Genomic DNA, 72,089 nt, shown 5'->3' on the forward strand with positions numbered 1-72,089 from the left:
AGATAGATAGATAGATAGATAGATAGATAGATAGATAGATAGATAGATAGGTAGGTAGGTAGGTAGATAGATAGATAGATAGATAGATAGATAGATAGATAGATAGATAGATAGATAGATAGATAGATAGATAGATAGATAGATAGATAGATAGATAGATAGATAGATAGATAGATAGATAGATAGATAGATAGATAGATAGATAGATAGATAGATAGATAGATAGATAGATAGATAGATAGATAGATAGATAGATAGTCACTGAAAAAGCCATAGGCTTCAGGGACGTTATAGTTAGTTGATCATTTGACTCATATAAAACCAGAGAAATTCACCCGTTATAGTTAGTTGAGCTAACTATAACTCGCGCGCCCGCAATGCACTGGTGATGACGTCACATTACATCACTCATTACATGGCCAGTGACATCACTGATGACATCACTGATGACATCTCAAATTACATCATCCAGTGAATGTGTGTTTCTGTAAAGTGTAAATACTTTTCATATATATCTTTGCCAAGGTGTATTGAAGAAAGAGTGAATTTACAAATCCCTGAATGGATTATTTAGTAGGTGCGTGACTGACTGTATAAGTGAGTGATTGAACATGAACATGTGTTACTGAATGTATGGGTTAGTGACTAAACTGTGTGAAAGTCTGTATTAGTGTCTCAGTTGGTGTATAAGCGGCTGCATGGGTTGGTGAGTAGCTACATGAGTGTCTATATGGGTTATTGATTTGTTGTCTGAGTATCTGTATGAGTGCCTGAGTGTCTGTGTGGGTAGGTGGGGGAGGGTATGTGACTCTGTGCATACATGTCTGAGTGGGTGATTCACTGGTTGTATCGATTCAAAAGTACTTCTGGGAAGGGCTGTATGGTTGAGTTAGTGTGTGTATGGGTGAGTTGGTGAGTGAATGAATGTCTCACTGGTATATGTGTGAGTAACTACATATGTTTTAAGGCAGTATATGTGAGTGTTGGAGTATATAAATGACTACGTGAGAGTCAGTTATTTGAAGGAGTTGGTGTATAAAAGAGTGTCTGCTTGTATCAGTTTGTATAAGACAGTAAGTATGTGTTAGCATCTGCATAAATAAGTGATGTGTGTGTATAAATAGCACAGTTGGTGTGTATAATTGTATACATGAGTAAATGCCTATGTGATTGATTCTTTGCATGACTGACTAGGTGTGTGAGTAACTCCATGGATGAGTGGCGTACTGTGACTGTATGTATAGATGTATGAGTGCATATTATAGTACTGTATTGATGAGTAACTGCATGTATAAGTGAGTGGATGTGAGTGTAGACCTAGGAAATAGTGGGTGGTATGTAGTATCTGGCATTGTTGTGAGTATGGTTTCAAAAATAGTAGTCTGTATTTTAGAGTGTGTGTATCAAAGTTTGTATTAGGCCATCAGTATGTGCATCAGATTATCAGGTGGATGATGTCACCAGTGATGTCATCAGTGATGTCATTTGAGAAGTCATCAGTGATGTCATCAGTGATGTCACTGACCATGTCATGAGTGATGTAATATGTGACGTCATCACCAGTGCATTGCGGGCGCGCGAGTTATAGTTAGCTCAACTAACTATAACGGGCGAATTTCTCTGGTTTAATATGAGTCAAATGTCCAACTAACTATAACGTACCTGAAACCTATGGTTTTTTCAATGAATTTCTAAGGTTTTTTAAATGCTAATTCCAAACTATAACGTCTGTAAAACCTATGTTTTTTTCAGTGAATTTCAAAGGTTTTTTAAATGGTAATTTCATATTTTAATGTATATAAAACCTATATTTTTTCTATTTTTTTGTAATATTTTCTAACTCTATTATACTTTTTTTGTATTTAAAAAATATGTAATGTTTTATATCTTCAAAAAAAAGTATGTATATCGTTTATTTTTTTATTTTTTAGAAAACTGAAGTTCTGTACCGGTAGTGTACCAAGCTCCATCAGCACTCGAATCCTATCCACCATATTGCTAAACTCGTAAAGGATGCACATTTCGTATCCGACGGGTTGGTGGCACCGCGTCCCACGTAACATCATATACGTATGTGGTCGCGCCAGCTGCTACTTTGGTATGAGACGAGTACGCAGTACCAAGCCGGTCCTTACATCATGTACGTATGGGGTCACGCCTGCTGCGCGTTGCGTATGCGACGAGTGCACGCTGCCAGGCCCTGTGTTACGTCATAGACATATGGTGTCGCACCGGGAACGCCATTCCTTCATTTTTTTTCGGCTCAAAACTATAAATAAATTTAAAGTGCATATGAGAATAAGCGATAATATAAAATATTTTAAACATTTATATATTTCTAACTGTAATAAACTTGTATTATGTTAATAGTTTCAAAAATCGTGTCGGGTGCGGCCTCCTTAGGCGCTCCGTACGTGATTGCCATGTGACCTTAAAGAAAAGCATTTGACTGGTTCATAACATTTCCCATTGTAACAGTTGGAGGACCCCACCCATTTTAGCCATTCTCTCTACAGCGTTTGATGAAAGACTCCTCTTCTGCTTACAGAGTTTTTTTGGAAAGTTTTTGCTATGTACACATATCTGACACTACACACAACATGCAACCATCATCTTCATCAATATTCATGCTTTGTAAAGTAGCCTTCCACCTGTGATAGCCATGCATCAAAAAGCTACATAACAGAACTTTTCCCCACTGCCAGAGGTAACATGGTTGCATACGCTGTCCACAGCACAATGTAATGTGGTACGGCCCAGGGGAAGTATCATGCATAGATAATGAACACACGGACACAGATAGATAGTGGAAGTGGGTACGGGCACGTGCGCTCGACTCCTTTTTATTACCAGTGTCACATATCCAGTGACGTCTGTGCTGGATGCGTGTGGGGTTAGTGTAAACCAGCCCTCAGGGAATGGTTGCTGCTAGCATCAACTACAACAGTAATCATTGGATCACACACAGAGATTCAATAATAAAAGGGTCAATAGTTTGTGCTGCAGTAAGGTAGGGACACTAGATGTGAAAAAAACAGAAAATATTCTATCGTAAAAGAACCATAACTTGTGGTATACTAAGATACAGACATTAGATCTAAAATAATACACAAAAAGATTGTATCATAAAGGGTCCATCAGGTCTATTGCACTTAGATAGCCACATCAAAAGAATTCTGCATGTGAACAACCAGCTATGATGCGTGCTACGGGCGGGCGGTACTAGGAGCAATGTCTGTTGCCTACAACACTACATCATCTGCAATAGCGACCCGATCAGAATTGTAAACACTGCTGTCTACAGTGTAGGCCAGAGAGCATTCTGCAAGGACCCACAGCCACGTGGCGTTGACTTGAGCTGCCCAGTTTGCCATACGCAAAGCAACAAAAACCGTGTGCGGACCCTGTGATGATGCGTATGCATGGTGCGGACAGAGCGCACTGGAGCAATGTCTTTTGCCTACAGGACTGCGTCATCTACAATAGTGACTCGATCTGAATTGTGAACACTGCTGTCTGCAGTGTAAATTGAAGGCAGTAGTGAGCACAGTCTTCCATGAATACTTTTTCTCACTTCCTCTTCACAAAATACAGTAATATAAATTACGCAAAACCCTGCAATAAATAAATCAAAACAATTCAAATTGCGATCTCTGCTGTCCACTGTGTACACTGTTATTCAGTGTTCTTTACCACTACCAAGGAGAATTTGGTCATAGTACTAGACCTATAAGTCATCTTAAAAAACTTCTTCAAGCAAGTATACTAAAAGGCGATTGTGTATATTTCAATAGACGTTGTAGTTAGTTGCCTACTGGATTCTTTAATTAAACAATCACCACTCGATCTGAATTGTGAGCCCTTCTGACTGCAGTGTAGGCCAGAGGCAGTGGTCATTAACGCCTCACAGCCACGTGCCGTTGGATTCTGTAGCACGCAGTTGGTTGAACCTGATCGGAGGGGGTACACACAAATCATCACAAACTTTAACTTCTAACATCCTCACTCACAGAATCAAGACCCCGTTTCACTGTTCCGACCTGCTGTACCACGGTGTACTCCACCGACTGCAGTCAGCAAAGCCCAATAATCATGTGCAGCAGTTAGCTACGGAAGCACAGAGTCTGATGCACCTCAACAGAGGGAGTTCTGTCAAACCCAAGCAGCAAGTAATATCGGACATCGTCCATTCTGGTATCAATACAACGTTCCACTGTTGGGACCTAGAGTTGGTTACAGCTGGTCGAAAGGAGTACCTTCATCTGCACTCTCAGATGCAGTTCTAACATCGTCCATTGTGGGATCAAGACAAAGTTCCACTGTTGGTACCTGTTTGACTACTGTGTTAGTAGTATACAGAGCACTCCACGGTGCTGGGCCTCAGGCTGGGCGCTGTCTGCCTGTGTCGCAATAGCCAGCGTTGATCGCAGGAGCCTTCCCAGCTCGCAGACCTCGGCCCAGGAGCTTCCGCCGACACGTGATAGGCCCTCTTTCACATATGATGGTGTCAAAAGGTGAACTGTGGGGCATATGTGCGTTGCAGTGGCCATGATGGTTTCTGGGTAGCAGCAGGCTGAGAGCATTATTCCCGCAGCCACCTTCGCTCACAGCGTCTGCCTCGTGGTGGTGTAAGCTGCGCAGACCTGACAGACATGTTCGCCATTCCGGAAGAGAACCACACCCAGAGAAACGTGCCTTTTATTCATACCCCTACACTAGCCTTGCGTACGCTGAGCCAGCCCCCTACGCTAAAGATTGGGGGGGGAGGGGGCACGTACACACTATGTTCTCGTAATCTTCCCTACTGACTGTACTATCATGGTTGCGTCCACTGTCGACTTCACTCAATAGACCATCAGTGTATGTTGACATGTACATGTCTGTGCTCTGCATACTCAAGTCTGTCCGGCACATCCCCTCAACACTTTGCATTGTATACTTTTATATTCGAGAATCACTTGCCACCTTCGCACATACTTTGCTCCCATCTCTCCCCGCATTATGCATTGTGTGGCAGAGGTGCCATGCCATGTTTTGTTTGTGTACATGGCTAGCCACGGTTCCCACAGTACATAGTGTTGTTGTGTCTGCTAGGTGTACATGTGGTTTGTCATGTTATATGTGATTATAAAAGGTAGCGAGTTTATTCACGAGCAGTGGTTTCTCCCATTTACATATCGCTGTCTTAAAGAGGATACCAAAGTTTTTCTCACAGGTGAAAAGTGGGACCACAATGGCAATCATTCATTACTATGCAAGAATGTCCAACTGCACAATGCTTCTAAGCTTACAGACCCCAATCTTGCGTGCTATCTTAAAAGCACGCCAACTCCCACAATCAGCCCAACATTCACACATCTTTCTAACGGCAGTTATCTGGTTCTTAATAACATGGACTGCTACGCAATGTGCGCTGGCATACCGTATGTCCTTACTGTTTCAAACCGGATAACTTCCTCTGGCAATCTCTATTCCCACCCACACAAAGTAACTCCCAAAGTTCAACTTGGCCTTCAATACCTACTTTGAAAACAGATTTTATTAAACGGAGAAAACTGAAAGAATTTTTGTTTCAAACAGAAGTGCCCATCACTTCTCCAAAAGTAATTTATCGACTGCAGATAGCACGAACCTCAAGTAAAATACACTCCCTTTAAAATATGAACCTCCCATTACACTTTGTGAATTGTTACACAATTTTCAACACATCTGACATTTAAGGTCTGGCACACATTTTTAACATTGTCTCCTCCGGCCTTCTCACAGGCTTTCAAACTGTTTTTAGTCTAATACCAGACTTCATTAATTCGATCATCTCTGGAATAACAGCAACAGTGCCCATAATTCTCGCTCTGTTTGCGGCCATCCTACTACTATTTAGCTTGTTAAAAATGGCTATGCTCCCTGTGGTAACAAGCATGTCCGACAAAACAACTTTTCGGCTGCCTGCCTTTATCTATTATCAGAGCCAGCTATAACTTGACATTTATTTACACATATACAGTCTGCGTGCAACCATCTGTTTAACGCAAAACTTTCCCAATCGACTGGCGCATGGATCTATGCCTTGCCAACATCCCAGCAAACGCTCCCGATATCCTGCAGGTAATGGAGTATCTTGAAAACCATGAACTTGATTGTTCGGGCAGTGGAGCAATGGCGGATGCAACGCAAAAAGGTATCCTGACGAAATGGGATTTCTGCGCAGCCGCGAAAGATCTCCTGCAACGTGCGACCTTTGACAACATCGCAGATTGCCTGCCAATTCAAATTGCCGCTCCAACATTCGAGGAATATTACTGTTCCTTCGAGGATATGAATTGGATCGCTTTGCTTTTCTCACACGATGGCAACAATCGCCTCTTAGATCATTACGCATCTCAAGCCGCTGAAGAACTTCCGGACTGCAATCTCCAAAACTTTTTTGACTTTTTCCTATTACATTTTTTAATACACTTCAATTGAACTATATTCATATAATAACTTTCTAAGTATGCTTAGGCATTTGAACTCTGTTTTCATTATTGGCCCTTACGTCTCCACACTAACCAGGGATGGATGATGTATGGCCTATGCAAATACGCTATTTACTTGCTAAATTAGCCTAAACCTGACATCCATTTTGAAACAATATCTATTCTTTGTACACATGTCTCTCTACCTGCCTCTTATCCACGAAGCCCTTTCACACAAATTAGCTCATCCTCAGCCTCTGCTCATGAACTGGCGCTCAAGATCAAAAAACACTGCATTGTTTAGGAACTGGTTGGCACAGTGTGGTAATCATATTCTACCTTTATTTTCATTCTACAATTTACAGTCATTCATGTCTAATAGGTATTGTTTATGTCACATGGAACTGTAACATGTAATGTGGAATTGACTGATGCAGAGGCTTAGCTTTGAATACAGCAGAAGCAGTTGGAGTTTGCATCAGCTGGATGCCTTCGCTCTTGCATCAGTGGTTCCATTTACGGCACTTACATAAAGACACTTTTTATATAACTTGCAGACTCCATCGCTTTATCCCACACAGACACTTTCTTAAACACACCTGATTTGACCATTTGTCTTCTGTGGCATTGCAACATTCTGCATTATATTCCTCACGATTATTTCTTTATTCCTGCTTGCTAAAACACTCCATTCGAGTCTTCAGACCGGTAGGGGTGAGTAGTTTGCTTCCAACTCCCGCTATAGTCTAAACCCATACTAACACCACTTGCACAGCTATGCTACAGCGGCCAGTATGCTACAGCGCCCAGAACACATCAGTTTACAGCAATCAGCTCACGGTTTCATCCCCGAGTGTACTGGCACCTCACCTCAGCACCATCTCACTCTGGTCAAAACAGCACTTTCACACCGCTAGGGGTGAATACTTCACTTCACACTCCCTGTATAGCACACCCTAACCACCCCACAGAGCTCACACCAGTATACTCTAAACCCATACTAACACCACTTGCACAGCTATGCCACAGCGGCCAGTATCCTACAGTGCCCAGAGCAAATCAGTTTACAGCAATCAGCTCACGGTTTCATCCCCGAGTGTACCGGCACCTCACCTCAGCACCATCTCACTCTGGGCAAAACAGCACTTTTACACCGGTAGGGGTGAATACATCGCTTCACACTCCCTGTGTAGCACACCCTAACCACCCCACATACCTCACAGTGCTCCTACCCTTCTCTTTCCTACTCTTTTTGCCCTTTATTCCCCTTACTCGCTTCAACGGAATCACAAAATGGCTGCCAACACTTCCTAGTTGCAACCGCTCACACTGCTCTCAGCCAATAAGCAGCAAGCTCGTGCTCGTAACGCCTCAACCAATCAGAAGACAGAATTCCCAAATATCGATATCTGTAAATTTCGATATTTCTCCAAAACTACTGAACGGATTTACACCAAATAAACAAAACCGTGCTTTCTAGAGCAAGACCCTTCTCCCTACCAAATTTGCCGTAATTCCATTCACCCGTTCGACCTGTAGCTTTGTCTAAAGTTTCCTATGGAAATTAACATGGAGAAAACACATTTTGGAACCCCCCTTTTTTCTTGGCCCCCCCTTGACAAATCACCCCCAAACTTTCAACATAGGAGCTCATATGAACAAAGAATTAGTTTGGAAACTTTCATGAAGATTCATCAAACAACACCAAAGTTATAAGCAAAGCAAAATATTTTCTTCCTATAGAAACTTCTTGGTCCTAACTATAACTACCTACTGACGTCCGCCAGTAGGTAGTATATATAATATATATATATATATATATATATATATATATATATATATATATATATATATAGAGAGAGAGAGAGAGAGAGAGAGAGAGAGAGAGAGAGAGAGAGAGAGAGAGATAGGAATAGATATAGATCTAAATAGATAGATGGATATTACGGCAGGTAATGATATCAGACCAGTACTCGCGGGGGATACTTTTAAGTCCTCTTCTGGATTTAATTATTCATACTGCTCTATACTCAAAACAAACGCTTTTCGAAGAGTCGCCTTCATCAGTGTTGGTGACTGTCGCATTGCAAGCCTCTTTTATTCACAGTGAAAACAACCGTGAAGCACATTATTGATTTATTGCTTAATGTATTACCATCTTGGAGTGTGGTCACTTAAAACAGACTATACTTTTTTGCACTAATTCATAAGGTTCTACATCATGACATCATGGTATATCATGGTATACATTCCATTCATATCTACCAAATAAGCCTATATTTGGTTCCTCAATTCATGGAACAGCTGCAGTTCATCAATTCATGTTTGAACAATTATTTCATTATTCACATAATCAAGCCCTATATGGGCAACATTTGTCCTCTTGTTACAGTCTTACTACTGCTTGCTCTGTTCACAGTGAGATCAACCATGATGCACGTTATTAATTTAGTGATTAATTCAGCGCCATCTTGGAGTGGAGTCAAATAAAACAAGTTCTACTTCATCACAATAATTCATAAAGCATTACATCATGGCATAATGGTATACATTTAATCCATATTTACCATTTAGTCCTACATTAGATTCCTCAATCCCTGGAACAGGAGCAGTTTATTAATTCATAACTGAACAATTATTTCATCATTAACATATCTGTAATCATGCCTTGTATGGGCTAGTGTTCCTCTTGTTACATTATTCCTACTGCATTCTCCATTCATTATAATTGCCTTACTTTTCTCAACCCCACTGCTAAGTATCCTCCTACTCTCAATCCTTCATAAGTCACTACGTATCCTCTTACTTCTCTATAGATGCACCCCTAACTCCTCCCCACTGTTCAGCCCCTTTGGTGACTTAGTCAGGATATCTATAATATAACTTGACTCTAGTCCGCGTAATCTCTTTTCCCTGTCTCCTCCTCTTATATTGCGTGGCACATGATCTACTCAAAAGTATCTCAACAGGTTCCTATTACTCTGATGATCGCTCTCAAAAGGTTTTGTGACTGGGTAACTTGGGTCTCTGTTGCATTGCTCTCTGATGTTCCGAGGTACATATCTTCACGGGATGAATCGTACTTCCCACGTATCTCAAATTGCATGGGCAGATTAGACAATACACTGTGAAGGGTGTGTTACAGTTCATTAATTTTTTCATACGAACTGGGTCACGTAGACCACTAATTTCATAAGAACTGACTTTTTTGCTCTGTGCACAAGCCTTGCATTTGCCACATGGGTAAAAACCTGGTAGCTGCTGGAGACTCATCTGTAACCTAGTTGGTGATAGATAACTCCCCACTAACTAATCTTTTATAGATCTTGCCCTTCTAAAAGTTAATGAAGGATGGGACGGTAAATCATGTCCTGTCACTAAGTTAGATTTGAGAATACCCCAGTTTCTCTCCATGATGTTTCGCTGCACTTGAAAAACCCGTAATCATGCAAAAATAATTATTCGCATCGCTTTCCTGGACCTTAGGTTCCTCCTTTAGAAGGTATGCTCTATTCTTGTTGGATACTTTCTTCATAGCTTGTTTTAAAATTCCTTTCCTGTACCCCCTCATTTCAAACCTTTGCATGCTCTTCTGTGCCTCTCTCTGAAAGTCTTCCTCTCTCAAACTATTCCTTTTTATCCTCAACAGTTCGCCGTACGGAATGCTGTTAATCAAATTACAAGGATGGCTACTCTTGGCATGCAGGACAGAGTATCCTGCCATTGCCTTTCTATATAGTGCTGTGCTGATCCCATCATCTTTTACAAACACCGTTAAATCTAGAAAATTGACCTCTGGGGTACTGATCTCACTGGTAAATCTTAAGTTAAAATTGTTACAGTTGAGAAGTGCTATATACTCTCTAGCTGACTCCTCAGTGCCTCGCCATATTATAAAGAGGTCATCTATGTACCTCCTCCAACTAACAATTTGTTCAACCCATTTGTAATAAGTGTTTGACCATTCCACCTGCTTCTCCCACCAGCCCACGATCAAGTTTGCGTAGCTGGGGGCGAAGCAGTTTCCCTTGGCCGCCCCCTTAATTTGTGTGTACAATTGGTCTTGAAAGATGAACATGTTATTATGTAGACAAAAATCAACAAATTCTAACAACATTTTGCTGTGTTCTGTGAATTTTAATGGGCAGTCCTTTAAAAAGAAATTTATGGATTGTAGCCCAGTCCCATGTCTAATACTCATGTGTAAATTGGCCACATCAAGCACTATCATGAGGAAGTCCTTTTCCCATACAATTCCCTGAAAATGTTTCAAAATTTTTTTTGTATCTCTGGTATATGATGTCAGCTCAGACACCAATGGGAACAGGAAGTAGTCCAAGTTGGTGGAAGATCTTCCCCCAAACTCAAGCCGCTACTGCTGTGCGAATGTGAAGTTTCACGGAATCTTTTCCAGACAATTATTACACCAATTTATCAATTTTTAAACCATGATCATTCCAAAGTTTCAACAATCCTTTTTCAAACGCAATGTAATTCCACTATTTAGATGCTCCAGAAATGCCAATCCAGGCCTTATTCTGTAACCCATTAGAATTGCCACTGAAACCTGGGAACCATTAATTCTAAGTCCGTGCATTTTGGACAGAGCACGGTTCGAGCCAGCACGCTAAAATAAAGGCCAGTGAGCAAAAGAAAAAACAGAAGAATAAAATTAACATGGTGTGCATCCCATCATCTATTTTTGATTAACAGGAAGTAGTCAACATATTTGGACATGTTCTCCATCAGAATCCCAATTCACAAAATAATCGGTCATCTTGGTGGGTTTGTTTTGTCTTTATGAACTTTTGGCAAATGGTAAAATGTGGGTATTCATGGGTACGGAATTGTTATAAATGTATAGAAGAAATGTGCATGCGTGGGCACTCGCGCATGTGCAGTTTTCGCAGAGACTGTAAGGAAGAGGAGGCGGGCAGGCCGGGGACGCCGCCATCCAGGTAAGTGGTTTTTCTTTACTTTTATGTCATTTATAAATAATTGTTAATGGGGGGGTGGAGGCGGGTGGCGTAGCAGAGCGGAGTTCAACTGAGTTTTTTCTCAGCTCTGTGGCCCTACGGGTAGCCCCGCTATGCCCACTACGCCCAGGGCTAGTTTCTGGACTCTAAAGCAGGTGCTATGTCACACGAGGGCAGACTCGTATAAGTATTCCGGCTGGTAATGAAATCAGACCAGCACTTGCGGGGATACTTTTAAATCCTCTTCTGGATTTATTTATTCGTACCGCTCCATACTCAAAACAAACACATTTCAGTGGCTCGCCATCGCCAGTGTCGGTGACCACTGCATTGTAAGCCTCTGTTATTCACAGTGAAAACAACCGTGAAGCTCCTTATTGATTCAGTACATAATGTAGGGCCATCTTGGAGTGTGGTCACTTAAAACAGATTCTACTTTATCACAGTAATTCATAAGGCACCACGTCATGGCATCATGGAATACATTCCATTCATATCTACCAATGAAGCCTATTTTAGGTTCCTTAATTAATGGAACAGCATGAGTTCATCAATTCATGTTTGAACAATTATTTCATAATTCACATATCCATAATTGAGCCCTATATGGGCAACATTGTTCCTCTTGTGACAGTCTTACTACTGATTGCTCTAGCAGAGAGTGTAGATGGAAGGGCCGGATCAAAGCCCTGACTTAATTTCGAAACAAATACGCTGCACTCTGGAGTTTGAATTATTCAAAAATTCAATTCAGCAGCAATCCACCAACGGGATTCAGCCTAACCAAGGCTTTGTTCACGGTTAATGAGTCCCTTTTGTATTGCACTATTTCTACCTCACTTGGCCTTAATGTGGTATATGGGTAATGTAGTGCCTTTTTCAACAAACTTTATTTACAATATTTACAAGGAAAGAATTTGTGACTGTTGCTATTCATGTGACGTATTTCAATGTTATTAACACATATTTATATAGATTAGTACTATAATGTCATTCATCATGAATTCCTGCATATTAGGATGTTGCTTGGATATAGTCTCCCTGATATTATCATTTTGGCACCACTGTTTTCCATCATTTAAAAAAAATTATATTAATTGGATATCATATCCTTATTTTCTTGATATCACTGTTTAGATGTTAATGGGAACATAGTATTCTTATTTTCAGTGACAGTGACACCACGAAAATAAGGATACTATATCCCATTAACATCCAAACAGTGATATCACGAAAGGGCCTTATTTATATATTTTGCAGAGTACAGACATTTTCTATTTGTGCAATATAAATATGTTAATTTCCATAGGAAACTTTAGACACAAAATACACCAAATTTAACAAGAAGATAGGTGTTGGTTCAGAAAATGTTTTTTTTGTTAAATGGTGTAAGTCTGTTCAGTAGTTGTGTACTTATTTAAAGGTTTTTCAGATATAAATCCGCGACCCCACCAGAGATCTCGTGCTGAGATCTGATTGGCTGCCAACACTTCAAACCAGGAAGTGTTGACAGCCATCTTGTGACTCTGTTGAACTGAGTCACTGAAAAAAGCGAAAAAGAAACACCCTGACCCCGTAGGCCTCTTGGGGGGTCCCACTGGGACTCGGCATGGTCCAAAAAAGCAACTTTTTAAAAGAATTCGACAGGATCCGCGGATCAGGCCGAAACTTTAAAAAAACAATGAAGCATGGGCTGCCATGCTGCATTCATTATCAGCCCTTGGGTGGCCATATGCAAATATAGGAGGGGGACACACAGGACCCCCTCCTGGGGCTTACTAATGCCCCGGGATCACCCCCTCCCTGGAGCTTCCTTCTAAAAAAATGGGGGGAGGCCCATATGGCCTGCCCCGCTGCCCTGGGCACCACCACCTCCCCGGGGCATATAGTTTTATATATGGGGGCTTCTTGGACCTCCCCCCAGGCTTAGGGACTGCCACCTCCCCAGGGATTTAATTGAAAAGCATGCAGGGGGGCCACAGGGAACCCCTGGAACCCATGGGGCCACCACCTCCCCAGAGCTTTAGTTGGAAATAAGGTAAAGGCCGTGTGGACCCCCTCACAGCCCCAGGGACCACCACCTCCTTTTATTGTACTGAATGTGGGGGCCGTGCGGTCCCCTATGCAGCCCCGCAGACCATCACCTTACCAGGGCAAATATAAAGAAAGGACGGGAGCCGCACGGCCCCTCTCCTGAAGCCAACATGGCCCTTGGGACCATAACCCTCCTGGGCTGGCTCCTGCTATGTCCTGGGGTGCCTACCCCAGGAAATAGCTGTTTGCTATGGCTTGGTGGGAGCTTTCCAGCTCCCGCCAAGCCATTTTTACTGCTATCATTATTACTACTATGATGCCTTTATAACCCTTTAAAGGCATTCTGGGACTTGTGGTCCAGTGTCTCCAACACCCGGAAGCCATTTGTTTAACCCAATATAAGGTATAGTAACAGCACAACTCCTAAAAGAGATACAGTTGTTCATTACCTTAAAGCATAGTGCTAATTGTGTATGCAGTGTTTGCCAACTAACTTTCAAAGTTGATATTTTTGCAGTTTGTGCGTTTCAACTTCAAAATAAAGATACTTCCATCCAAAAAAGAAAGGAAGAATTAATTAGCTTTCCCCATCTATTATTAACTCAAATGATGAATTGTAAATGTGCTGCCAATAAAATATTGCACAGGCCTTCCTGACCCTTTCTCCCGCTGAACAAGATTCAGTTTAAAGGGCTGCATTGGTATTGTGGATACATTTGCAAAGGACAGGTGCTCACCTTAACTTGATGAGACTGTCTTTCAGCCACAGAGTTGTGCTGGCTGTTTTTGAAGTCCTGACCTCTCCTGGTCATTTCATCTCCAATTGTTAAGGACAAACGTAGGAGATTCATATCTCCTCACCAACTGGTGGTGCCAGCAGTAGAGTGTGTCCCTTTTTAGACCACTTTGTTCTGGGATTTAATATAAAGCAGCAGTGCCTGGTATTTGTGGCAACTTTGAAGAGATCACGTCAGTTACGGAGTTGGTGAGGAGATACGAATCTCCTGCGTTGGTTTATCACAATTCCTAACTATAGCATCACTTTAACCTTAGTTTGTTTCAGTGACGATGTATAAAAATGTCGAAATAAATTAATTTGCTTTGACATTATATCCTACAAGTTTTTGTTTAAAACCCCTGCCTTCATTATTTTCCACCGGAGGGTGCAGAAGTAACTGAGTGGTCATGTGTACTCCAGGTCTAAGTGCTGTTTGTGAGTAGGAAATTGCTTACTATTTTGTGGGTGGGTTCATGCCTTTATAACCCCGACCCTAGCCATCTTTTAGCCCCTTACTTCTCATTAGTTACCTCCAATTTAGTTGTAAGTTTTATGCATTTTCCAGCCACTTCCCACAGTCCCTCTCACATTTACCACTAAAACCCTTGGTGTACATGTGTGTAGATCTCTCTAATTCAGCCGAGATCACAGCATAGAAAACAAAGCCAAAGCTAAGGCATAGGCCTCCAACTATAGGCTCGTGAATTGCACTGGAGTTTATGACAAGGCCCCCGGAGTGTCTTTGTTTCCTCAGTGGGATTTCCATGAGGGGTTTAGGTATGATTCAGGTTCCAGCCAGGAAACTCAAACAAAAGGAGTGCTGATAGTTGTTTATGTGAGGCATTTGTTTTGTGCCATCTGGAACTCAAAAGAAAAAGGTCCTGTAGGTTGCTGCTCGGAGTGGAAATTGTACTGTGAGGGCATAGCTGAATGTGCCCTGGTGTCAACAAATTGCACTGGAACAAAGACTGCATTTTCCACTGATGATAGTTTCTGATCCCAGATACTGCCCAATAATGCCTGCAGGGTCAGGAATTCAAATGGCTTCTTCTTATCTCAAAGCCTGATATATAGGGTACACAACATCAATCTCAACCTCTCAAAGTCACGTCTCAATATCTATTTTAGTCAGTGCCACTGATGTCGAACTGTTGGTATAGCTTGAATTTGATATTGAACATCTTTAAACTGGTTTAATGTTTTGGGGAGTTACATTAGGAAACTGGCCTTCCATTTTTTCAAAACAGAAAACTGGACCCTCCAAATGACAAGCTCTTCATATGTATACAGCATTGCAATGACATGAAAATTCTGGTAACATTAAAAATGATTTTGGATTGAGTGACCATTTGTGAAGGCCACATTAGAAAACCAGTACATTATTTTATTTAAACTGATGGTTGAATATTGTAATTTAGGGTCACAAAAGTGTTATGCTACTGTTCTGGACACAACATGTGAGATATTATGCAAATGTAATTGCTGTAGTGTATTGTGATGACGGAAAATGTGGTATTCCAATCTTATTTTTCAAAAGGTTTGGCAACAAAACTATAGAAAAGGCTAATGGAATCCTTTTTACAGCCTTACATTATGAAAGAAATGTTCCAGTTGAGTGATAGCTAGACCTGGGCGGTAAATACTGTTCCGCTCGCGGAATTTGGGTAATTTCGCATTCCGCGGAGAACGCGGAATTGCCCAAAATTGGGCGATCTGCGGCTTCGCGGAATTTTTTGCTTGTTCGCGCTTTCAAAATGCGTATTCGTGAGATATTTTTTCCCGAGCACGCTAACAGCATTCGCGAACAGCAAAAAAGCATCACGAATGGGCGGAACAAGCAATTCCGTGTGTTCGTGGAACTCTGCGTGCTCGCGGAGATTTTTTACCGTTTTGCAGAGATTTGCGTAGCGCTACCACGCAAATTTCGCCCACCTCTATAGCCAAACATGGTAAATTAGATTGCAAAATATTCACGAAAGTGACATTCGTACTGTATATAGCAAAATTATATTCAGGATTGATACAAAGTGCTTTTACAGCCCTGCACTTCATCACTGCACATTAAGTCCCACCCAAGTGCAACATGCGACTATTCATTGTAATAATCTGCAATCATCTGTCTCCAGGTAAAGTGTGTCCTTTGATTGCATTCCAAGATAGAACTACTTATTTTCAAAAGCAGCCCGTGTTCCTCAAAGGAACTGATGCTGCTTAAAACAGTTTGTGATTTTAGAATTCTTCAGAGTGAACAGGCAGTGGTCTTTTGAACCACTTCCTACTGCTTCTGAGACTGCTAACACTATTCCCAAAGGGGGAGGGGTTTGTAGGGGACCCCTCCCCTTCGTGAATCAGCTACCTCCCCAATTAGGGGGTCGAAAACTCATCAATGGTTTGTGATTGCAGTTGCAATCCAGGAATCATAAACACAAATGTCTTATTTCATTTAAATCCTGATACTAGCCAGAAGTGTGTACAGTGATCAAAAACAGTGAACCATAACATGAAGCCTTCATGGCACCTGATTCAAGAGCATGGTATGTGGTGCTATATCAACAACTTCACTGATGCGTTCATTCAAGGTTCACGTTTTGTGTAAGGAAAAATGGAGGGAAAATATACAAATAATATATACCTCACGGATGGAGCCAGAGTACTTTAAAACCACCCTGCTCATAAAAGCGGTTGCACACTTTCGCTAGGCTAAGAAAAGCACAGAATGTTGGCAAGTAGCAGTGATTGATGTCCGCATTACAACTCTCCGAAATGGCCTAGCCAATTTCAACATTCCATCGAGGGTGCTAATTAAACATTATTGCCCTCTGCTGAGCGTGTTAACAGCTGTAATTGCCCACGCTGCAGCTATAGATCAGAAACAAAGGCAAAGGGCATAATAAAGAGAAAGGGTAATTAACACCCATTAACACCTGGCGGAGTGCATGTCATAGTAGGAGCCGACATGCAGACACAAATGCCCATTGTTACTACTTGCTTCGTGTTCTTGCTCTGCATTATCTCTGAGCTTAGAATGTAGGCATATAACAGTAATTAATGCCTACACTGTAATCCTTCTCACTGGATGGGTCTCATAATTTCATAGTGAACGCTAATAAACCATCAAATAAAAAAGTTCACATGAACTTCGATTCCACGGGCCATAATGATGTGAAGTTTGATCATTTTTCACCAAGATACAATAGGAATTACAGCTTCCTCCATCTTTATCATCCCAAACTTTACATATATGAAGTGGCCCTTTTTCTCATAACTGGGAAGAAGATTGTTTTCGCTTTTCCACTTCATGGAAATCTCGTTTGTCCTGTTTTTAAAAAATTGGCCCCACCACCTTTCTCCACAGGACCTCAAACCTCTCAAGGCTCTCCCTGTTTTTCCTGCATCCTTCCAGAGACATTGGTCCGTGTTTTGAGCTGGGAGTTTCCCTTCGTTAGTTGCATTCTTTCTATGCTTCTTTTGTTTTCACTTCTGGCATGCTTTGACCCAGCCAGTGTGTCTACTGTGCAGAAGGTGGCTTTGATCTTCCCCAATCATGCTAGGAGAGTGCTGGTGGTGCTTGAGGCCAGAGCACCAGTGAGCTGCCTCACTTCCTTTGTTACCCATTCGGGCGTTCTTCATGACCCCAGGTGTGGGGAAGAGGGTTATGGTGTGCGCTATGCTGCGCTAGGCTGACTGCCCTAAACTTAGGGACCAATTTACAATGAAATGTCAGAGCGCGGAGCTGCACCAAACTTGGCAGCGCCGTGCCTTGACGTTTCCAAAAAGCAGGGATGCTCCGTATTTACAACACTACCACGCAACCCCTGTGTTTTCCCTAGTGCTGGCGCTACAATTAGCTGCCTAGTGCCAACACAGGCACCCTTGCCTTGGTTGCATGGTATGATTGTTTATGTGCAGGAAGGTGTCCACTCCTGCACACAAAGAATCAATAAAGTCGATGTGTTAATTCTATGTGTGCTGCACAATGCAGCAAATATAGAAGTAGCAAATCCTCATTATTTAATGATTGTTTATGTGCAGAAGTGACACTTTCCCACACATAAGCCATCATTCATAGCATTTTGCTCTTTCTATGTGTGTTGCAGAATGCAGCGCACATAGAAAGAGTAAACAAGAGGAGAAATAAAAGTATTTCTACTCGTATCGCCATTCTAACGCATGCTCTTGCATGGCGTTAGTTTTTGGCGCTTTATAAAGCTTCAAATTCATCGAATAAATCATAATGATTTCTCCTATTAGAAGGTGCTCCATAGACAAGTGAGTCTAGAGTCTTTGGCAATCCCACCCTTTCCTTGAAAGGCCCTATTGAATTGCAAGTGAAATACCGTGGCCCAGATTCTCATGGAAAATTCTGCATCTTCAAACACAGGTTTCCTACCTGGCCCCAGTGCAAATCGTTGACTTTGTGAAATTCTAAGAACTTTTACCAGTTACACAAGCGTCAATCGCGACTTTCCATAGATATTTCTAGAAAAGTTAGGTAAAGCTATTTTTCAAACACATACTTGCTTTTTCCTTTGTTTTTTTTCTTTTTTTTCCCACGGGAAATCCATTTGCCCAATCTAAAAATCGATTCATTCCTGGCCTTAAGTGGAGTAAATCTCCAACAATTTCAATAAATGTGTGAATCCCCATAAACACCCACATACATCTAAGGTGTATGTGGGTGTTTACGGGGATTCACACATAGAAATTCAATGTGAGTTATTATTACATGCATGAGAGCAAAAACAATATTTGTGAATTTCAATAATTACTTTGCACTCATAAATGAAGGTATTTACGTGTCGGGGTTGTAGGTATAGTGTGCCACAAAAATATTGCAGCAAAAATATTGTGGTAGTAAGTATATATTGGCTTTTCAAGAGTTGTTATAATTAGCTCCACATCTAAGTACTTTGAAGCTGTGTATACAATCAGACAAGGTGCATTCGTACGAAGTTAAGTACAGTAAACCTATACTTACCTTGTCGATATTTTGGCCGTCAATATTTTTGAGGTACAAAATTTTAAATTCAATATTTCGGAACTTAAATGCACAAATAGCTTTCAGTATGAGGCCCCGTGTGTGGGACAAGCTAGGCAGCGCCCTGCCCTCTGCTCTTCGGAGAGCGGTGGCATGCAGCTCGCCTTTCCCCTTCAGTCTGGCCCTCTCTCAGCACTTCCCTTTTCCCCAGGCTCCCTGAAGGGCCTGTTACCTGATCCTCGGCTCTTTACTTCACTGAGGCCTCAGTATCAGTTTACAATGACTCATGCACATAACCTTGCTCGTCTCCTCTGCCGCTGCACCTTCGCCTCTCCTCCTCCTGTAGACTGAACAACATGTCTGAGCTGTCACTTCGCAGGCATTTGTTGTGCTGTAGGTTCCAGAAAATCAATCCTTTTACAGAAGAACAAAAGCCCAGTGTCAGCCCTGCTCTTATTTCCAGAGGGAGAGAGTTCTAGTATTGTTGCTTGACTTTTTGACAGTGAAATCTGAGGAGGGCGTTTAGAGCTCCTCATCTAATTACTCTTTTTTTCTCGCTTTTTGCTTTTTAGCCTTCCCTTCCTCATTTTTGCTGACAAAATGTGAGAGGTGATATGTGTGCACTGCAGGGATACAATACATTACTATGTATAACATAGGCTATTGTCAAATATGTGACTGTAATATTCGTTATATTCCTTTGTAAAACTACAATGTGTGAGAAGCATCATATTTCATACACCACGTAATTCTGCTTTTTTTTTTTTTTTTTAGAAAATATTCAATTGGGAAGGGCATTGGAAAGCTATCTTTTAACAACATTTGTTGGCACACTATTTTAGGTTTTCTGAGACAATAATATAACCTATTTTTCCTCCTGTTTATAGTTTCAAATATATTTTTGTAGCTTTAAAAATATATAGACAAAAGTAATGTGTCCTAATATGCTTTTGTAAAAGTTTATTCCAATACAGATTAATTGCAACCTCATTTAAATATGTTTTGTAGTTTTAAAAATGTGTAGAAAAAGTAGCGTTTCTTAATATGCATTTTGTAAAAGTTTATTGTTATACAAATTAATTCAGCCTTAATTGAATATATTTTTGTAGTTTTAAAATATGTAGAAAAAGTTGTATTTCTTAATAGTCTAGTTTGTAAAAGTATATATTAATATAGATTATTGCAGCCTGATTACTGTTTTATTTCGTTGACAGCCATTGACCGCAGGTTGAATCTCACTGTTAGCTAAGAGAAAGGCGGTCCATTGAAATAACAGGCTAAATTCTTCATCCTTTAATAATCACTTAATTTTTCACCATACATGTTAATGGTTACTTAGCCAACTTAGAGAGTTGACCATTAATGCTTGCAGCTTTTGAGGTTAAAGGAAGGCATGAGGAAATGTGATCCGTAACTATGGTAACATTAATTGAAATCATTTGCTATCTTTTGGTTGAATACACCTAAAATAATCAACTCACCACACACCCATTCTGCTAAGAACATAGCCCATATATGGCCTTATTACCTCTCCACTCACGCTGGACCCTTGATTGACCTCCATACTAGTGCTGGCAGCAGATCTGCCCCTCCTCAGCCCCAGTAAACACCTATCTGTTTGCAAACACATCAGTAGTGGTGACAAGGACCACAAATGTAGCACATAATGACAACTTATAGACGGACATTCAAAATAGAATGCCCAAGTGCACCGACTGTAATCTGGGGGCATTTAATTTTGTATTAATGTCAAAGGTGGGTGTATAAGATTTGCAATAGGCCCACTTGGATAGTTGAAAAATGTTCTTAGAGAATGTATCTCCTACAAGCATGCACTTAAATCTCAATATTGATTTATCATTGGATTTGGGCTTCAATAAATACAATTCTCCTCAATGATACTGTTAATAGACAGACCCACAGTTGTCAGCCCAGGTCACATAGTAATCACTTAGTGAGGGAATATAATGCCATATAATCGCCATCTCATAGCATAACTGAGCCACTGACCCGTGAGGAAGCGTTTCTGCCAACCTCCAACATCATCCTGCCAACTCAACCTTAGCTCTCCACTTCCTCTTCAGCGGAGCTGCCTGTGATTGCGATCTTATTCTTGTGGATCAATCAATCAATCAATCATAGCATTTGTAAAGCGCACTACTTACCCATGAGGGTCTCAAGGTGCTGCGGGGGGGGGGGGGGGATGCTGCTACTGCTCAAAAAGCCAGGTCTTGAGGAGTCTTCTGAAGGTCAGCAGGTCTTGGGTCTGCCGTAGGTGGATGGGGAGGGTGTTCCAGGTCTTGGAAACGAGGTGGGAGAACGATCTTCCGCCAGAGGTCCCTCTTCGGATGCGGGGGACTGTGGCGAGGGCAAGGTCGGCAGAGTGAAGCTGGCGGGTGGGGGTGTAGAAGCTGAGTCATTTGTTGAGGTACGCTGGTCCGATGTTGTGGAGTGCCTTGTGTGTGTGGGTGAGGAGCTTGAAGGTTATCCTCTTGTTGACAGGGAGCCAGTGCAGGTCTCTCAGGTGGGGTGAGATGTGGCTGCGGCGAGGATGAGGCTTGCAGAGGCAATCTGAATGCGTTGAAGTAGTTTCAGGAGTTTGGCCGAGGCTCCTGCGTAGAGGGCATTTCGGTAGTCCAACCTGCTGCCGACGAGGGCCTGGGTGACCGTTCATCTCGTTTCGGTGGGGATCCACTTGTAGATCTTGCGGAGCATGCGGAGGGTGTTGAAGCAGGAGTAAGAGACGGCGTTGACCTGCTTTGTCATGGAGAGGGTGGAGTCGAGGATGACCCCTAGGTTGCGTGCGTGGTCGGTGTGCATGATGGGTGTAGGGACAGGAATCACAAAACCCTCTGAAGTAGACACCAAGGATAACCATGACACCTACTTAGTCCCTGATACTAAGAATTAGCCTATGATAAGGCTGTCTTATTGCATAGCTATTTGCAAAAGGTGAACTGCTTTACCTCGCACAGAAAAGTGTATAGGATCTTAACTGGACTATCTTCCAGAATATCTTGGAGAGACAAACTCCATGAATGAAAGAATGAAGACCTCGCTATCTCGGAGAGCTCAACTCATCATATTTGTAGTTCTTTTACACGGGAACCATGAAAAGGTTTTGCATGATGTCTAACAAACCATGGGAAGAACCTCAAGGGAATTTCTACAGTCTGATTTGTGAATGTACAATGTACACAACACTAGGACTACGCAAAACACTATACTATTTGAGATATTTGAATATATGAATGACAGGCACACTATCATAACATGTAAAACAAAAGCAACATGCTCTTGTGTAGTTGAATGCAAGCACAATAAGATAATTAGCATTCATTAGTCGGAGGACAACTGCTATAAGTAAATGGTGCTCAGTAATACAGATTTATGTGTAAACACTAAGGGCTTCATTATGGGTCTGGTGGTCAACGGACCGCCAGATTCACGGTGGCGGTCTAGCCACCGCAGCACCAGTGGTCCGACCGCCCTACTACAACTAGGGTGGTTGGACCAATATTGCACTGCAACAACTGCCAGGGATCAGAGATCTCTAGCAGTGCTGCGGTGGACTTGAGGCCGCAATATGCTGCAGTACCGCCAAGCATATTACAAGTTTCCTCCCCACCATGGTTTTCATGGCGGGTTCCTACTCCATGAAAACTGTGGCGGAGAGGAAATACAGGGCCCCCCTGCATGCATGAACCCCAGTACCTGCACGGCATAGACAGCACCAGTCTATGCTGTGCAGGTATTGTCTTTGACGTTCCCATTGCAGTGCCTATTTCATTGGCACCGCCAAAGAACCGCCCGCCAGTGACAAAAAAAGTTATAATCTGGTGAGCAGTGCGCACAAGGATTTGGCGGTGCAAGAGCATGGCAGCGACATGATATTCCTGCTCTAATACTGCCAAACTCATAATCAGGCCCTTAATATGTGCTGGCATGTTATGACCGTATTTACAGTATCCGTAGTTGATGCACTAAAGAAAGACTGGTAAAAAAAAGCAGGTTTTGAGGTCCTCCGTCAGTAGTAATTGATACCACATTTGTCATCACTGACTTACTTTAGCAATGCTTATATTTCTACATCAAAGAAAGAATTGAACTTGATCACCAGCCACAATGATTTGTGGTTGCACCTTTAATTTATTGTCTGATCAAAAGTAATAAGGCAACAGAACAGCAGTGCAGATCAGTTTGGTGGACAGAAAAAATATTGCATTGCTTCTTCGAGTTAAGCTGTAAAATTCAATGGTATTAGATGTTAGGCGTAGATGTTACAATTAATCAGATGATCACAAAATTAAGGGAATCAAATGACTAAATTGAAACATGATAAAGATGAGTGGCATGGAAATACAGTGCTTTAACAAAGCGGCCATCATTAAGAAAAAGACATATTTCCTCAAACAAATTTTGGAGTCATGAGAAAAACATTGAACATGTACGTGAGCTCACTCAGTGGTTTACACATTTGATGGCAGCTAAGAAGAAAGCTGCTATACAAAATCAGAATTAGCAATATTATGGTAGTGCAAGCAATACCCAGGGACGGACACCATCATGCCAAGAATAACCACCATATATAAAGAATTATCAATATTAAGTTCAGATTTGCCACATCAGTCAGTAATCCTTAATGCATGTTTAGATTTTCGTCATCATGCATTAATCCTAAATGCATGTTTAAATTTGTCAAACTGCACAGCAGTACATAATGCATGTTTAAATGTACCCCATGTATCTTTCATTTATGGTGCACGTTTGCACCGGATCACTAACATAAGACCAGAATCAACAATAAAGTGCAACAAAAATATTGTATCGAAAATATAATTTACAAAAATATTGATTTCCTATCCTTACAATGGTAAGTAAAAAAAAGATCCAAAATTATTGTTTCACACTAATATTGTTAAAAACATACAAACATAACATATATATATATATGATTTTAATATGTACAATTAATATAATGTTAATTAAATAAATCTCACTAATATTTTATACGCTATGTTAATATATACTAATATAAACACACATGCATATATATATATGTAAATGTTTATATATAGTATCACAACTACTTGGGAGAAACTTACAGACTGGCAGTGACAGGGCATTATCACGTGGGAAGAATACCTCTTCTTGAAAAGGGATTATCCCAAGCTGCCTATTCTGTATCTTTTCCCCAAAGTACATAAGAATCCTACGGTCCCTCCTGGCAAACCCATTGTATCTTCCCAGGGCGGTGTGCTTTAAAACATTTACAAATATGTGGACCATTTTTTGAGGGAATATGTGACCTCCTTACCATCGCATGCACAACATACCAAAGATTTCTTATGTAAATTGGAGAATATCATATGGGATGATATGTACATCCTCGTCACTCTTGGTGTGAACTCTTTCTATACTATAATAGAATAAATAGATCACGATCAGGGGATAAAGGCCTGCTCACATTTCTTGAAAAACAAATACATTAGCTATTTGGAACATACCAATATGCTCATAGAAATGATGTACCTATGTCTTCAGAATAACATCTTTATGTTTAATGGTGACCTCTATAAACAAACACTTGGTACAGCTAGGGCACATGCTTTGCCCCAAGCTTTGCAAATCTATTCCTACGCCTTTGGGAGGAGGGAATCCGGAGAGATGCCACACTCTGTCCAAACCTCTTTGTAATATGGAGGGGTAGTGAACAGGAAGCCACCAACTTGATAAGCAAATTGAACAACAATACACACAATATAACTCTTACACACAACATGAGCAAGGAATGTATAGAGTTTCTTGATGTCAGGGTTGAAGTACGACAGGGCACACTACAGACTACCTTGTTTCACAAAGACACGGCAGGAAACAGCCTCCTTCATGCCCTCAGCAGTCACCCCAATACCCTGAAATGGAGCATTCCTTATGGGGAACTGGTGAGAGCGAAAAGGAATTGCAGTCGCGATGAGGCATACTACATAGAACAAGGGGTCATGATCTCTAGATTTAGAGCCCGTGGGTATCTGGAATGGGTGCTCAATCGAGCGATCTCCAAAATTAGTACAATCTGCAGACAACAAACACTGGGTGCAAAGATCAGGGAATCTGACACCGTGGATACTAGGGTTATCATCACATACAACAAGAACTCACAAAAAATACACAAGATTTTGGCAGATAAATGGGACATCCTCAAATGTGACCTCACTGTAGGCCATACCATCTGTGATAGACCCAGGTTCATGTACAGAAAGGGCCGGAGTCTCATAAGCATTCTGGTACATGGAAACATAACTGAAATCATGACTACTGGGGAACACAATCTCAAAGGCTTTTATCCTTGCGTTCATTGTAAGGCTTTCCACAACAGCTACATGATCAGGAGTTCACTATACCAGGCTCCAATAAGAGTAGAAACATCATCCAGTTTTTGACATGTAGCTCTAACTTTGTGATATATGTTCTGGAGCGCCCTTGCATGGTGAGGTACGTTGGAAGTATGTTATCACTTAAAGCAACTGCTGTTGTTACTGTTATACTGGAGGTACACAGTGCTCTAAAAAGGGTTGTTTACCAGTTGATCCTACAATAGACTGGTATGTCCTGTAACCTCTTTATATACTGGAGTATCCACAGATATTGGAAAAGACGCCTCACTCACTGAATAGTGACATGCTTCATCATAGGCGTCTTTCCACACCTAGGTAAGATGATACTACCTAGGTGGACTCAACCAAAGGGGTTCTGGGAGTTCTTATATAAAGTTTTCCTGGTTAAGCAGGGAACCAGATAGGTGATAAATATAAAAGTACCTCCAGGTATACCCAAAAGTTCTATTTTTTATTCATAGGGTACCTGTGGTATAAGATAAAACCATGAAATAGTGGTTTTTTTTTAAAATAAATGTTTCAAATATACCCTCTAAACTGCCAACATGTTTCGGCCCTCGATAAGAGCCCGTCTGGGTCTGGGGCCTTCTTCAGGGCTAGAATGTCTACTCTTAAAAGTCCCTGCTTCCTATTAGGCAATAATTAATGTGCATCACATAAATGAGGCCTATTGCACTCACATACATTTCTTATTTGTTCCAGTAGTATTTCTACTGTGTGAGGCTATTAAGCACCATGCGGGTCTCGTGTGTTAAGGTGCCATCTTGTAGTCACACATTCATCAAAGATAAGGCACCGTGGTAAACCTAGTCGGGCCTCAGCGGGTGGTGTGTAACGACTAGGTTTAGACAAGGCTACAGACCAAACTGCTGAACGGAATTACACCAAATTTGGCAAAAAGGTAGCTCTTGGTTCAGAAAGCGAACTTTTTTCAAATGGTGTAAATCCGTTCAGTAGTTACTGAGAAATTCATATTTATATTAGTATCTGGTGACCACGGTGGATCCACAAACCCTCCTGATCACGAGTTTGACTCTGATTGGCTGCCAACACTTCAAACCAGGAAGTGTTGGCAGCCATCGTTTGATTCTGTTGAACCGTGTCACGAGAAAAAAGGTGAAAAAAGAAGAAAAGGGGGCTGGGTAGGAACACTCTGACCCCCTAGGGCTGCTTAGGGGGTCCCACAGGTCTGGGGGGCAATGTTTAATTATGGTGTGGGAGGCCTACAGGGGCCCCCACAGTCCCGGGGACTGCCACCTACCCGGGGCTTTGTTAAAATAAAATGTGTGGGCAGGCTCCTGCCCCCCCATGCTGCCCCAGGGACCACCACCTCCCGGGGCTTTGTTTATAATATGCAGGGAGCACGCGGCCCCCCCACAGCCCCGGGGACGGCCACCTCCCCTGGGCTCTGCTTTATGATTTAAATCTGTTTATTGAAATTTCAAAACACACAATTAGAATCAAGCAGGTTTAGCTATCAACCCATTGCTGATGTGTGGTATGTGACGAGACAAGTCAGGTCAGGGCCATAAGCATAACAGTAGGCACGTGACCAGGCAAAGGAAACCATGCATAGAATAATAATAACAAAAGAAAAGGAATAATTAAAGCCTCCCACTCCCTGTCCCCCTCCCACCTCCTTGTGTCCCATGTCCACTACCTAGGCTCTCAAACCCCCATTTGGACCTCTATCACCCCTCCGTCCGTTGGGTGTCAGCAAGGCACAGTAAGTGAAGGTATCGGGGGCAGGTGACCTCTCGGAATTCGGAAGCCAGAAGCGCCAGAAAGGGTTGCCACAACTCCCCATACTTGGACCCTTCGCCTGCCATTGTCAGTGTCAGCTTCTCCATTCTGAAAACATGCCACAGGTGATATAGGGAAGGTCGGAACAGTGGGGGTGCGCCAGTGTGTGAGTATGTTTTGTATCGCTGATCCCAGAGCAATTGCCATTTGCTGGCCCCTACGGGAATGTAGTGGGTAAGTCAGAGGATTTGGAAGACCCATCAAAACGTATGCTGGGAAACTTGGAATCTCCATGTTGAAATGTTTATCCACTTCATCGATCACCTGAGTCCAGTATGGCTGTACATGTTCACACTCCCACAGTAAGTGTATCAAAGTGCCTGTATGCTTGCAGCCCCGCCAACATGTCGCTCCCCTCGTAGGGTCCATGAAGTGGAGACGTTCTGGGGTGTAATACCAATATGTGACCACCTTTGTAAGGGTTTCTGAGAGCCCCATGTGATAAGCTGAATCTGGGCTCTGCTTTAAATAAAATGTAGTGTGGGGGGACTCCTGCCCCACCACACTGCAAATTACATCACTTCCCCAGTAATGTCATTTGAGATGTCATCAGTGATGTCATCAGTGATGTCATTGACCATGTCATGAGTGAGGTAATATGTGAAGTCATCAGCAGTGCATTGTGGGGGCGTGCGTTATAGTTAGTTCAGCAAACTATAATAGCTACATTTCTCTGGTTTTGTACGAGTTAAATGTCAGCCTAACTATAACGTCCCTGAAACCTGTGTTTTTGTTCAGTGAATATCTAAGGTTTTTTAAATGTTTATTCCTAACTATAACGTCCCTGTAACCTATGGTTTTTTCAGTGAATAAATAAATATATATTTTATTCTGAGACTTCTGTCTCGCGTTATTTGCAGTTCAATATTTTGGCACCATCTGGCAATCATTTTGAATTCTCGTTCAGGTTACCACTTTGAGTGTCAAGCCAAATATGCTCCATGAGTTAGAAGACTTGACTCCATGGACACATTTGCACCTTCACTCATTATTCCTAGTGCATGTTCATATTATCAATATAATTCATTAATCATTAGTGAATGCTAAGATTTTCTCAATCACTCACTAATGCTCAGTACATGCCCATATTTGTACCATTTATCAATTCTACTGCCATATTCCATCGACAAACAAAAATAATAAATGTGTTAACCTTGTAGTATCTCATTTTCCTATGAAAATCACAGTGTTTATGATGAAGACACTCCACTTATTCCTACCCAACACTGATGTATCTTCTTCTTCCTCCTTATGCTACCAGCTGCATAAGGATGAGGTACCATAGGCCATTGATAGATGTTCAGAGAGGAAGCAGCTCCTTAGGTCATTACTTCAGCCCCCTGAAGTAAATGGAAATGGTGAAGTACCATAGGTTGATATTAGAGTTCCTCCTGAAGTCAACAGATTGGCTGCAGTACCTCAATACATACCTGAATGTGCTTCTAAATTCAGCAAAAATGTTTAACACCATAATTAGTTACCAGATTCCCTGTGCATTCATAAGCCTCCATTGACCCCCACATCAGAAAAAATAACAATGTCATTCTTTTTTCCCTCCCAGACAGTAAAATCTTAATGGCAGTTTTGCACCAAGACCCCAAACTTGAAAGAAAACAATAGTGTGTTCTATTTTTTGTGCCCATTTCCTTCATAAAAAAGAATTAATAAAATATCAGACAGTGCTTGCTTGGGAAGGACAGGACTTTGAAGATAGCATTGCTTAGAGTGACTGGTAGAAGAAGCATTAAGGTGCTTCTGGGGTAGCTGCTTTCAGGGCCTTGAACTGTGCTTCATTTATGTGCATTCAGATGTTTATGCACATGAAAAAATATGTGCATGCACACAGATGTACCATTAAACTTGCTCATGAAAGAACATCAGTCCCATCACAGCGGGCAGGATTTAGTTATATTAACAATACTTTCATAAGAATTATCAAATGTCCCATTGAAATAACGTGTTGGGAATTCTGATACAGATCAGACAAGCAATAGTAGCTGTGAGAGGGTACAATTGTTGACAAGATCGGACACTCACAGAAACACAATCCTTTGAATCAGCTATGCATATCCACATTTGTTTTACACAATCATGATTCCTTTGGGGTTCACTTTTTATTGGAACAGAAAAGATCCTTTAGCATTTTTGTGCTAGGTAGCCTGGGTAAAGTGTCATTTGCTTACCAAGCGTGGTTGTAGTTTATGAGCTCAATGCACTCTATTATTCTGTGGTTTTTACTATCAGCAGAAATGTTTGTGACTCAACCGCAATCATTAAGAGATATATTGTTCGATGAAAAAACATAAATGCAATGGTAGATTCTTACATGTACACTTGAACATACGTTTATATTTTTCTAATTCAAAACCTTTTCCTTAAGTACGGCTGGAAAACTATGCCATGTGCATATTTTCATGCATACTGCTAGGAATGTTGTTGAGTCATTTGTTCCTATTTATCCAATGCAGAACTCTACAAAGTGCCAATTTTGACATATTGCAAGCGCACTTTCTTCTTTTTTCTCTATGGTGAAAAGATTTTTGCCACGGAGAAAGCCCTCTCCCTAAATCCTCTCCAGATTTTGGAGTAATCCATTCCTCTGTCCACCCTGTAGAATGGTTAAATTGGTTTCAGAAATTAGGTTATTATTTTCGGAAGGTGAGCCTTATAAACATAACTAACATACCTTAGTTAGGACTCAACACAAGTCTTAGAGAAACTGGGGGGGTCACCGGCAGATGCAAAAAGAACAGAAGTTAAGTCATATGTATAAAGGGAAAACAAAACAGGTGCAAGTAAACAACCCTATTTTAAATACTTTTTGTTACAATTTTCAAGGGAAGGCCTTGGCCACCTCCCAGTAACACTTGGCATAAGTATCAAAGGCTTTACTTAGCAGCAACAAATTATGAGGAATCACTAAAAAAAACATTTTCCATTGAAATTGCTCTATCTACACAATCAGAGGCTGTAGAAAATTCTATACATCTATTTATGAATCTATCTATTGACCCTAGTAATTACATATTTTCGATAACTGATTGCTATAGAGTGAATTACCTTTTTTTGTAGGGGTACTACAATCCTACCTGTCCAGGGATTTGAAATTTCTCCAGAGTGATAACAGTAACATTACATCAGAAAAAGAAATAGAAACCAGGGAGTCACATCACTTTCTGTAACTGTTATGAAGATTTAATCAGGCCCCATAGCCACGTTTGATCTAGCTCTCAAAATAAAACTTCAATTTGTTTTTCCTTATCAGAAGAAAGATTGTTAGACAAAATATTTTTAGGGTTATGAGGGAATTAGAATCAAATCGATTTGTTAGCTAGTATCCCCCCTCTTTGTTGCTAATGGGGATAGACTTGGCCACCTCTCTATTTATGCATTTCTCTGCAATTATATTCCAGTATCTTTGTGTATTTTTATAGACTGCAGCTTTACACAAGTCAATCCAGAGAGGATCTGCCTGAAGTCTTTTGAAGTAGTTGCCTTGCTCTCCTTCTTTTTAGTGTACTAATTATTTGTCCTCTGATTGGCAAGAAAAAAAAATGTCTTCAAACTAGTCTTTCGATTTCTTTGGTGAGGTTTTGTTCAAGCTGGGTATCTATCAAAGATATCTTGAGCTTACATGGCTTACACTTTTGAGGTCTAACATCTAAAAAAGTCTTTACATAATATTCATATTCTTCAAATACATTTTTGTTGAGTTGGTTTTGCCATTAAATGCTTTTGTTAAAAAGGGACAAAATTCAACTATTTTAATGTAGACCCTTAGTCCCTTGGGGACTCTGTCGACCTCTGTATATTCTTTAATGCTGTTATTTTTCAACTTTTAATAAACTCTTTTCTTAACATACGGTCTAACAAGTTGATTATTTGCTTTAAATCCATCCATTGATTATCTTTATTTTCACAATTTGTGTCTCTCCCTTCTGATCAGAAGTATTTTGTGAACAGAGATGCTGTCTATGATGCCGGGGCAGTGAGAGAAAGTAAGAATATATGAAAGAAACCAATTGACAACTAAATGATGAAACCAACTGTGAAAAACTGAAGGACAATTCAATGAAAATGTGATAGACTATCCAGATCAGCATTTGAAAGAATGGCATACTAATTAATTGATCGATGCATTTGAATACACATATCTGAAAACAACGAATCCTACAATTCCTACTACCTATTATCTTCTGAACAATCATAAAAACACCAGCCGCTTCGATAAATCCTGCATGGCGCCACAGACGCGTTATATGGGAACGTGTTGCTGAACAGAGAACTTCTTCATTAATGGGATGAATATAGGCTACTTCAAGACGAAACACGAAGTTGATTATCAATGTATAATTTGGAAATAATGTCTACCATATAAAGATCTATGGAAACTTGGATTCTTTGACACATGGTTGAAATCTACAGCGTCTTTGTGAATACACTCTTTTGTCACTTTATGAAGCCCTGAAGAAGTCTCTTCGTGAGACGAAATGCGTCGGCTATGGTCTTCTGTTCTTTGGAAAAAACACAATAAAGAGAAATACTTTAAGACATCCACATCTGGGATCTGGTCATTTTCTTGTGTGCCCACTATCTCTTGAATTCTGATGTTGTTTGTTACAACCTGTTGAATAGTGCTGAACCCTTTTGTGTATAATGTTGCCATAGGATTTGTTTCCTAGTTAAGGAGCATAGAGGGGAGTGCTCCTTGGTTCTTTGCACTATATGATATTTTAAGACACTTTTCATTGTCAGGTGCTGTCTCTTATATACTCTACCCTCATTTCTATTGCATTTAGTTTAATGTTTGTATCATATGTGGTCATTCTTTTATGGTGCACTTACACCGAAATAAAGAATCAATAAATGGAAAAAAATTGAACAAATAAATATGTTTTTACCAGAAATGGGAATTTATTTTCTCCCAGCTATGCCAATCTTATCATGGGATGGTCGGAGAAGGTGACAGCATGGGGAGAAAAAGGTGAACAATATCTACACAAAGTCATCCTCCAGTCGAGGTACATTGACAACCTCTTTATTATCTGGAATGGAAGAGACTAAGGGCCCTACAACGATGTCGGTCGGAAAGCGACCCACATCATAGGTTTCACTTTCGACTGCCATATTACAAAGACGGCGGTCAGAAGTGAAACCGGCCAGTCATTCCAGCTGTCTTCCAACGGCCTCAAGGAGCCCATTAGCCAGTCGGAACTGGCACGTAATCCCTTCAAGAAGGTGTTTCTGCCATCGGGGTTACGATGTCGGTTTCCCACGGACATTCCATGTCGGGCTTTCCAACATGGAAAGCCGGTTGGAAAGCAACTTTGGGGCCCCCTAGCGGGCCCCCTTCTCCATGCGTCTTCTGGTTTAGGGCCCTGTTAGTCCCTGCACCGAGTGGCAGGCCCGTGATGTGACTGCCACGCACTGCAGGGATCAACAGAAACTCCCATTTCTCTATGGAAGCTTGTGCTGCGTCCACAGCACAAGCTCCCATAGAGAAATGGGAGTATGCGACCAAGTGCGGTCACTTTGTAATAACGATGTTGGGATCGCCGACTAGAGGTCGGTCAGTCCAGAGCCCTACGAATTTACACCACACTTCAAAGACCTGAATAACAATACGTATGGACTGCAATTCACCCGCACTACAAGTAAAGAGCAAATGTACATTCTGGATATAACAGTATACATCAAGAAGGACTAAATTAAAACTACCCTGTACAGCAAAAGTACATCCACAAACGTTTCCTACATGGTTCCTGCGTCCATGCTGAAAACCTGATCAAAAACATACCATATGGGGAATATCTCTGAATGAAACAAAAAGAGCTACTTTGTTTAAAAATCAAAACAGAATCGACTTGAGGGATCACAATTGGGCTTTACCAAGCTGTAAAGTGTGTAAAATAGGCTAAAACATGAAAGTAGTGACAGATTAAAACAGTTGTCTTATTAAAATAAAACATAGAATAAACTGTAAATCATAGTTTGTGGTCTCTGTCTTGGGGTTCACATTCAGCCATAAATATGTAGGGTGCACTAGATGTGTTTTAAAGAAAGGAATTCTGGAATATCTATGTGCTGTACAACACACGAATGCATCATATGCCATGCCCAAACACTGCATTAGGAGTCATGAAGATATTTGTCAGACAGTGGCATATTATGGCACAGATACGGTACCAAAAAAGTGAAAGACGAGGTGATAGAGTAAAACAGCTTTGTAATTTTGGAATCAAAGTATTAAACCTAGAATTCCATATGCCTTGAACAACAATGAGGAAATGTATGTAGACCTTTAAATATTCAAAAAAGCAATGGTACTCAAATACAAATCAATGTTGGCCAAACAACAGGAGAAACTAGGAGATGTAAATTAATAAAATCTTACTAAGAAAACACATGAAACAGCAAGCACTAAAGGATGCACTTAAAAGAAATGCTGATAATATACTAGTGAGTCTTGGCACACATAGGCAGTCTCAATAACCACTAAGGCTAAAATGTGGGACAATAAAGATGAATTAGCACGAGTACAAATTCAGATAATGCATGTGAGCAGTGAAGTACAAATAAGAATGATCTTCCAATGCATCTCAATGTAACAAAACAATTACCATCAGCACTCACTTCAACCGTCAAAGTTACTGAAAAATATGGCAGTAACCGTAAACGTGTATTTATTCAAAATTGGAAGATTTGCGAATGCAGGAATAGCAGACTTTTGACAACTTACATCTTTTTTAAATATACTGAGGAAATAGCAACAACCTCTGATTGTGTGAATGGATTCAGGAATTGCTCTCCAAAATTACAAAGCTGTTTCTAAGTGATAAAGAAAAATACTAAGCTGAATACACTTTGGACCACCATATATCCCATAGAGCCTCAGAACCGGCAAATGGGAGAGTATTTAAAGACATTAAAGACTTTTTCACTAATCATGCAGAATTAATCCTAATCAGCAGGACAGCAGGACAGACAAATATATTTAAGTAAAACAAACAATTGACTAGCCAACTGTGATAAAGACTAAACAAGTCGAACACAGAATTTGTTTAGCCTGTAATTTGATTTTCAGATGTACATTAATAGAAATATATACATAGAGAGAGAGAGAGAGAGAGAGAGAGAGAGAGAGAGAGAATACATAACCGGTAACGGTGTATTATGGACCAATATTTCTGGTTCCATTTACCAGTCGAAGGCTGAATGCCAAGTGGTTTAAAATGTTCACCTCAATCCCGAGACAGCAATATAGGACCATATTACACGTGTTACTTTTTTGCATGATTTATTAATTCGTTTCAGTACTCTTTAGAAAGATTTACAGCACTTGATTTTTTAGTATTCAGTCTTTGCCTGAGACTGTAGATATGTGTCAATGGTTTGAGAAATGTGTGTTTTTGTTGGAAATTATATGCTAATAGTTCAAATGTGTTTTATGCAACAATGTGTATTATTATACATACAATTCTAAATTCAAAGCACGTTTTAAGGAAATTAAAAACATGCAATTGAAAAAATAGATTTTCTTTTGTAGTACACTGTCACTATAGATTAGGTATAGATATATATAAAAAGAGAGAAGATAAATTGTAAAATGTGGTACAGTGTAACGTTTTGCTGGCAGGGCTCTGTATTTATAATGCTTATTTTCACACACTGAGGTAATTCATTGGTGGATGCTTGCATGCAAGTTTAACTTGTCAGGGGTGCTGTTTACTGTTCTAATAGCTGCACTATCCTTGCAAATGTGTTTTTTTACCAGCACTGATAGCGGAAATTCTATGTTTAACTTTTTATTTGTTCAGGAAAGCTACATTTCCTGAAAATTAATTCAGTACTGTGAATTACCAGAAATAATTCACACTTTGAACTTTTTTTGTGAAATACGAGCTTCGAAACCACTGACAAACTTTCAATGTGTCTGTATGTGTGTGTGTTTTTTATGTGTGTGTGTTTTCGTTGCTTTTATTGCAAAAAATACAGTGATATAGAAAAAAATATTTTACAGGAACCATTCATACATTTTCGACATTTTCTCCATATTTTTCAAACATAACGACACATCAAAATCCCTCTGTGTAACATTACCCTTGCTGATTCAGCTTTCTATTTATAAAAAGTAATCAAAATATGAAGGTTCTAATTCCAGTTAGTGGCTATTGTTGGCTGCACTGTGCAGAGAGCAGGTTCAGCAAAATCTTTGTTCTACATACTGTTTTTTTTAAAAAACACGTCATGTGTTTGGACAATTTCTAAATTTTTAAGAACATAATTATTTTTCTCTTATTTTTACTTCATCCAAACAAACTGTAGAGTTCGCATTTGACTTGCTGTTTAAAATATTTGTGTGTCTATAGTAAAAAATATCCTTTTCATGATGAATGCCCCCTAAGTAAACATGTAGGCCTCATTTATGAAAAGTGTTGCATCGGTGCGATAAAACAGTGATGCAACAATTTTCACTGCGCCCTCTTCGCGACACCATGGATACTCTATAATTACTGTACGACGCTCCATGTTGCAAGGAGTGAGAGATGCATCAGGAATCCTGAGGTATGTGTCGGCGGAAAACACACGCAGTGCTGGAGTTGTGTCATATGCATGACGCAACTCATCAATGCATGGGGGAGGCCTATACACATTGCACTGTGTCACTGGTTTGGACGCAGTGGCGTCCTAGAAGTGGCACAGTAAAATCTGATAGATTTCACTGCGCCACTTCTACTAGTCTTTATTGCGGGGGAATGCCCACTATGTATACATTATACCTGATGCAGGTATAATGTGGCACAGGGGTCTACAAGGTGACGCATCTGCCTAGATGCGTCACTTTGTAAATATGGCGCAACGTGGCGCATTGTTTTTGCTGACGCTGCATCACGAAAAGTGACGCAACGGCAGTGCAAAAGTGTCACAAGGGGCTCAGAAATAAGCCCGTAATGTAAAAAAGCCTACCATGTAGGTTGAGTAATATGCCATATCTGTGTTCTGATTTATGATGTCACCAGAACCTCTGAATGGCAATATAGGAGCAAAAAAAATAAACAACAGTGAATAACTATTTAACTCTAAAGTTAGTGTAGCAAATAAGTCACTGAACACGAAACAGAACCAACTATATCCCGTTTCTGTATAACTGCAGCTCCTGGGCAACAATAAAGAAAACATTTTTCACAGTTTTTCAAAGGCCCAGGATCTAGATGTAGAACAGGGTAAATATTTCCATCACTACAGCTGAGTTGAGGTGACTGACAGCCACACGTGATAGAAAGCAAATTATAGAGCTTGTGTTATGCAAATTAATACTTTTTGGCAAGTGCAATTCCCTGACAGCATGGTAGATGTTCCTTAATTTGTGCCTCCGATGATTGCAGGTGGTGACCATTTTTGGGGACTCAATAGTGAGTTAAAGAGACGAAGAGTGTATCATGATGGGCTTTGCTGGTGCAATGCGCAACTGAGTGCCTGTTTTATGCTCCTGCTGTGCATTAAGTGAATTCCTTTAACCTGATAGCTCCCTGGACCAGTGCTCTATTTTGAGACAGCATAGCTACAAAGCGGAAGAGGCAACCCTTACTCACTGTTTCTGAGCTGTACTATCTGAAAATAAAACACTACATATCCTGTTAAATTAATTCCCTGTACTCACTGCTTGTGCATAAAATAGGCTCTTGACTCCACTCTGTACCAGCAAAGCCCAAGACCACCATGATATGGATTAATAAGTGTAGGGTTCAGGGCTGGGCAGCCAATAGCAGCCCTGGGAAGTATGCTCAAACCAGCCCCACTCCTTACTCGCTCGGTCTCTCTCTTTCCATCTATCCATTCTCTCTCCTTTTCTCATTTCTCTCTTCTCACTTCCTGATCGCTCTCCCTACCTCTCTCCTCTCTCTTGAAGGCCCCTATGCCTGCTGCAATTAATCTTGGAGCACTGAGGAAAGTGATTAAGGCAACAGCAGCATCCCTGGCCTTTCAAAACCAGCCTCCAATGCAGTCGCGGCCGGCATGACTCACGGGTGGGGGGGGGTCACGCAGGGAGGGGAGGGGGTTGATTAAAAAAATAATAATACATTTAAACTTACCTTCGCCTCCGGTACTGCGTCGCACCGCGTCTCCTCTCTGCGCCTCACAGGAAGCAGGCAGCCTCCCTCTCCTCCCCTAAGCCAATCCCAACGCTACAATGGCAGCGTTGTGATTGGCTGGGACGTCGACCCCACAAGCGTCTATGGAGAGGCCGTTTTCTCTATGTAAGCTGCATGCAGCCTACACAGAGAAAATGCAGAGTGTGCATGACTGGTTTGGTTGGCCCTGGGGCCGACCAAACAGTCAGTGTCCACAAAAGTGGGCAAGCCACTCCTCCCCTGCCTGGAACAGGAACGCCCACTCGCCCGCCCCCAACCAAAGCCTGCCTTCTGCTTTCCCACAGTGCGAGAAGCAGAAACATAAAATGGTATTCATAATACCATTTTATGTTTCTGCTTCTCACACTGCGCGAAAGCAGTTTGGCGACGCTCCTCCGCCCACGTGGCGGAGCCGCCCCTGCAATGGCTCCAGACCACCAGGGAAATGCCCAGTGGAATAAATGGCCTGTCTGGCCCTGGTGGAGTACCTGAAAAAAGAGGTAAGACTTCCCGTCTAGGCTGTCTTAATATTTAGAATGCAAAGCATTCAACAGCTCTCGTGGTAGGCTCTTGCACTTCTTATTTACTTACTTTTTACAAATTATGCACAGGGTGAAACACAAGCAGAACGTATTCCATTTTGAGCAGTCAATTTTCCCATGTGAACATGGCTCAAATCACTTCCACATGTGTTTAGAAATTTCTTTAAATTACAAATCGATTTGCACCATGTTTTGCAGCGACTAAGTCAAAACATACAGCAGCTTACCACAAAGCTCTGAAGTCTACTCATACCAAGGGCGTGGTTCACTTAAGATCACAGGCAGGTTCTTGAGAGCCTATACATGCAAATCGGCGGGCTGTAATTGCTATGCCAGAGTCGGGAGACGGTAAACTCCAATATTCCTTAAAACAACACAAGAAGTGTGGGAAATGGCAATGCATAACGTCGCACTTGTAATTACAGACAAAAGCCCCCTCAGCAGTGTTGGATTTTTTTTCAGGTTCAGGAATATTTACAGTGCATTAAACTTGCTCTGCTGGAGCACAACATTCCAAGGCTAACATCCGATCCATCTGTATAAAATCGAACATTTATGGGCCTGCAACGGATAAGAGAAGTATGCAGATGCAGGAGGAAAAATCGCTCGCTTTTTTATTTCATTTTAATAGTTTCTTCCACTTAAACAGTTGTTTTGCTGGTAGTAGCGCCGAGTGATTTACCGCCTATTAAATCAGGCGTAAGCAAACTAGGTCTGAAACCAGACAGTCCAGCATTGGCCCGTGTCCATCCGCGCTGTGTAATTTTCGTCCGGTCACATTTAAACCGGACCTCCCCTCAGTTCATTCCTTTTTACTCATTTTGGATTAAAATATTCCTATCCGGCGATGCCCAGGAAAACAACGACTGGGCCTCCTGGGTCTCAGCAATATTAAAGGACACAAACCTGGTTGTGTTTTTTTTGTCAAAGTCCGGCAACTAATAACTCTTAACTGAAATTCTGTGTGCGTTTCTGCTCTCGCGCTCCAAAAATAACAGTCTTTGGACGTGACCCAGCGTAAGGAAGGATTTGTGTACCCTGCACAAACACAGATTAATCAGCCGCATGGAGTGCTCAACGCTTCAGCATGGAAAATGGCCATTAAAATGTATATGATGCAAACTGGCCTGCGCTTTTCTTGAAGTCTCAGCCCAGACCTCCTTTTTTATTTACAGATGAATTCAGCCTGTAAATGCATTCATTCCCTCAAACTTGAATTCAGAATGTTATTGAGGGCTTGATTTTCCGTGTACTCCTCTTTTGTTTTTCAAGATTTTTTGTTCATATTTTGATTTTTTCTTTAATATGAAATAGATTACATTTTTGTTGACTGTAATCCAGGCAAATATTACCCAACTACTCTTGTCGATTGGTGATTTGCCCACCCCTTCCAAGCCACCATCCTTGTGATGGTCACCATTAGGGCTGCGCTGCAATTTGCAATCTACCTCATTAATATTCATGAGGTAGGGTGGGTTACAAACCGCGCCGAATCTGAGTTTTATAACCCTCCTCTTGGTGCATAGGCCAGTTCATAAAATTCTTCACTGGTCGCAAAAATACTCGTGGCAAAAATTCATAATCCTGGTGTATGGTTGTATAGGAGTAAAAATTGTTAGGGTTTATGAAATATTAGTTGAGGTATGAGGTAGATTTAAGAGCTTGCCTCACTATCTTCTTCCTGTGTTGAGTGCAATTCCTCGATTTCCATAGAACAGAAAGTAACTCTCTTTTATTTACGAGGAGTAATGAACATTCATTATTTTCAAGAGGACAGAAAACCTGCAATACTTATCAAGAAGACAACTAAGAAAGATGCCCAGTCTGCAGAATGAATTGCCCACAGTTTTTTCCTTGATGTGTTTTTTACTTTGAACCCAACTTTAGGGCAGGGTTGTTTAGGGTATTTGTTATTTCCTATGTATTACATATGTGAGGATTGGTTATGTGGCCCAAGTACCCCCCAGGGTTTGCTGGGTCCCGTTTTGTTGTCAAGTACACCGGTTAAGCCCTCGACTAACAAAATAGTGCAGACAGAGCAGTGCAAGGCTGAGTCACGAAAGCAATGTGGGTTGGAAACTCAGTAATACACTCAATAATACTCAATCAATCACTGTTATGTCAGTGATTTTACTTAAAAACAAAGAAAAAACCCACTTTATTGCACGTAAAGCTAAATGGCACACATAGAATCACAAATATTTACACAAAAAATACTGTTGATAAAACAGTATACCAAACAGTAAACACGATGACAGTGGGAATATCAAGTTAAAACCATTGTAAAAGGGGCTTCTTGGATAAACTGGGCACAAATCACCTACCACGTGAACTCTTTATGATCAACACAGTTATGCCTTTAAGCTTTGGGATGATTTACAGTTTGGCAGATATCCATCACAAATGTGATGGATATCCTGTCTGCCATATTACAAGTGCATAATATCCAATGACACTTGTAATATGGCAGACAGGATATCTGTCATATTTGTGATGGAGTAACCCCTTTGCTGAACTCCAAATCAATTAATCACAGGTGATAAGAAAGGCCTACTAATTGTGACAATGCATTCACATTTGTTAGACCAGACACACAGGCTTTACCACCATTGACACATTAACCTAAGACCTTTCTCCAAAAGAAACTTAAAACAACCTTCAGGTACACTTAATGCATTTAAATGTTCACAAAAAAGCCTTCACATAGGAGACAAACAATATATTTTGTCAGACCTGAGAACATTAACATCTCGTCCTAAAGATAAGCAAAACTCAACAGGACTCATTTTTTTCACCAAAGGAGCCACATGTCCTCCGCTACTGCCACACTAAGTACTTTGGTTGCATATCTCAACAAAGGCCAGCCACACAAGGGCCTTTATAAAAGATTGACCCTAGCAAACTCTTCCTGAGTTATGCTTTTCTTTGTGGTGGTGGGTTCAACCCACTACTTTCACAGGTGCCTTGTGTCCCCTAGACATGTTTGATCTCAGTGATTTATCCTTCCTGAACAGTTTGGTCCTATGTTCTAGATGATGACTTCTACAAGGCAGTCTTCCAGGATCCATTTCCATTGAATGAACAGCCTCTCCCCTTAAGGCAAACCCATCTTCATGAGCATAGTTCCTAAGTCACCAGGTAGCTGGGCTGATAACTCCAAACAGAAGCCTTCTCCTCTGGGGAATGATGTTCAACAATCCCTTGGACTAGCAGGCTGTTTGTTCTTGCTCAAGGCAGGCTACAACTCTACTTGACGGGTCTTGCAAAGTTTGTTCCCATTTGGAAGGAATCCAGCAATTTGATTGATCTTCTCTTTAGCCTTCAGCAAGAAAAGGTGATTACATCTCGAAGATGACCCTCAGTCTAGAAATCATGGAGCTAAGTTCCTCTCTTTCTAAAAAAGCTTTGTCCCAGTTTATCAGTACATTGTTTTAACACCTTAAAAATAAACAATAAATGATGAAGCACCTGCATCCTTTTCCCTACCTACAGTTTGTGAAACATTGCTATGTTTAAAAACAATAACTAAAACACTACGATATTAATGACAATGAAACCTTGTCCATGATTTAAAAACAACTAGAAAACATTTCAGACCACGCTAAAATAAACATGAATGTATTCGAGCAAACTGAATGATCACATTGCCAGTGACATCTTAAGGACTTTTGGGGCCTCGAGCAACACATATTTTCGTGGCCCTTGTTTGGAACAAGCATTGGCATAGCCAATAGGTCTCGCTTTTGGGACCTTATAAGTGTTTAGCCATGCAACAGTTGATGTTGTTGCACCAAGGATATTGTGCTCCATAACTAAATACGTATAAGGTCCCAAAAGCGAGACCTATTGGCTATGTCAATGCTTGTTAATACCAGTTATCCAACATGTAACAAATCTGCAAGACGATTGCCACATCAACAGGGCAAAGGAAGGAGTCTGTAGCAAAAATTACAGTTCCTTTCGGATTTGAATTCCCGTCATTGGCTACTGGAAAAGGATACACGCTTTGCGAAGCCACGTAAGATACATTTCTTGCACGAGTTACAATTGCACTACAGGAATGTTGGACACTATGCAATAGCTGTAACGCATTTTTAAGATGCAAACATATCAAGTTAAACTAAGGTCTGACACTTAGATCTCTGGATTGACCAAACTTTGTTTTAATTAAATGAGCAAATGGGGAGAAGCTTATACATTTACTTGTTACAAAGTTTCTGACAATCTAACAGACTGACCCACATCACCATTCAATGGTCTGGGCTGCTTCTGCCATGGCCACATATTCAAAGATAGTTTATTTAGAGACAAAGTCCATAAAACCATATAGATAAACGACAACGCCACGTTATAAACAACCGCAATGGACCGCACTCCGCTAGCCCCTCCTCCGGGTCGCCCCAAGGGAAGCTGGTACATGAAGTTCTTGAGTGGTTCACCCCAGTGGGTGCAAGTAAGTACTTGTTGAACTGATGATCTCTGATGGAGTTAGACACGTTAGACATAAATATAGTACTTTGAAATCAACCTTAAAATTGATGATGGACACAAATTAAGATAAAGAGAGCGTAATAGGTATAAAATAAGCAAATGAATAAGAACTTGTGTTCCAGACCACATGTGCCCAATTTAACCTATACATAACACTTGGTTTGTTGACTTTTTGGCAGCCGGCTCTACTTTTATTTCAAACTCAATTTTGAAGATGCATTTTTCAGCTGTTCTCTGGATCACGTTGAAAGCAGTGTCCAAAAAGATTACTATTGTCGGTGCTTAGTGTATCGACAACTAAATTACCGAAGGGATTTGCATTTCACTTGCTGAAGATCTAAACATCACAGCAAACGTCATGACCAACAACTAAGTGGGTATAGGGTATACGCACTGAAGTGCCTACACGAGTTCGTGCTTCTCCAGGGGAAAACAACCAATGCTGCTTCCCTTTTGCTCTGATCTCTGTACAGAGCCGAGCCTGTTTGGTACTGGGATGTAAATGAAGTGTGGCACGCATCCCAAACACAAATCTGGCATTCTGCCTCCACCATTCCTAATTGGACATAATAATACTTAAGGTGAGACGGTAAGGTCGCGCTAAAGAACACGTACAGGTATACACCCTGTGCTAGCCTTTCGGCGACAAGGAACCTAACAGTTAATTATTCCGAAGCAATGGTATTATTGATGCCTGGAAGGCTCCAGGAAGTGAATCCTCTTAGTGCGTTATCCTGTGCAACAATATGTGGTGCTCCCTGCAGAAAGGAATCAGGCACATCGGTCTCGAGGGTCGAGAAGCCCTAGGCTGTCATTTGCCTCACATCAAGGGACGGGTCGAAAATGACTATCCTGAAATAAACAATGACCACGTCCGGGAGCAGCCAGAACGTCAAACAGCGCGGAAAGCATACACAGCCAGCGGCGAGGCCCATTCTGAGGGATATATCTGACAAGGGAATCACCTCGCGGGCAGTCGCAGTAACCAGATTTACCTCAAAATGCACTGGGGAGAGTACAGAACCCGAAAATATTTACGTCAAACTACACCATACAAAAAAAAAAGACACTCAGTGCTTGTTAACAAGCAGTCGATTACGAAACTAAAATACACCAACTGAATAAAGCAAAACTTGCAAGTATGCGGTAAACAAAATCTATATATCGTGGTGGCTCAGGAGCAACATTAAGGAATATTTCATGTCCTTTTGCAAGCATATTACGACATGGAATAAAATGAAAGTGACGCGGCCGCGAGAAGAAAATAAAAGTGAGCGGGCGCACGTCTGCGAAAGTGATCGGAGGGACGCGTTCTACATCACACACAAAAAAAAAAAAGCCACTCAGTGGTTGTTAACAAGCAGTCGATTATGAAACTAAAATACACCAACTGAATAAAGCAAAACTTGCAAGTATGCGGGAAAAAAATCTGTATATCATGGCGGCTCAGGAGCAACATTAAGGAATATTTCATGTCCTTTTGAAAGCATATGACGGCACGGAATAAAATGAAAGTGACGCGGCTGCGGGAAGAAAATAAAAGTGAGCGGGCGCGCGTCTGCGAAAGTGATCGCAAGGACGCGCTCTACGCCACACACAAAAAAAAAAGACACTCAGTGGTTGTTATCAAGCAGTCGATTATGAAACTAAAATACACCAACTGAATAAAGCAAAACTTGCAAGTATGTGGGAAAAAAATCTGTATATCATGGCAGCTCAGGGGCAACATTAAGGAATATTTCATGTCCTGTTCAAAGCATATGACGGCACGGAAGAAAATGAAACTGATGCAGCCGCGGGAAGAAAATAAAAGTGAGCGGACGCGCGTCTGCGAAAGTGATCGCAAGGACGCACTCTGTGGTGGGGAAGGGGCAGCTTGGGAGAGTGCTGTAAGGCTTTATGAGCCATGACGGCCAGACGGAGGAAAGACAGATGGCAGCTGCGTGCGTTCACGCACTCGTGAACGCTAGCTTGATGCCAGGAAAAGCCTCTGGTAGTACTTTAAAAATCCACTAACTAAATATCTCACAGAGCAACGCATGCACAACCTCAGGCGAGACCTAAAATCCTTGAATTTATGTGCCCACTTTCTGCTAGTTCAAGCTAGCATGACAACATACAAACTTTCAGAAATGCAGTTGAACAAAAATAGTTGAAATATGTATGTTTAGTGGGTCTAAAATATCCTTAGCATGACACTTGGCAAAGAGAGAGAAAGTGAAAGATATCCAGAGGTGAGATAGAGAGAAAATTCACTTTCCCATGGAGGCCCTTGGAAGGTAGGGGCCCTGGGCAATTGTCCACTTTGTCCATGCCTTAAAGCATCTCTGAAACAAATACATTAAGGATACTGATGTGTGTGCGCTTGCATTTAAAATCTTACACCTAAATAAATGAACATATATGATACAAAGGGGGGATACCTAAAAATGAAAATCACCTGAAGATTATATAAGGGGGTATCTGAGACATTTTGAATGCCTTTCAAAAGCCTGTACAATTCTTATTTCAGAAAGTTGTCTTCTGTCCCTTCTGAAATACCAAAGGTGGAGAAAACAGGAGCAAAAGCTCATTGTGATCCTGGGCACTTAATGTAATATGATCTCTCATTCAAGAGAGAATTACAGATTTAGGTACATATTATTCCCTATTTTACTTATTGCATATAGATTTTGAGTTTTCTGAATCCCAAGACTGGTCATCTTTCTCAGAAGTTTTCAAGTTCAGTTAACAGATATATTGGTGGAGAAAGATCAAGAACAAAGTACCTGTGAAGACTTAGGGCATTCAGGCCTTATCTATGGTGTATTTAGGGTTTAGCAGATGGGCTTTTCCATCACAAAAGTAACAGATATCTTCTCCGCCCTATTACAAGTGCATCATAACTAGGGCTCCCGGTTTTATGGTATTTATTTTTTTGCCATTTCTGTCTGTATTTATCCATATTTATTTTTTGGGCTTTTTTTCTGTATTTATCCATATTTATTTTTGCCACAAGCAAAAGGCGACGCTACAGCTAGTATTTTTCCACATTTATTTACATTGACAAGGCACACCTGCGCCCGGTTGTTATTGGGCAACACAATACATTCTCCTGAAAACTTTGCCATTGTAGTACAAGCACATGTGCATTTCAAGAGACTTTGAGGGCATTGAGGCTCTTTCTGGTTTGTTAATGAAGTGAAGACCACTGACAACCCGTTCAATATTTGCTGATGGTACCGGAATGACCAAAAGATTCTGTTAGAGCTTCAGCATCCTGTGATTCTGGGCAAATCACTTAATCTCCCTGTGCCTGTGCGTGGCGTTTTACTGTAAGGATAGTGAAAGAAACGTAAGCCTGGATTTAGTCACAGCCCTGACTGCACATTGCATGGATCTTGGAGGGCAATACATTTTTACTATCCGAAAACTTGAAAATATAAACCCAACAGTTTGCTGTCAATTGGTCTTCACCACATGACATTGAGAAAACATTTTTAGCCTCATGGGGTCTAAACAAACGGGAAAATTAATTGACCTTAACTTTCAGCAAAGAACATTCGCCAGCATTTGTACAATTCGTTACCCGACTCCTGCCCATGTACTGCACTCTGAAAATATGTTGAAGCATTGACAACTAAGGCACACTTCATTTAAAAGAACTATAGTCACTGCCTAAGCCTCAATGAGGATACTCTGAGACACAAAAATTAGAAATGCAAGTAAACGGGCAGCATTTCTTTAAGTAAATTCAACTGGCTTCAAAAAGACCAAGGAAGTAATTTAATTCTGAAACATTCTCTTCTCACCTACATGGCCTCCGCAAGACCCTTCCTAGAAATGTTGCTTCATGGAGATTACAGCACTACAGAAGGAATGCTCTTTTTGTATTTTGAGGACCCTCTATGGATGCTACACAGATATTATCAAACCCGACAGCTTCGAACGAGCAGTCGTCGAAATGCAAAAAAAGGCATTTCTTTCTTTAAACATGGCACGCAGAATAACTTCAATTTAGGGCATAACTCGAAGCTATACTACATGATATGTTAAAAGAAAGAAATACCCTTTTTGCATTTTGACCCACGACCAGCCCCTAATAGGATGCTTGTGCTGGCTAGTTCACGCCGGCTTCCCAGAGGAATCCATCCAGGAGTTGTCAAGATGCAAAGGCTATTATTTCTTTCTTTAAACATGACAAGTGTAATCGCTTCACCTTATGTACTAAGGTGAGCGATTCTGCATGTCATGTTCTAAGAAAGAAACACCTGGGCCTCTTGTGCATTTTGGCTTCCACCCCGGCGCCCGCTCACACTTGTGGGGCCCAGAAGGAAAGGAGAAGAGCCTATGCAAAGGGGGCGGGAGGGGCAGGAGAAGAGCCAATACGATGGGGCCGTGCCCGCACCACAATAAAGCAAATACAGCAAAGCACAAGGATAATATTCCATAATAATGAATATAGTATGCATAAAAAATCGGGAGAATGGGGCCTTGAATCGGGTTACTGTCATGTAGGGGCTTTGGAAGTGTGCTGCTGCAGGACTGGACATTTGAAACGCAAATGCACTTTGTTTTCTTACCTTTCAGAAGCATGGCGCGCAATGGCAGAGAGAGGGTGATGCAAGAGTTGTGCACTGGCCTGGCAGGCAGCTGTCAAAACGTGGATATAGAATCCACCTGATGAAAGAAGGAGTGCATTTCAGTACATCTTGTCTTTAGTAGTCTTTCAAAGGTAACCAAATAGTGTTATGGTTCATGAGCACATGAGATGAACGTCAATTAAATAGTATTAATTGGATGCGCATAGCATAGGTCATTCCACCAAGCACTAGGTCTAGAGAAGGTCAAGTGTGCTTTATCGAGAGCCAGGCTCCCTTTCTCTGTAGCTGGTCTTAACCTTGGACTGATATCTCCCATGGATTGGCTCTCTGATGACCTCAGGCGCAGCACGTGCTGCACGTGTTCTGTAGAAGGCGCTGGTGATTCGCCAGTAATAAAATTGTGAGCACAGGGCTCTCATTGGCAGCTCAAGACTACAGGGTTAGTGGTAGTGGGGGGGGTGAAAGTCTGCCGCCCGGCGTGGTTTACTCCTGCGCCAAAAGTACACACAGGAGTCTCGTGCACCCTCGGGCCTTGGTGGAGCATCCCTTGTGATTCTTGAGAGGAGTTGGAACACTCGTGTTCACAGATGAGGTTTGCTTAATGAAATGCAGTGGAGTCCGAGGTATGGTCAGACACTCTACATCCCCAATGACCCCCATCCCATGCGTGAAGGGTTCGTTTCCAGAAGTGAATCCAGACTTCAGTCCCTTCTTGTGTCGCGCGCAGAAACTCCAGTGGGCATCCATCAGCTGTATTTGTGCTCCTGTCACTTGCCCTACTTTTCTGTCGATTAACACACATTCCTCAAAATAGCGCTTCACTGTTCACTTGGGAAGCGAGGCACTGCAGTTAGTACTTTGTCCGCTGCGATCACATCTGTACTAAGCCTGGCTTTGCCACTTGAAAAGAAAGTATATTTCACTTTATTTGCGTATACCCCGGAGCTTCCTCTGTCAAAAGTGGCCGGTTTGGGCTACGGGATGAAGAACGGTGTAAAAGCGCTTTATGAAACAGAACGGTATTAAAGCACTGTATGAAACGGAATGGTATTTATCTGGAGAGCAAATACAAACAGGTAAAACTATGCACCTGTTAAGGTTAGACAAGTGGTGAAAGGGAAGAATTGATATAAGTGCACTCGGATCTAAAGTTAACAACTGTGACATGACAGTGGAGCCGATCAGAATATACCAACAGGGCTTTCTGAAAGAAATCTGTTATCATTAAGGCTCCCAGTACACCGTTTTTTTTTCTTATTAGTATTACAAATAAATATAGACTAAAATGTGTTTTCCTTATTTTTGTTTTTTTACGGACAGGTATGGAACAGTATTAGTCCTTTAGTGACTTCTCGGGATTAGTCATTACTGCCAGGCCCGCATACACGTCTTGATAACAGCATGGCGCGCAATGGCAGAGAGAGGGTGATGCAAGAGTTGTGCACTGGCCTGGCAGGTTGCTGGCAGTGCGTACCTCCCCCCCCACCACGTTTGTGGCAGCCCGGGCTGAAACAGCTTACACACACCGCCCCCGAGTACTTCACAGGTCTTTAAAAGACCATTTGCTTGTTAATGGGGCTTTGTTGGTTGTTCACCCCTTCTAGAGCCCCTGCATCGCCACTCCCACTATTGCTGGAAGAATTAGCACGTTACACAATACTGCCCTGTCAGCTGAAACCCAGAGGCATCGGGTTTTTGCTTGCAGGAATCGGGAGGCGGGAGACTAGCGCGGCAACATTTACTCGTATTTTACCGTTTATTAATATAAATACAGACAAAGGAAATATCGATTTCCGTCTGTATTTATAGGTATAAATCCGTAAATACGGAAAACCGGGAGCCCTAATCATAACCTATGGCACTTGGAATACGGCAGATGGGATCTCCATCACAATTGTGATTAGGTAACCTGTCCGCCAAACTCTAAATTTGTTGCGAAAATGAGATCACAGCTTGAAAATGAGACATTACAATTTGAAGATCATCCTTTCTTTCCTCATTGTGATATGGCCAGGTATTCAATGCTGAAAAATAAGCTTTGGAATCAGTCAAGTGGCTGCTGACCAATGTGGGCATCAGGGTTACACCATACTTACTTTTCTGCAGAAAAAAATGAAATAAAAAAAATGCCAAACCCAGCCTGTGCATTGCCTAGCTGAAGCCTGGTGAGCTTCTCATGCATTTATGCACCAGCTGAAATGACCTGTGTTTGTGAGCCGTTGGCAAACTGCCGATATCACAGCCATGCAGTCTGTGAAGTCATCCGACTGGAAAAAACCATTGAATCTAGTGGTGTAAGACCATCCCGGGAGGCAAAGACATTTCAGGGTTCAGCTCTGAAGTGTCTGCAGTAAATTTCAATCATTGGTCCTCACTGTCTGACACTCCACCAATTTACAACTCGTCACAGGGTGGGGTGAGATCGGCAAGCCTCTTTGACCTCGCCCCACTATGTGATGAATTAAGGAAGGGTTGGAGTCAAAGCAGGAGAGGGTTCCCCCAGGAAGCTGAGCACTGTAGTTTGCGTAGTACATCTGCACAAGATGTGATGTGATAACTCAGTGCACAAGCGCCAGTACTCATCTTCCTGTGCTGTGTTGAGAAAGGGCACCCTTGCAGTCCAGTTTGAACACTGTGCACAGTTAACCTGAACCCGGCTAGCAGTCATGCCTCCCTGCAAAAGCTAAGGTGAGGTTCCGCAACCTTGGCCTCTAAAGCACATAATCCTGATACCCACCCGCCGACAGTTGTAAAGCTGCAGAGCGCATGCATGTTGTGCTGTCCCCTTGCCGTCACTTTTTGAACTAGGCATGTGCTGCAGTGTGTTTCAAAGTAAATTTCTTTAGAGGCTGTTACTGAGACACAGTGAGATGCACCAAAACATTATGTTGAATTTGTTTGAGCAAATCATCACTAAACCTGGGTGGAGTTTGTGGAGTTTTACTCCGGGTTGCTCTGCAAAGTGTCACAAAACCTCTGCAGCGCTCCGTGGAGTTCCGCCAGAGACGGAGTCTGCTAAGTTGCGCTACTCGCCCTGTTTTTTAGCACCAGGATTTTTTCTTGCACTGTAAAATCAGCGCAAATGGCACTACGTGTCATGCCAGAGGGCGCTGATGCTTTCTGCTGCTCAAATAGACATTCTACTCGAGCGGCAGCTTCCTCAACGCAATTGGCAGATTTCTCAACGTGAGCGGTCGCAACCTGCCGCGACCACCCGAAATGAGAAATCTCACCAGGAGAAGGTCTAGCATGTAATTTTTTCTCACAAGTGCTCACCAACTTACCGTTGGCGAGCTGCTCGAGAAAAAAATGCAGCTCCGCATTACTTCGCGGAGTTTTTGGGAACTCCTAATGGAGCGCTGAGTGGACAAAACTCCGCGAACTCCGCCGATGGAGCGGAATTCGTCGCCCACCCCAAATCATCACTCAAACAAAGACTGCATGAGCACGACTGCACTGTAGCCTGCGAGCCCTTCTTTTTTGTTGCACATTTAAATGGGAATGATACTAATTCAATGCAATGTAACAAAATAATGTCTTATTATGTGTTTAAAATACATACATAAATACTTAAAACTCGTGTACCGGCTACTGTGTTTATAATACTGAAAAATGTCAAAAGTACAAAACCCTACTCACTTTCTGGTGGTTTTGAAGTCAGCACATCTAGTTACAACAGGCATAGCTCCCAGAGTCGGCAAGACAATTTTGTGCCTGTGAGGATGTGAAAGCCTCTATCTATAAGGTTATATAAGGCATGAATGTCAGCAGGTGAAACATTTAAGCAAGCTTACTGCAGCTCATGCTAAAATCTCACTCATAATTTAACCTCATGTTTTTATAACGATGTCAGTAACCACACTAATGCCCTTTTTGTGCACCTCATGTGATGCTTGGTCCAGTGACACCCTTATTCTCATACTGATTTTTAAACTTTAGCACTCCTACCTGTTTTTTGCAACTAAATGATAGGTAGAACATGCCTCAATTTAATTTATGAGGATCCCCTCTAGATCTACATGTGCCATAATCGTCCCCAAATTTGACCTAAGCACTGTGAGACTTTACCCCCAATATATCACAAGCAGCTCCCACTACACAACAGTGACCGTGTTGCCAATGCAGCGATCTAGATACATTTGATTGTTTTAGCCTGGAATGACTCAATCAAGGAAATAATTGCTGGATAATATTTTGAAACAAGGACCAGATGTCTTTATATCATGTTACACGTGACCCTGTTATTGTGTCACACGGTACTGTGAAAAACACAAGGCATAGTGATAATTGATAGTTGTTTACCCCAATGTCTTGGGTGTGCAAGGTCTCACTATTGTCTCAAACTTCCATGTAAACAAAGAAAGCTTAGTGCGGGCTCTATTTCTGGTTTCCAGTACCACTGAGCAGTGTGTCTGATACCTATTCTTACAGATTTGTCAAATTTATTAAACCCCTAACAAGTTCCTCAGAAAATATTATGTAAAATGTAGCATTTTCCCTTTATTTTAAAACTTCACTTTCAGGTCTGACATTTACACTCCATTACTTTAAAATGTATTGAGTCACGACTGATCAATCATGAAACCAATACAAATTGGGGAAATAGGCAGGGAATGCCTTAAGGATAAAAAGAATGGAGACCAAATAGGAGTATTTGATTGTATTGTGGGTTTAATGCAGACTTTGGCCCATATTACAAGGCACCTTCATTCTGATGGGGCCCATAACATCAGTTACTGGCTCCACTGAAATTATGAGATCTTCTGAAACACCACGGATCTGTTTGGTTTCCTTTGTGTATTTCAGTAGCTGAAAAAACTTAAAGAGGCAAATCATGCCACTCATAATTAGGGTGTTAGACCTGACAGCCCTTAAAGTGATCTTCCCCCAAACATTTTGCATTCTCCCTTTTTTTGTTGGTATTAGGACACTGTGCTCTTTGTCACTGCTAACCAATCAGCATTTGTAGAGCATGACACTGTCACCCCTGGGGGTATCTGGATGCTGTGGTGCGAGGTCTACATCAATAAGCCAGGTGATAAAGTGCTAAAGTGGTTGTGCTCACTCCTCTAAACATGGTGAAATTAGCTTACACCCAATTGGCACATTTTATTAACTAATAAGTCCATAGTAAAATGGTACAACAGGTACCCCGGGCCTGTAAACTAAATGCCACTAGTGGACCTGCAATACTTATTGTGTCATCCACTTACGCAGCCCTTTAAAACATTTCTCAGGTCGCCCTTTGCAGCCTGTGTGCAGTTTTAAGCTGCCATTTCAACCTGGCAAAATAAACCTTTTGCCAGGCCTAAACCTCTCTTTTTTTTAAAACATTTAAGTCGCCCATAGGGTAGGGCCTAAACAGCCCATAGGACCAGGTGCATTATATTTAAAACGCTGGACATGTACTTTTAAGTTTTATATGTCCTGGTAGTGAAAAACTTCTACATTTGTTTTTTACTAGTGTGAGCACTACCTCTCCCGTAGGATAACATTGGGTTACCTTGCTACATTTAATACATGCTAACCTTTATTTGGGAACAGGTAGAAATGTCATGTTTGGTCTCAAGGAATTGAAATTAAAATCCTCTTTGATGGTAAAGTAGGATTTTAAGTCACAATTCTGAAAATGCCACTTTTAGAATGTTGCCATTTTCTTGTCCTTACCATGTGGTGCTGCAGCTTGTGTCGTGGGTCAAATGGCTGTGATTAGCATGGAAGTTAGCCTTTGTGTATTCCTCCCAGACAGTGAGACAAAGGATGGAGCAACTCCTTCCAAGTGTGCATGTTGAACAGAGCTATGATACTAGTGTGTTATTTTGCTTATGTCACAACTGACTTCTGCAAAAATGAAGTGCTTTCAGAACCTAGTGATTCTGAGCACACATGATCATGAATGATATTATTGTATGAGATTGGGGTTACAGATGCAGGCACACTAGGGAAAGGTTTGATATCTTGACATGGTGTGCAGTCATGTGTATCATTATCATCATTTCCTTTCACAACTAAAGGCACTATGGGTTCTGAAGCGAAACTAGCAGCTACCTCAATATTTTCCTTCTTTAGGTGTGCTTCCCAATAGCTTGCTAGTTACTCTGGCAACAACTAGTGCAAGAATGTCTGCTAGACTCCCCACATTGCACGCTGGTTTTGCAAATGATATTGGCCTCACTCTACTAATGATGCTTCTTGCATAGGACAAAAATATCACAATCGTGATGGGATCATTTTTTCAGCACTAACCAAAATGGATGCTTTGGTTGTGCCATATTCATTGGATGGAGTCATATTTCATTCCAGTGGTACTGTTTTCTGTGACTTTCTAGTGTCAAGGCTTCTGGTTTTGCTTGTTTCTGGTTGCTTGGTGAGCGAAGGTCGTGGGTGAGTACCTGCGCTTGTCGCAGCTCTCTTTATGACCCCAGGCGAGCCCCGTGAGTGTTACTGAACTTGCAGCATTCCTAGCAGAGTTATAAGCGGCGAGTGGCATGAAATTGAAGCCTAGCCACCAGACCCCACTGTGGAGCAAAGGAGTGACAGAGCAAGAGAAGGGAGCCTGGCTAACCACAAGGCAGGGTGCAACTGGCAAAAGAGCACAGTGAGTGGGGAGAGCAGTGTGTTACTACCGCTGCATTTAGGATCAGCCCCATGCTCGCCGAGGTTACCCAACTAGGTTTGGGTGCAGGCTATGGTGACATATAGAGGAATTCTAAATTCTGAGGGGGTCAATATTACTGTTGGTAAACAGCATGTTCAAGTTAACTCTATTAAGAAGAATGATAATGAACTACAAATGGGCCGTCCCTTATCAAATTTGCCAACAATGATGCATAAATCAATGCTGGAGGCTGATCTATACTCATTGGTGCTTCTCTTTAAGGATTCTCCTCTCCGGGTTTCTGAGGCAGCTTCAGGTCAATTTTACCCATCTTTAGAGCAACCCTTGGGATCTGAAATGTTTCCAATTTGTAAAACAAAAGGGAAGTGGCAGTTGAAAAGCCATCAACTCCAGTCCTAACACCCAAACAAAGGAAAGATTGAAAAAAAGCTAAAAGAAAGCAAAGAAGTTTAAACAAAAGAGGGGCTAGTGAAAGAAAATTCCCTGAGGAAACCTCTCCTATTACATCCTCAGGGGACACTGTGGAAAAGTCACAGTTTACTGTGGGGATAAAAAATCTGCAGACAACTGTTGCTTCTGAGAGCCTTTGTGGTTTAAGCAGTTTAAATAGGGCTGTACCATCAAAGGAGCTGGAGTATGTGACCAACATACCCGACTAGAATGCAAATGAGATTGGAGGAAATTATGACTTTGTTGTCTTGTTTGAGGAGGACTCTACCTTTCTAAACCAATCTCTTTATTGAATCTCTTGGCTCAGATAGACCAATGTAAGTTGGTAAGAAGCATCTGAAATTGGTGGAGCTATTAGACACACAACTAGAGAAGAAAACAAGTGTTCACATTTAAGTCGCCAGTTATTGTGAATCTGATTTTGAACAACTGTGAGTTTTTTTATGTATCAAGGAATTGATATTATCCCCTCCCCTCCTAAAAACAAAGTTTTGGCTGTGTGTGTGGGGGGGGGGGGTGATTAGCCGGTGTTGCATCCTACCGAGGAAAGCTCTGTTTCACAGAAAGAGATGGTCACTAATGCAAAATGAACATTAATTTCTAGCAAAGCTGGCTGAAGGGTGGTTTCCTGCAATGATTACACAATGCGGGCTTGATATCAAAAAGTGATGATGTATCTCAATTAGCCTCGTTAGCTGGTTGATTAAATAGTGGAAAAATTTCCGCCAGAAATGTGTAAAATTGGGGTGTTCAGTAATGCGTCCCATTCCATCAATAGTGTATCATGGAATATAGTTAGCTGTTGGAATAACCTGGGGAAAATCCTGAATTTGGATGGATTCAGTCCTGTGGTTATCTGTTTGCAAGAAACATAGGCTTCTGCTGCTTTTGAGGTTGAAAATGTGTTTTTGATTAGCTGTCCTGCTATTAAGACAAAGAGAGGCCATGCTAGCATTGGTATAGTCACACTATTGTCCACAAACTTCACTTGGAAATATCAGGCATATAGTCATCAATGAAATGTATTACATTGTATTGTATTCCCAGAGGAGAATTCATGCCACTATTCTGTTTTTCCTTTGATTTTGTTTAATTTCTATATTTTACCAGGTCAAGAAAATATGTATTTGTTAAGTGAGTTCTTTCATTATATTAATTTGATTATGCGTGAAGTCGGTATTTCTAACTATGGGAGATCTTAATGCTACCGTCAATTACTATTCACTCGTTTTTATTACGGACAAAGAATGGGAAGAGGCTGTTAATATACTGGCCTCCATATTCCCTCCCTGCTCCAGGACAAATAAAAGAGGATCTTTGCTTCTGGATGCATGCAGGGAACATGATTTAATTGTCCTCAATGGGAGAATACAGAGAGATATCCCAGCTCCTTTCACTCATTCTACAGTAAAATCAACTACGATAATTGACTATGTAAATAGTTCGTATATGGTTTTCCCTTATTTATCGGACTCAAAGGTAATAAATAATATCTGAAGTGACCACAATATTCTCCTACTTACCATTAATGGGAAACCTGCTGATGTACATTCGTGACAGATCCCTGATAGTGATGATGTGTTATTTAGTGTTGCGAAAGGGAAGGTTTTATGGTCTAAGAAAGATAAGCAGTCATTATCAGTAGAATTAAGGAAAATTGCTGAAAGCCTACCTCAACTATGTTGATTACCTGTAGAAGTATTTGAGGAGCATATGGGAAAATCCATGAGGGTAACCGCGAATTTGGGAGGTAGCCCATGCAAACACTCCATAAGGCAGTATAATAATTTTAATAAATTGTTTGTTTTTAATAAGCTTATTAACCAATTACAAAGAAGTCCATGCCTCACAAAAATGAATGTGTCCTCATGTAACAAAACTGGTGCTATGTGAAGCGCTCTGATACCCGATATCTTCGGGTCTAGTTCGCACTATATAAAACAAAAAAAATAAAGTCAATTCATCTTTTATTCAAAGGAACATAATACATGGATCTTTTGCTTAAAAAGAAGCAAAACTAGGTGGGCAAAAATCCAAAAAAGACACATCTGTGATAATATCTGGGTAAAAACAACAAAAGCAGTAAAATGTAAAAATCTAAAAGCCTTTAGAAAAACTATCGGGGAAAATAGTGACTCTTTTCTAAACCTAAGATCATTAACATTAATAGCATGGAATGGCAAGAATACATAACCTCTCTCTATGCTTTGAATACATAGATTCCGAGCAATAGTGATACAGAGTACCTAGAAGGGGTATCAGTTGGAGAATGTTCTCTCTTTTTCCCTCCTACTAGACAGGAGGTATTGAACTATCTTACCGCTGCTAGGTATACTGGGGCAAGAGGTCCAAACCAATTACCCATACTATTATAAAATTAGATCTGGAACTATGGGTCACTTACTTAGTGGCACTTTTCTATTACTGTTATTATACTGGGGGGGGGGGTCCCTAGATCATGGAGGAGTAGTGTTATCTTGTCGCTAGAAAGGCCCTATAAACTTTCCTAGTATTATAGACAGATTACCCTGTTGGACGCCACAGGCAAAACAAGTTTCAAAATGTGCTTATTCAATCTACTAAAATGGGTGAAGAAAAAAGTTTTATACCATTGGAGCAGGCCGGATTTAGAGCTGGGTATTCAACTCTGAATAATATAACTGTAATTCACCTTATAATGGAGAAATATATGAAATGAAGGGTTTGCCTGTTTACGCAGCCGATATTGATTTTTTAACTGCATATGATAGCGTACACAGGAGGAAGTTGAGTGTCATGGTTATGCTATGGGGGTCTTCTAAATCTTATCATCACTCTTCTCGCCGCTTACTGGTGTCATGGTATGTTAGGAGGTGGCGGGGTATGACAGAGAATCAGAGAACACCAGGCTGTGTAATGCAGCCTGGTGGGGAACCTGCAAAGTGCACATTAACTGTTTGGTCTTGGGCCGGCCAAATAGTTGATGCTCACTTTGGGAGTGCAAACCACTCCTCCCCTGCTCTGGCCAGCCCCACCCGCACTGCACACAGGCCACTGACTGCATGCAATAGGAAAAATAAAATGATAATAACAATACGTTATTGTCATTTTATTTTTCCTTTTTGCACAGTGAGGCAAGACTCCTCCGCCTAAGCGAAGGAGCCGCCACTCTGATTAACTCAAAATATAAGTGGTCTTACAATAATTCTACCATAGAAGTAGTACATTTGTACCCTTAACTCAGAAGAGTTATGTCTGCAAAAATAGCTGGCAGTGAACATATCGCACGTACATCAAATAAGGAATATACTCATGGAAATGCACTAAAGGCACTTGGAGCAACAGGCCACAGACACTTTAATCATCTTTTAACACTATATAAAATGAAGATTACGCCAATTCTTTTATATGCTATAGAGAAAATAAATATTAGGGAAGATTCTTCCCACTATTTGCACTTTAAATTGTATGGTTTCATTAGAAGCCTCAAGGCCAGAATTAAGATTTATGAGCAAAGTTATAAGAGGAGAAGCTGCTATTTTACGATGGTATAATTTTATATTACATGCCAAAGAAAACTTTTTAAGGAGTCTTATGGCTTGAGAACATCTTGTTCCTATTACAAAGGCTGGATTGTTTTTAGCAAAAACTTTATCTGCACTTTAGCACTTTCTTTGACTAGATTAGATTCAGAATATGAGCTACATTCAATTTCTAAATTATCTAAAACTTACCATGATAAAATTGCTCTATGGAGAATGAGATAGATATATGTAGAGCGAAATCTCATTTTCATTGTGTTATTCAATTATGTCAGGCAGTAGTCCCTCAACTGTATTTGAATTGGAACCTGGATCACAGGGTGCAAAGGTGAATAATGCTGTGAAGACTATAATGTTTGCAATTAACAACTGTGATGGATGCATGGCGGAATGTAGTTTAGAAGGAAAGAACATGCACCTTATGTTACAATGATGTACAGACTATTTAACATGTTCCCTATGGGGAGATTGACAGGAACGTCTGAGGATAAATTGTCAGCCGTGGGCCTGCCATGGGTATCTGTGGGGATAAAGTATTTAGGAGTCTGGTTGACACATACAGCCACCTCTTGCCTAGAATATAACATAAGGAGGTAGTGGAGGGTATCCGTAGCTCTGTAAAATTTTTGAAGGAGCTTCCGCTGTCCCTGATGGGGAGGGTGGCACTTACAAAAATGGTTATCCTGCCTCAATGCCTCTACACCCTTCCACATTTCCTATACAGAGTCCCTAACTGGTATATTTTTTAACTTTAGACAGCCTCTTGGTAGACCTTTTGTGGGGAAATAAACAAAAACACATAAGATTAGACCCACTCCACCGAAAATGTAAAGCTGGAGGAATGGAGGTGCCTCGCTTAGAGCTCTATTATATGGCCTCACAACTCCAACAAGCAGTCTACTGATAAGAGGAGAATGATAACTGGAAGAAGCAGCTCCTAGCAGACACACATGGCAGGACCTCCCTCCCGGAACTCCTTATGCTTGGAACCGGAATCCCTAGGTCTTTCCCATATGTCATACAACACGCGGCAGAAGTCTGGGAGACAGCAGTCAAGAAGGTGATCCGGCATGCACCCTATGCCCCGGATATGCCGTTGCGGGTTGTGAAACCATTTAAAAGAATAGCAGACTCTATATCAACTAGAAAATTGGTAGAGTGAGGATGTCTCACACTGGGAGACATTTACAGTAATGAACAGTTTATATCTCGAGAGGCGTCCGAGGTCGCCTTTGATCCCGGAACCGGACAGTTCCTACAAAACAGGAAGATTGCAACGGTGGCCCGCGAATTATAGCCCTACTTCCCTCAGGAGCCCCCTGGCACCACGGTGCTAAAGACAATGCTCTACATGGCAGGGGGGCCGCTGACTTATTTCACACATTTATAGAGCACACCGGGATGATCTCCCTGCGGGGACCCTCCCGGTACAGACAAGATGGGAAGAAGCTATAGCTGAGCCCATATCCGATTGAGAGTGGGTGAAAATACATGAAGGAGTCAAGAGGGTGAGCTCTAATGCAAGATTTAAATGAATACAATATAACACCATACACCAGGCATCCCTAGCTCTGTTTACCTTAAGTACAATTTACCCAGACCCCACAAACACATGGCCTAGATGTGGTCAAGCAGAGGCACTTCATACATATGATGTGGGAATGTTTTCATAAATGCAGATGGATTAAAAAATGGCCACCACCTGTGAGTCCAGCTGAGGCACTCTGGAACTTATTCCCACTCTCAGGGTTGCCTTTAAAAATCCATGCAACAGGCCACTGGATACATCCTTCACCAATATTTGGAAAAGTTAGAGAGGGGACCATGACAATAGCCAATGGTAGAAGGGCAAATCACAAAGAGCGAAAAACTACTTGGGCAGCCGACATCTGTACTCTGTAGGCTTGAGAACTCCTGGCAACCGGGTTAACACTTATATTTGTCTTCAATCTGAAAGAAGTAGAGTGATTTGGAAGAGTTCTGTTCTCACTCATCCATATTTTGTGGTTGAGCCTGGCAATGGCAACAGGAGTCTGAACTTAGGAACATTAGTGCTGTCAGAAGTCCTGACAGCAGCATGTGTATCAGCTGGATATGTTGTTTAGAGCTGAATAAGGCAGATTCTCATCATGCCAGCTGTTATGCCTTCTTCTTATTGGTGTCAGAAACAGTAGGACTCTTTTCTTAGGCCTGAAGTGTGTTTCCTACATGTCCAGTTCTTTCCTATGTACTGGTGTACAGAGACCCTTGGAGAAGGTAGATGAACTTGGAAGCCTGGCACATCGGCCCAGATCATATTTCAAAACACTGCAATCTAGAGACAAAATAACTGTCACAAGTTGTATTAAATTTAATGAGGGAATAAAGTGATTACCATGTGATTTTGACTATAGGTGTCATACACCTTCATTGAAACCAGTGTCAAAAAGGGTTACATTCACTTTGATTTCATTGTTAATGGTAGGTATTTCATTATGTCCACAGGATATGTGTATCAGGCCCAGACAGTTATCTGACATTCCATTACTGTGTCTGGGCCAGCTCTGGATGCTGAAACAGGATATTAGAGGTGGGGAAGGAAACCCATTTCCTTTGCAATGGTGTTTTGCAGTGGCTGTGCCATTAGCCACTCTTAGGTGTCTCATTGTTCTAACTAGAAGCTGACCTGCTGGAACTGACTTCATATGAGGGGGACAAGGGGTCACATAGAATCCTACATGTGCCATTAAACAAGATCTTATTGGAAACCAGACTCAGAACACTTGGCTACAAAGGAGCTGGAGAATGCAGTGCAGGGTGATTTATAGGGATGGGGCATATGTTCAGGCTACAACTATCTCTGGAGATCACCCTACAATCCTTGGGATACACACCTTCAGAGGGACTGAAAAACTGGGATGTTGTATCCCACTTATATCCAAATACTAACTATTAAAATGGTAGCAGTGGAGACAAGAACGTTGCACATAAAAGAGCATGGCTACATTTTGTTCTGCATTCTATAGAAAATGTAAGTGCAGACTGTATTGTGATGGTGCTCACTACAATGACACCCAGCCACCCAAAGGTGTTGTATGAGTCGACAGAAACAATTGTCAAACAAGACTAAGGTCCTGATTTAGATCTTAGTAGGACTACCGCCACCCCCCTAGAGCAGCGGTTCCAAGTACTCTGTCGAGTTGTCAGTCTCCCTTGCTGGCTAACATTCCTTCATCGCCGTGCCGAGCGTATTTAGCTGTTCCCATTGTGCTGGTGGTGTCCTAGAGGTGGTTTCTGAGCAGCATCACCTCGAGAAAAACTGTGCCTCTGCTCTACTCTCTCCACCTTCACAACACCCGACATTAGCTACCTCAGTATGTATTTCAACCATCTATACTACTGTCCATCGAAAATATCCTTTGTATACTATTACTATGTAATTTATGTACTCCACATGTAATTTATGCACTTGCTGATGTGGCTAACTCTGTGCAGGTACTGGGGTGTGTGCACACAGGGGGGCTCAACATGTGCCTCCCTCATGCACCCTATGGCCCTTAGGCAATGGGGGGCCCTGTAGGGCCCCCTTTGTTTCTTCTCATCCACGGTTTTCATGGCTCACCTACATGAAAACCGTGAAGGAGAGGAAACCTGTAATATGCTTGGCGGAACCATGGCGGTACCTCCAAGCATATTGCGGCATCAAGACTTCCACGGCACAGCCAGGGATCGGAGGTTGCGGTGGTCCGAGGGCGGCCTGACTGCCCTGGTCATAATAGAGCAGTCCGAAGACCGCCCCCGCTTCATACCAGCAAGTCTGGTGTTCCGTGGACTGCCAGGCTCGTAATAAGGGCCAAAGAAAAAATGTGTTTTAACATGACATAGAACACTAAGTAAAATATCCTAGATGAGAGATAAAACCTAGATTTATATAATAAAATATGGCAATAAAATTAAGTAAAAAGCTCGAGAGGTGATAAGAGTTGATGGTGTTTGGAAAAAATATTGATTTAAAAATATTTGGAGACAGAAATATCAGAAATTAAATATCATGGCACAAAAATATCATGATGTACAACCATTGTTAACAAACATAAAAAAAAATTGAGGCAAGTAATATTATTGCAAATAATATTGAATAAAAATATAGTTTATTAAATTATTTGAATGGGTTGAAATAATAATTTGTATGTGTTACTATGATTTCTATAAATATTAATTCATATTTTTAAAATGCAGCTTGTAATTTTAAGTGGATTAGAATTTGTAATTATTTAATACATTTTACTTAATTACATGATTAATATTTATTATGTAATTTATGTAATATTAGGGGTAGAGTGTAGGAAGTTAATTAAGTAATAAACAATGAACAATTAATTATTTATTTATTTAATTGATTTTTAATTATGTCATTTATTGAATAGTTATTTATTTTACTTATATTTAAGTTGTGGGCTGCTAGGTTTGCATAGGTGTATGGTGGGAAGTAAATTAATTAATAATTGAATAACAATTATTTATTGAGTGACAATTATTGTTCTTTTCAATAGTAATTAGGCAAATTGAGTAATTGTTTTAGTTTATATACATATATTCATGGGGTTACGCATATATGTAATGTGTGTTTTCCCTCTATTGCTTAGACTGCTGTAGGAATAGTAAAATTAACTTCATTACAGTTAACACTTTCCCAACTGTTGTGCTCTTTGGAGCGGGAATAGTAAATGTTACCCTCCCAAATCCAAGGCATTCCCTGCTGTTGCATGCACTGGAGTGGGAATAGTCAATTTTACCTCTCCAAACTCCAACACTTTCTCTACTGTCAGACTGACTGGAGTGGAAATAGTACATTTTACCTCTCTGAAATCCAATACTTTTCCTACTGTTGCACAGACTGGAGTGGGAAAAGTTTGTTTAGCCCCTCCAAAGCCCAAACCTTTCCCTACTGTTGTGCTGTGTGGAGTGGGAATAGTAAATGTCACCCCTCCAAAATCCAACGCTTTCCTTACTGTTGCAGAGACTGGAGAGGGAACAGGAAATGTTGGCCATCTGAAATCCAATGCTTTCCATACTGTTGCCCTGTTTACATTGAGAATAGTAAATGTAACCCCTCCGAAGTTCACAACTTTCTCTACTGTTGCAAAGACTGGAGTAGGAATAGTAAATTATGCCCCTCCGAAATCAAATGCTTTCCCTAGTGCTGCCCTGTTTGGAGTGTGAATAGTAAATTTAACCCCTCCGAAGTTCAACAAGTTCCCTACTGTTGTGTTGTTTGGAGTGGGGACAGTAAATTCCACCCCTCCAAAGTCTAACGCTTACCCTACTGTTGCACTGATTGGACAATGAGTAGTACATTTTACCCTTCCAAAGTCCATCACTTTCCCTACTGTTGTGCTGTTTGGAGAGGGAATACTACATTTTACCCCTCTGAAATCCAATTCTTTCCCTACTTTTGAATTCTTTGGAGTGGTAATTGTAAATGTAACCCCTCCAAAGTCCAACACTTTCCCTACTGTGGCAATGTCTGGAGTAGGAGTAGTATATCTAATTTTTCTGAAGTTCAACAGCTTACCTATTATTGTGGTGACTGGAGTAGGAAGAGTAAATCTAACCACTTCGAAGTTCAACACTTTCCCTACTGTTGCGTAAACTAGAGTGAGAACAATATATAACATTCTTAGACTCCAGTGAGTATGATTATATTCAACGAATAGATTTCATAGCATTAATTGTTTTACTTTTTATATTATTTTTTTATTTAAAAATGTATTTTAATGATCCTAGTATTTTTTGTAACTGTGATTTTTTGATTTATCAATGTTTAATATTTCATTTGTAATATACATTAATTAATAAATGTTTTCTTATTCAATTATTTATATTTTGTATGGTTTTAGTGTGTACGCATGTCATATATATATAAGTATGTCAACAGTACTAGTTTATTTACAGTGTCACAATGGAGGAAGAGAATGAGAGACGTAAAGCTGCACAATCGTTATTTGCACGTGCACCTGGTAAAGGGCGATCTACGATAATACCAGCCAAGGACAATGCTTTGAATAGTCAACTTAAGAAATATGAAAAATTGAAGAGACAGGAAACCTCGAAGTGGTGGGAAGCCATTTCCCTCCAAGATTATGTCGATAAACAAATGATTCCACGAGGCCTGAGGATATATATAACCCCTTCTCATGAGTCACATAGCCCGCATATGCTAGATGAGTGGGCTGAAAATTCAGCTGCTAGCTCAAAGAAAATGCTGATCATATTAATCAAATATGCCTGGGAAGACAGGGACAGAATATTAAAAGAAATATCAGAGCTCGAAGATGATCTGAAGAAAAATGAAGACCAACAAAGCATCGTCAAATTCAAAGAAGATCTTAAAGGAAGATTACAAAAACATGAAGAAGAAATAAAACTCCGTAAACAAAGGAAGTTACATAGAGACTGCATAGATTATGAGACTGGCCGCATTTTGACGTATAGCCATAAGTACGACCACTTATACAATCAAACATCTATGCAAGTAGAATCAACGATTGCTAATGAAACAACAACAGTACAGAATGAAGCTAGTGATTCAGATACAGATGCTTCTATACAGACGGCGAGTTCATCATCTGAAGTGGAATTACTAACTCGTCAGGCTACATTTTTAGACGAGTTTCGAGTAATGAAAAAGAGTCGTCAATCTGGGAAAGCAACCCCTACTCCATCTCCACCAGCTCGGGCCGAAGAAGGGGCCGTGTAAGAGGAAGAGGAAGAGGCAGGGGCGCAGTAAACAAAGACTACTTAAGCGCAAACATAGATCAAAAAAATATCGAGCCGGTAGGAACAAGAAGAAGAGGCTCCAAGAAAATTCAGTAATAATGGATTTGAGAACGGTAAATCAAACCATTGTTAATCTTTCTTCACGTACTTTGTCTCAATTTGACAAAGTAACCCTATGTTTGGGTTTATCCATCTGCCCCACGGAACTTTTCAACTATACTAACACTCGTATAGATATTTTCAAATTTGTAAGAAAAATAAAACTGAAAAAATGGCATATGCGCAGGAACAGTATATCTCATTCTGAAATTACATCTACATCAGATAATCTGAGCAATATGAGCCTTACAGTTGGAGATGCTAGTATTCTACATACAATATTAGACCTGGGAGCTAACATAGAGGAATCAGTCACTCAAGAATGGTCAGACATTGTTACTGACAGAGCAGCCTGTACTTTATTTAAACCGCACTCTGTTTTTTATCCTAACTTACCTCATGACTCTATTGATACCTTTCATGATGTGGTGGTCAAGGAATTGAAGAAACAAAAAACACAGTTTGAGTAACAACCATTGCATAAACTATAATTTATCACTCAAACAACGCAATGTGATTGTGTCTTTGGCCAAAGATGACAGTATGGTTATACGCTCCTCCGATAAGGGAGGCAATATAGTTTTGTGGGATAAGCAATTGTATATAGAAGAGGCCAAAAACAACTAAATGATGCTAGATTTTATTGCATCTGTGATACAACCACCTACAATGCAGTATAACCACTACATGGGAAGAACTCTCAGAATGTCAAGAACTGGGCATTATTACCTGGCATGAATATTGTTTTCTTAAAAGAGATTATCCAAAGTTACCTGTGTTATATCTTTTACCTAAGATTCACAAACACCCCACTATTCCTCCGGGGAGGCCCATAGTATCCTCAGTAGGAAATGTACTGGAAAATATTTCCAAATATTTTGATCAATTTCTGAAAGAATATGTTATTAAACTTCCATCTTATGTTAAAGATACTAAGGATTTTCTTAACAAAATCGAAGGCTTTGTTTGGGAAGAGGAATATTTTCTTATTACCCTGGACGTGAATACACTTTACACCATTATTGATCACGCCCAGAGACTAGAAGCATGTACACATTTCTTAAATTCGCGAAATATCATGTATTTGGAACATACACATATGTTAGCAGACATGATATTACTATGCCTCAAAAATAATATATTTCTCTTTGATGGGGTACTGTATAAGCAGGTGCGAGGCACGGCGATGGGTACGTGCTTCGCACCCAGCTTTGCTAATCTCTTCCTAGGAAAGTGGGAGGAGGAAATCCATTCTGACACAAACATGGCTGATGACTTTAAGTCGGTAGTTAAATGGCTCAGATATATCGACGATTTACTGATGGTATAGAAAGGAAGTGAATCAGAAGCCTTAAAATGTATCGAAAAACTTAATAACAATAAGTATAACATTGTCTTAACCCATAAAATCAGCAGAATTTGTGTAGAATTCCTAGATACTAGGATTTAAGTCGTGGAAGGCAAAATAGTCACCAGCCTGTACCGGAAAGAAACAGCCGGAAACAGCCTCCTCCATGCCCTCAGTGAACACCCAGAGGCCCTTAAATGGAGTATTCCATACGGGGAATTACTGAGGGCAAGGAGGAATTGCAGTACCACTGACAAATACATGCAGGAACAGGGAATATTGCTTAAAAGATTTAGAGAACGTGGCTACCCTGAATGGGTGTTGAAGAAAGCATTGGAGAAGGTTGCCAATGTTAGTGATCCAGATCAGGGCATACAAATTCTCCCTACTTCCACGGATAGAGTAATTTCACAGATACACACACATGCACTCATCATACGCTTGGGCCCATTTCACTAACATACACTCGGATTACTCTATCAGTGCCAACCATGGAGAGAGAAACCTCCTAAACACCCTGCATCTACAGTAAGGTCAATGCGACCAAATTGATTTTGTCCTGAGTCATGATATAAACAACAATAATTACATTAGAGTATTCAATAAACGACAAGAAATAACCACCAACACTGTATTTAAAATAATGGTACTTTATCTAAAATTACTTTAAATGAAAGTCAACCAATAGCAAAATCATTATTCTCATAATTACCTATTCTAGCTAAATGTCATAAATGGGTCAGGACAGGTCTCTCAGTAGAAGTCTCCCGAGTCGCCGTCCTCACAGCATCGATCCTCACCAACGCAGGTTTGGGAAGAAGTGGCCTTAAACCCTCTCTAGGCTAACAATACTTATAGCAAATCTTTCAAAAAATAATGCAACATAAAATGTTCTGAATATCCGTTGAACCGCTGAGCAGAGCGAGCAGGAAAGGATGTAGCATCGCTACATTTGGAAAATCTCCGCTCAGAAAAATCACAAAAATAAAAAGACGGAAGAAGGAAACTCGAGTTTGCAAATGTTACTTTTGTAAATAGTCTTCCTCGGAACCATAGCAAAACCACCACTGTAATCACAAAGTTCATTGTGGCTCTCTTTCCCTCCAAGGTTACTTGGATGTTTGCCTGGAGTCGCTGTCATCACGGAAACTTTCAAAACTCCAACAGAAGCCATAGTCAGGTGACTTTCAACAAGGCCTCTCGTCATCTCATATTCACTCGAGCACAGGCTGTAAATGTCAGCCATCTTTTCTTAGGCCAAAACGAACCATCTTAATTGAAAGAAACACAAACAACGTTACTACATCATCGCAATGATTAAACAGTGTTAATTCCCACTAATACCCTTATGTGTATGTAATTAACTAGCCTTTTGCAACACAGTAAAGCATTAATACACGTTATTTCAAAAGCGTTTTGTGCTTAAAACAAACAGCACTTAGCAACATTCATTTAATTAAACCTGCACATTATTATTAAGCAACATATATGCATTCCCACGTGTAATTTCTCTTGTTAATTGTGTTGGTTAGTCAGAATTTTCACACAAAACAAATAATTAATGATTACAAATTAGTATTTTAATTCTCTACATATAGACAAAACTGGAGCTTAAAAACCCGATAAATTTTCAACAGAAAACTCTGCTCCAGCAATCCCCCCTTTGGTGATATTATCACCAAATAAACAACCCCAAAAAAAAAAAAATGTAGTCCCATTTTAGGAGAAATTGAAAATGTCTTTTTTCTCTTTTCACAACACTACACACCAGACTCCCTTTCATCATCCCTCTTCGTTTCCAAGTAAACACTCTCCCTCAATTCTTCTAATTCTATTTCTTGTGGATCTCTTTTTGGCCTTTTATGTTTCTTTTCAATATTTCTTTTAATTAATTTATTTTTCCCTCCCCTCTTTTTACAACATAAACACACCAATCTTAGTATCAATAAAGCAACAATCACACATATCAAAGGAAACAATATCTTACCTATAATAGTACTACCTATCTTAGCAATAAAACTCTTAACAGCAACTATTTTATTAGCTATTTTGGTCCAGATACTTTCAGCTTCCAGTGGTACCAATTCTTCATGCAAATCAGTAATATTTTTAATATAGACCTTCAGGTCTTTGCTTTCGTCAGGAATGTAAGTGCAACAATGTTGAACTTTCAGCATTCCACAAACTCCACCCTCCTTGGCCAATAGAATATCAAGGGCAAGTCGATTTTGCATAGACATGGCACGTACGGCAATCATCTCCGTATTCACCAAAAGAAACCCTCCAGCGGTACTTGTCGATAAGCGATCCACCACTGTTGGCAGTTTCCGAATTCCATATGCATTTAAAGAAATTCCCACTGCTGGAATTAAAGCTCCAAAAATATCACCTACAATTTCGGACCAAGTTTCTCTCTTAAAACGTGTTAATAAATTAATATGTTCTACATCTTCTATTCTATCTATATGAAAGATCTTTGGAAAGACCAGGCCCACATAACATGTGCCATACCAATGGTCAGGCAACCTGTAATAAGCCTTGTTCCCACAAACATAATACACTCCTGGGAAAACTGGATCCTCTCCTCCCTTGAAACCCCATCCTGTTGCAATGAAGTATGTATCATGACACTCACTAGTCCCAACAAAATATGTATCATATTGGGATCTCTTTCTTGTAATGCATAGCTTACCCTTCTGTGGTGCATCTAGAGCTAAAGTTGGACTAGCCCCATTCCTCAACTCTTTCCCCATCTCAATGTCCCAAATTGTCTCACTCACTTTATATTTCCCTACCTTTTCATGCATGCTCATTCTCCTTTCCTCTACCATGTTTAGAAAAGCCTTCTCCTCTTCTTTCAAACTACAAGTTAAATTGTTCTTAAAAATGTAATCTAATGTTAATTCTTCTTTCTCAATAAAAATCTCACCAAAAACATTAGCTTCTTTAGCTGGATTCAGCCTTTTGTTCATAGGCAATTGCCCAAAAATATTATCTTTGTTAGACATAACATAATCTATTTTCCCTAACAAATAAAAAATAGTACTCAGCACACTACATGAAATTCCATACGTAGCTGGTAAATGATGATAAGTAACACCCTCTGAAACGGATGCAGGTAACTGCATACATACGTAGCAATCCCTTACTTCCAATGTCTTCACATATTCATACAATAATTTTGAAAAAACATTACTAGAAAAATAATTTATTGACCTATCTTTATGTATGTAAGTATTACTAATTCTAGTTGGAACTACTTTCTGTGAATTTTTCTCTACATTAGTCACATTCTCTGTGTGTATCTCAAATGTACCTATTGTAACTCTAAATGTAACTAATAAAGCTAATACACCCCATAATAGCATTAATAATCCAGTACAGCAGCAGCACATTCTACACCATCTTTTCAAAAAGGCACATCTACTTTGATTATTTTCTATGTTAGCCATTTACTACTTTGACCGTGTCTTTTGACTTAGCCTCTACTACTCCACTACTGCAATTCTTTATTTCTGGATTACTTCAGACAGCTAAATTTCAAACTTTCTTCTTTTCACTTTTCTCCAAGTGATTGCTTCAGTTCACTCAATTTGGATATTCATCACTCTTCACTTCGACTTCTTCAACATCAAATTGTATTAGATCTCCAACAACATCTTCAGTATCCGAATTTTCTCCAATGTCAGTCAAAATAACTTTTAAGATTCCAACAGACTTTTCCTCTCCCTCAACCACTTTTCTCAAGATCCCCTCTGGATTATCTTGATTCACTGCTTCTTCTTCTTCTCCTTCAGACAGTGCCACATAAGACCATTCCGGTGATCTGTACTTTTGGTTGGGTTGTCTATTTCTTTTGATTCTTCCTTGTTCCTTCGATTCTTCTTGTTTTCCACCTTTTGTTTTATTTTGACTCGACACTTCGTTCACCTGTTCAGCTTTTGATGAATCCACTCGTGTCAATCTGTACCTCAGCCTCTTTATCTTGTTAGGCCAAATATCTCCTCGTACAACCTTTTTCGGTCTCACTTCTTTATGGTTTCTTTCTCCAATCCAAGTCCTTTTCCTCAGAACTCGACCCTCATGTTTCTCATTTTCACTTTCATCCGATTCTGTCTCATCTGCCTTTTGTCTCTCAGCAATTCTTTTATTCTCCACAGACTTCTTTTCCACCACTCGAGATTTCCCTATTCCTGTCCCTCCTCGGGTCTCCGACACGCAATCTTCTTGCTGTCTACTTGTCCCTTCACCTAGCTCATCAGAAATATTCCCTACACCTCCTCGAGGGTCTTCCGCAATCTGTCCCTCTCTATCTTCTTCTGACCCTACTTCTTCAGGTGTAATCTCAAGTGGATTTTCAGCCTCCTCATCTGATTCAGGAGTATTCCCTGTGGAATTGCTCTTTTCTCTCCTTTCTTCTCCACTGCTCGTTGGAACTTCAGGCACTCTTTCAGAATCTGATCTCTCCTCTGAAACTCTCAATGCTTGCTTTGATGCCTCTTTTGGAAGGAAAGAATCACCTGACTCTCTTTCTTCCTCAGCTCTTTCAGGATTCTTTTCCCTTCTCACTGGCTCAGTTTCTTCATCATCACTCGAGTCTGATTCTTCAAAATACTCTTTACCAGTCCCTTCTCTTGGATTTGGAACTCTCAGAGTATGACTTGCATGCACCCAGTTCTTCACACCGGCACACTTTACAGCAGTTGTCGTAGTCAGAATGACTTGTCTTGGTCTTCCCCACCTTGGAACCAAGCAATTTCTTCTCCTGTGCACCTTTATCCTCACCCAATCCCCTGGACTCAGATCATGGGCTTGCTTCTTTTCAAGTGTAGTAGCGTCTTCTCCAACCTGGTGAAACACAGAATGAACTGCGTCAGCCAGGCCTTTACAGTAATCCAAAATCATGTCATCAGTTATTGTCATCAACTTATTGACAGGCACAAATGCATGACGCATTGCACGTTCCATCAAGATCTCATGTGGACTCAAACCAGTAGTTCTATCTGGAGTAGATCTAATAGTCATTAGTACTAGAGGCAAGACATCAGGCCATTTCATTCCAGTGGCTAAACACATCTTACCAATCCTGTTCTTTATCGTGCCGTTCATCTGTTCCACAACGCCAGAAGCCTCTGGTCTGTATGCACAATGTAGCTTCTGCTGTATGCTCAATGCTTCACAAATTAAACTCATGAGCTCATTATAGAAGTGTCCACCTCTATCAGACTCAATCGTTACTGGAAACCCGTACCTAGGAATCAACTCTCTTAACAGTAACTTTGCCACTGTTATTCCATCATTTCTCCTAGTCGGATAGGCCTCCACCCACCTCGAGAACAAACACACTACCACTAAAACATACCTCAATCTGTTCACTTGTGGCATCTCAATGAAATCAATCTGCATTCTCGTAAAAGGACCACCTTCTCTGCCTATCGTTCCCAGACTCACCACTGTCTTTTTCCCAGTGTTAAATTGCTGACAAATCAAACATCTTTGACAAATGATTTCTGCAATCATCCTGAACTTTGCATTATACCAAGTCTGTTTAAAAGACCTGATCATCGCATCCCTTCCCAAATGTCCCTGGCCATGATACATCCTTGCCATTGTCGACAGCATAGAGTTTGGCATAACTGGTCTACCATCTCTATAGATCCAAACATGATCTGTTTCTCTTGGGGCACAGCCTGCCTTAATCCAGTCTTTCCTTTCTTCCTTTCCTGCCTCATCCTGCAACTGTTTCACCTCATCCCACGTTTCTAGGACATTAGTAAACATCACAGAAGAAAAAGACATTTCCCTTTCTCGTTCCCTATTAATCGAGTGATTATTTTTAGCACAATATTGTGCTATATCGTTTGCAAAACGATTTCCAAGAGTTACAAAATCATCTCCTTGTCCGTGAGCAGCACATTTTACAACTGCTAATTCTTTAGGCAGCTGTATCGCCTCAAGTAATTTTCCAATCACTTCAGCATTCTTTATTGGAGTTCCACTCGATGTCAAAAAACCTCTCTGTAGCCAAAGCTGGCCAAAATCATGCACAACTCCAAATCCGTACTGACTATCAGTCATTACAGTCACTCTCAGATTCTTCCCAATTTCACAAGCTTTCGTCAATG

This window comes from Triturus cristatus, chromosome 9, assembly GCF_964204655.1.
Source record: "Triturus cristatus chromosome 9, aTriCri1.1, whole genome shotgun sequence".
Classification (NCBI taxonomy): Eukaryota; Metazoa; Chordata; class Amphibia; order Caudata; family Salamandridae; genus Triturus; species Triturus cristatus.